Source organism: Hibiscus syriacus, unplaced genomic scaffold, assembly GCF_006381635.1.
Source record: "Hibiscus syriacus cultivar Baekdansim isolate YM2019G1 unplaced genomic scaffold, ASM638163v2 tig00110450_pilon, whole genome shotgun sequence".
Lineage (NCBI taxonomy): Eukaryota > Viridiplantae > Streptophyta > Magnoliopsida > Malvales > Malvaceae > Hibiscus > Hibiscus syriacus.
Genome location: NW_024062743.1, coordinates 10,797,417 through 10,869,505, shown reverse-complemented (window position 1 = coordinate 10,869,505; position 72,089 = coordinate 10,797,417). Strand labels below are relative to the sequence as shown.

Sequence of the window (72,089 nt, the reverse complement as noted above, 5' to 3'; positions counted from 1 at the left end):
AAAATATATATATATAATATATAGTTTTTAAAACATTTTTGAAAAATATATATATAATTTTTTAAAAACATTTTAGAATATATATATATGATATATATTTGTTTTTTATTTTTATTTTTATTTTTATTCTATTTTATTTTATTATTTATTTTTTCGTTTTTATTTATTTATTTTCTTTTATTTGCAGGTCCATGTCCAAAGGGTCCAGTGGGTCGAACAGGAACCTAATCGGGTTTGGGCCTGACCCAGCCCTAACCCAATTAGGGTTCCATCTTTTAGTAAATACATCGTATAGAGGGAGTCAAGGGGCGCGCGTGACAACACGCATCAGTCAAACGGTTGAAGACCAGGCGAAACGGCTAGCCGATATCCCGGGATTACACCATCCCGGGATTCCCGGCCACGTGAACATCGTTAGGCTCGAAATATACAGGAACGACCCCGTTTTCATCGGAAAAAGCCCCGTTGGGGGGCTATATAAATACCACCGAACGGAGCCACAAGGGGAGACACATCAACAAGATCAATACAGAAAATGGAGAATCGTCGAACCCATTCAACAAGATCTAACACAAAGCAAACAGAAAACAGTACACAAAAAAACCACCACCACATAATATCAAGCAAAAATCCCAAAACAGTCGACCGAAACCAACTACACCAAAAACGTAAAAAAAAGAAAACCGTAAAAGGCAAGGTTTTTTTGCCTCTTCAAGGGTCGACAAGAGCTCCGGGAGCATGGAGAAACCCCATTGAAGGGAGAAAGACACCGGGAAGTGAAAAAGTCACCGGAAAAGGGTGAGGATCGAACAGTTTTTTTAGATCTACGGTTATTGGTGTTTATTTTAGAGACTTAGGGCTCGATTTCGGGTTCACGGCGACAAGGGGAGCATTTTGAGGCTGGGAAGTGGAAAAGTCGTTGAAGGTGGCGACCAGAGCGGCGGCGGGTAGGCCATCGGAGGGGTGGACAGATTTCGGCCGAGGAAGGAGAAGTTGAGAGAGTTCTCAACTCTCTCTCTCTCTCTTCGAAAATTTTGAAATGAGGAGAAAATGAAAATGTTTTGGTTTTTTTAGCTTTTATACATGGCCCATTACCGACCCGCGACCCGACCCGTGGAATAAAAGATCAGCGCGTTTTCAATTGGCCAAAGGGTAAATTACAAATCAGGTCCCCTATTTATTTTAGAAACTTGTTTTACGGCCCAAATTTAATTGTAATTCAGATTCTCTTTTAAATTGATCACCGATTTATTTGTTATTTTAATTTTGTCCCTCGTTAATTTAATTCACGGTTTAATCCATTTTTTTCTTTTATTTTACTTTCTTTATTTTATGTTTTTCTTTTATTTTTATCTCTTTTCTTTCTTTTTTAAATTGTTTTAAATATTTTTTATTTATTTACTTTTTTTATTTAGCTTTTTTTAGGTTTTTATTTGTCTCGTTTCTTTTTTATCTAGTTTTTTTTCTTTTCATTAATTTCTTTTTCCTCTTCTCAACTTAACCTTTTATTTATTTATTAATATTTTTAATTATTTTTTGTTTCTTTATTTTTATTTTTTCCCTTTGATTTATTATTTTATTATTATTTTATTCCTTTTTTTGTTTTTATTTACTTAATATTTATTTTTTATCTAACATTTTTACCCCTTTTTTAGACGAATTCTAACCAATCGAAGGTAACCAATTTGAATCAGGTTTTTTAAATTTTAATTTAAATTGTTAATTTTCGCAATTAAAGACAACCGACAAATTAATTGGTATCGAAAGAGCGGTTAAAGGGTGCTAATCCTTCCTTGACTGTAACCGACTCTCGAACCCGACATATTTATGGTAAACGCAGATTAGGTAAGATGGTGTCCGATCAGCAATATTTTTTAAAGTGATCGATGACGGCTCAAAACTATTTTCCTAAGTCGAAGCCCAATTCCGGGCTCACCCGAAAGGCGACCGCGATAGATATAAATGTCGAGGGACGGAATTTTCATTATGTCATTAATTATTATATATGTGGGATTTGAAGTTGATTACAGAAAGCCATTAATGTTTTACTTTCATATTAATTACTATAATAGTTAATAATTTATGCCGCCCTTTAAACTCCTTCAAGTGCGGTTTGGTGTTTCCCTATTCGGCCTTTCTAATTTTGGTTTCTATGGTGGTTCTAAATTAGGTTAACTAATCTCCGGGGAGTCGAAGACCATCCTTTAATAAATAAAGCAAATTATAGTTTGGAAATGAATTGTCATTTTTAGCCTCCGGGTGGAATTGTATATATGGAAAGTCTGCGACATATAAGGCTTCGTCAAAATATAATTTTCGGTATAAATCAAGTGAGTTCAGTGATTAAAGAAGTTATTGTTATTTTTTAAGATTTCGGGTTTAAATATCTCACACACACACATATATATATATATATATATATATATATATATATATATATATATATATATATATATATATATATATATATATATATATATATATATAAGATTATTGTCAAATGATTAAGAGCCTTTCAATAAATAGTACATTATCTTTATCCGAGATTTAAAAAAAAGCAGCCTATATGCATGGCACTAACATTAACGAAAATTATTTCACTGTTAATGGAGTTAAAAGAAATTTAATAAGTAAAGTTGTATCGCTGATATGTTTGATTTAGGATTTAGGATTTAGGATTCAATGTTAAGTATTTTAGATTTAAGGATTATTGTTTTAGATTTTAGGCTTAAAGGCTATTTTTGTTTCTATAGTAGATTCAATTTACTTTTTTCGCTTTCTATAGTTTTTTTCATCAATTTAGCTCTTAAAGTTGTTTACGGTGTTTATCATAACTCTCGAAGTATGTTTTGACTAACAAAATCATTAGTCTTTTGCGTATATCAACAACAACAATTTTCAGATAAGCTAATATTACTGATATAACTTGATGATGACATGATATTTATTAAAAATAAATAATAAAAATATTTACTAAAACAACGGTTAGAAAAAATCCTAAAAAATTTGACTTAATCCCTTAATCTTAATGAAATAAATAATAAAATTTTGAGAATTTGTTATAACTATTGCGTTTAATAAATATTTTAACTTAATCTCTTAATCCATATATGTAGAAGATTCATAGTTATGTTAGTCAAAACGGTCAATGTACTTCGAGCATTAGGATGAACACCATAAACAACTCCGAAGGTTAAATTGATGCAAAAAAAAATTATAGAGGTGAAAATGATAAATTATGTCTACTATAAGAACAAAAGTAGCCTTTAAGCCTATATTTAAGATGTAAAGTTAAGTTTAAAATAAGTATTCTTATTTAAACGTATTTTGTAAAATTAAAATTCTATATTAATAGTGTATGAAAATATGAAATACCAACTTATATATATAATAATATAATAATAATTTAAAAATAAACAAAAATTGAAAAAAAAATCCTAATCTGATCCGAATTCCTTTATTATCGTTTAGTTGACTTTTTGATAGTATTGTTTTGGTCAACGTTATTATCCTCGAATGTTAACGTTAGGATATTCTATGCTTACAATGTTTGCAATCAAAAGGGACAACAATTATAAAATGAGATGTTTTGTAGTAGCTTGAAGCACTCTTCTCCCAAGTCAAATTTAAAAAATTACATATTTTAGAATCAAAGATTTGGATTCAACTTTCAATGTATTACCCGACTTTAGTTTAATGCAACTAATATATAAAATTTTATTTTAATGTAATTATTATATATATATATATATGTGATTTTAATTTTAATTAGATTAAATATATTTAAAACTAAACCAATTTATTCTTATATTAAATAAATACGATTTTTTTATAAAAAGTAGTAAATTTAAAATAGTGTTATGCTTGTAACAATATAAGTATTAGCTCTCTCCCTTCCCCTTTCTTCCCTACTTTTTTTCGCTTTACAATTTGTGTCAATTTCTATAGATCAAATCAACTTTTTTCTTCTTTGATTTTGTTTAATCGATGGCGCATTGATTTTGATACTGGTTGTCAACCGCCAGTTGTATTTTCTCTTTTTTTTTAGTTTTTTAAATAAGAATAATTATATCTTTGTGACATGTTTATCTCTGTCTTCATGACATATTTATCCCTGCCTTTGTGACACGTATTTATTTTCCTTTTGGTAGTTTTAATTCGTTTGGTCATTGTTTTCTTTTATCTTTTTTCTCAGGGTTGGATTTGTCATCGCCACGATTGATCAAGATGGCACTTTTTTGTTATAAATGCTGATCTTCCCTGCTTTGGACCCTCGGAATGATTTGAATACACGTTTTGCACTTGTGGATAGTTTTCTCACATCTCTTGACTCTGATTTGTAATTTTTCGGTGGTCTTTCAGTAGTTTCATCCCCTTTTATGGTTCATTTGCCCATACAGTCAAATTTGTTCGTAGCTTTATTTTGTTCGAGCATTGGTTAGGTTTTTTAACATTTTCCATTTATAGTCCTTGTATGATCTAGGTGACTAGTTTTTGTGTCAATTGTTATAGGAAAGTGTTCTAATTATAATTTAGTTTACTTTTATAGTTATGCTCTTAAATATCCATTGTAATTCTATATACTTTCTATTTTTAATAAAACTAGCGGTTTTCTATTAAAAATATAAGTATTATTTGAAAATTATATTAGAGTTAAATTTCTATATGTACGATTATAAATGTTATGTGTCAAAAGTAGGGATGTTCAAAGATACCCGACCCACTAAACTGATCAAAAAATCCAAGTATTTTTTTTAAAATCCAAGTTCTGGGCCGGGTAAACGGGCTGACGTTTCCTGGGTCAGACCTAGGTCACAAAATTAATTTTTTTGGGTACCCAGTTACATTTATTTTTTATATATAATAATATTACATATTTAATTATTAATAATTTTATATATTAAATTAAACTAATAAAATTTAAAAAACTCCCACTTGAAAAAACCACTTTTAAATTCTATATTTGGATGTTGGAGTATGTAATTTGAACATTTAAATTTTTGTATGATTTTTTAATTAATAATTTGAAAATGATAAAAATCGGATACCCACAACATTCGGGTCGGGACACGGGCTGGCCAATCAAGTACCCGAGGACCCGGGTACCCGGATTTGAACACTCCTAGTCAAAAGCCACGTGGAATTATTGTATTAGGCAATATATTAAAAGGTTAAATTATGTATTTAGTCACCGAACTATCACTTTAGTTCTGTTTTGGTCACCCAATCATTATGTTTTTTGAAATCATACTTAACGTTACATCTTGATTTCATCTTGGTCACCCACTTTTAAAAAATTAACAGTGAAGTTAACATATCTTCATAAGGCAATGCCACATCATCCTTGAAAATAAAAAAAATTGTCACATCACTAGTTTTGCTTATTTTTTAATGATATATGATCAAAACGGAACTAAAATGTAACATTAGATATGATTTTGAGAAAAAAATAGTTAAATGACCAAAACATAATCAAAATGATAGTTGTGAGACTAAATACATACAACAACAACAACAAAACCCTATTCCCATATGTAATGGGGTAAGGGACTAAATACATACATTACCCTAAATAAAATTATTTAATTTCACATTTTTTTATATATTAACATACATTATTTTGTAGTGTCCTATGTCAAAAAAATAAAATAGCTATTGTTTTTTTCACGCTATATAATTATGGCATCATTTCAAACTACGATTGTAGAGATGTTTTACGCCACTTACGGGTTGTTTGTTTACTTCAGAATGATTAAGCGCTGAATGATTCAGAGACTCTGTATGAATTAGCTTTAAATGTGACATGATGTTTGATAATGGCTCTGAATCATTCAAAATGTACTTTTGTGTTGAATCATTCAACACTGTTTTGTTGAATCAGTCAGTACTGAATCATTCAGAAGTGCGAAACAAACGCGCTAAATGTTGAACGGTTCAGCATTCAGCGCTGAATGGTTCCATTAAGAGGCAAACAAACAGCCCCTTAGTATCTCTAGGTGTTAGTGACATGTATCACATTAAAAGATTTATTCTAATTCAAGTACCATTCGTTTTTTTTTTTTTTTGAATTAATCACATGTATCTGATCTATTGATTATTAATCCAGATCGGATATTGTAGAGACAAGGGCGACCCTCCTAACTCAATTTACTTCATTCGCAATAGCCAAAGTTTGACCATTGACTTTGTTTAAGAGATCTAATGTCTCATTCCACTAGACCAACCGGTTATGAGTAGTACCATTCGTATCATTATCCCTTCTATCTTAATGCATTTTCCTTAATCAAATTGATGTGCATAATTTCGACACCTGCTCGTTGAAAAACTTCGTACATATAATAAAAAAATTAGAGGAAAATAGAGAAGACATGAATTCCAAAATCCAGATTAAGAGGGCATCCACTTTTAATTTTAAGAGGAAAAACTCAATTTAGGGTTGTCTAACAAAATGAGAATCAAAAGAGGCATGGTTTAAGGCGCTTGATGTATTTGTACATGTATGTATACCTACTACTAAAGATTACTTAGTTAATTCATCTGATCTATGTTTTGTATTTAATTATATTTAATGTATAGATGTGTTTTTAACACAAATCAACTTGGTTAATGCTGAGAAGTCAGCCGTGTCTAACTGCAAGTATTAAATAAGGGCATATCGAAGTATATTCTCTTTCAGCTGTGGATCTACGTCATGGTGAGGAATGATAAACAAATGATAACCTTGAAATTCAATTTTTTCGCATAATTATTTATTTTATCGATTGTATCTATCTTAAAATTTTATTTGTATTCACTTTTCATAAAAATTGTGTTATTAATATATATATACACACACATACACCTACCCTTGAAAATATTTTTAGACCCACAATTATTCTCATTCGCCTTTAATGCTCCGAAATCAAAATCAAAATAAAAAATTTCTCGATTACCATACCTTGCTTCAAGGAATTTTAAATCAAAACTCAAACGAAATTATTAAATAGGTGTGTTTTCTAGCTAAAAATGGCAAAAGGGTCTAGCTTGGAATTCTAAAGCACAATGTAAAGTTGAAGAACATTTATTTCTCCTCGGGTTAGTTAGTGGTGATAAAAGAAATGCTTAGCTATTTCTGGCAAGGCCTTGTTTGATTGCTTTGCTTAATTTCAATCGAAATGGGTCATTGAATTTTGGAAGGAATGGGCCTTCCTAAATGACAAATTAAGACTTATCATCAACAATAATGTTAAAAGGCTGTCATTGGAGTTTTCAACTTTCTAAATTTAGTAAATCTTTGATGGGTTAATTAGGTGATGGAGATCAAGTTTTACTATTTTTGTTGAATAAGAAATGTTTAATATTTTTATTGGACGAAAAAGGATATTAGGAGAGCAAATTTCAAGGAATTTGACATCTAAACCATCAACAAAGATCAAACCCATTTTCTTTAAATATATTGAATATTATCCTTATTTAATATTGAGTTTGGATTTGGTATATTGACCATCATTTTGTTTATGTAAATCAATCTAAAAGTATTGTAACCCCTTCATACCAATATGGGTAACTCAATTTGATCCGAGATGTCACATTAAAGCCACCAGAGCGGCCCACAATAAAATCCAGGAGAAATAAAATTTTTCTTAAACCATTTCAAAGCGTAAATAATTTATAAATAAAAACACAACTTCAAAAAATCATTCAGAAATTAAAATAGAATTCAATAATGTCCCATGTCAAAATAAGATACAGACTCAAAATAAAAACAAATGTGACCTACATGCCCTCTAGTTATACTGGTGTCGTACTTTGCAAGTCACACTAGAGGAAGTCCATTACTGATGTCGATAATTACACAAGATCGATTTTTTAACCTAAAATGGTAAATAATAGAGTGAGCTTTGGGAAGCTCAGTAAATTCTACCAAAAGATGCTAAAGTCCATGTAGATATATGGTGCAGCATGAAGAATTTCCTCAGTTATCCAGTCATAAACAGGTCATAAATGATGAGTTGATGTTTTACTAATTAATTCTTCATGTAACAGTCAGGAAGCTTACAGTTTAGGGGAAACATTAAGAGGAACAAATTCAGAAGATCGAAATAGAATTATCTAGTGTGTTCCCACAAAACCAAAATAAATGAAATCATAATTTTAAAAAAATAATAATAGTTTATTTTAGAAAATAATTTTTTTTTAAAAAAACGGTAATACCCTCCAACCGAACATTGATATGCAGTTCCCAGAAACTACATCCATAATGACTTACCCTAGGCCCATTGGGCATAGGAGCCAAACTAAGGGAATGCATTTAGGCCTTAGAGCCTACCCAAGGAATATCTTGGGGCCTCAAAGCCTACCCAAAGAAGTACCTTGGGGCTTGAAAGCCTACCAAAGGGAATATCTCGAGGCCTAAGAGTCTACCCAAGGGATACCTTAGGTCCATAAGGAATTACCAACTTGATCAGAGCTGAAACTCCGTACTCCAGACTTCTACCCATACAATATCTAGTAGAAATCATTTTGAGCATTAAACCATAATATCTTAATCGTGATCCAGTAGAATCTTGTAAAAATGACAATGTAGTTATTTAAATCACACAAATGCCCTCCACTCGTACACCAAAATACAGTCCCATGATTTACCAACGGGAGTGCCTTGCGGCCTTAGAGCCTACCCAAGGGAGTACCTCGGGACCTAAGAGAATACCCAGAAAGTATCCTAATAAAATAGTTTTTGAAAATGCCAGTAATATCAAAATTAGGAGCCAGACATAACTCGTATCAGAAATCAGAGATCATGTTTTTATTTCAAATAATAGAGCCAGACTTTTGGTGAAACAGAGAAAACATCTTTATGCACGGGGAACACAGTAGAGGATCCATATATTTTTCGGAGGCACTCTATAGTTATTCAAAATGAAAACCATGAAACTTATGTAAATTGATCAGATTTCAGGAGTGTGATCCCTATTAAAAGGGACCGATTACTAATGGGTCTACTCAGACATTTAAAATTGATACTTCAGGACCATTTAGGATTCAAGTGCATCAGGAAGGTGTTCAAGAACCTTTACATCAGAATAATTAAATATTCATATATATATCTGGAAGTAGTTAGGATTCACATAGATTTATCACGAGGGATTCCATTATTCAGTATATTAAGGCATTTTGAAATTTTGATTCTTGAAGAATTATTGGTAACTTAATCCAATAATGGTGAACGATGATTCACGATATCCAGGATTTATATTGAATTATCCAAAATTCGAGTCAGATCAAACTAATCAAATCGCAACAGTGCAATACATACTAATAATTCAGACCAAGACCCTTCACAATTTATCTTCGTCATACTGAGTGCACTATCTGAATCGATCACCTTCAGAATCATCATAGATCAGTTCTCTAGGGGAAGAATAGGTATTCCGATGGTGTTATTTATTTTTGTAATGTATCAGTATCAAGAATGATAGGCATGCTTGGGTCGTGCTCTATAAACTTTAGGAACGATACAACATTTAAGTTTATTGGTATTTCTAGAATTCATCCAAAGACATTCACTTATTCCAAATCATTAGGATATTTAGGTCACTTCAACACTCTAGGTTACTTCAGTCATCTTAGAGTTCAAGGTATTCTAGTCTTTTTAGGGCTCAAGGGTATTTCGATCATTTGAATATTGGAGGTTATTTTGGTTATATCGTAGCTCGAGGACATTTTGATAATTCTGTTCAATCCAAACATATGTACTTTTTCTGGTAATTTAGTCAAGTATGTCATTTCAAGGTTATTTTTCACTTTTAGGGGCAATCTTGGTCTTTTTATAGTACAAGGGCATTTTCATAATTTTACTCCATATGGCTATTTTTGTAATTTCTCAACCAAATTTTCTCTTCATTTAACCTTTAAAGAAATTAATCAGAATTTTCAGATCTTGAGGTCAATTTATTTACTAATTAATCACTAAACTTAGAATTATTTTTGATCGATCTTCCAATTTCTTATATGACCTATCTAAGTCTTATACATTGTTATGTCTTTATTTTGTATTCAATTCAAGTCCAATAATAATTGAATACACCTGATTGACCAATCATTGACATTCATGCATTTACCAATTATCAATCAATTTCGAAAAATATACAAAAGGTAGTAGAGTATTACCTCAGTTTTTGAGCCACATCGGTCGATCATTTTAACTTCATTCGATCGCCCTTGAACTTGAATCCAACATATCATAATATATCATATACATAGCAAATAAATCATAACCAAAATTTAATAGGGAAAATGAATCGAATCAAATTAAAAGATAAAAGATTGAAAAACAACTTACTGGGTTTGAATTTGATGAAACGAATTTTGGATTCGGACTCGGAACGTTTGAAAAACATAAAATATGACTTTTAGAAATGTTAACTTTTTTGTCAAAGTCATCTGTTAACACGGTCAAAGGTCAAAGTTAACTTTGGGTAGGTCAACGGTCAAGTCAAAAGTCAACAGTCCAAGGATGTCAACGGTCCGATTCTTATGTTTAATTGGACCAACCGGTTCAGGTTGACTCGATCTGAGTTGACTCATTGTCCGAGAAAATTTGATCGGTCAGGAAGCACCACGCGTGGTAGCGCGCACGACGGAGACAGAGACAGTTTTAGGCGGTCGATTGCTCCTTTATTGTCCACTTGCCTAATACTACCCAAATCAATACCAATAATCAGTTAAAATCAAGTAAAAATGAGAAAAAAATGATTGGAGTTCTTTACCAATGGTGATCGGAGAAAAGAACGACATAGGGAAGCACCTCCGGTTGGGTTTTGGTCGAATAGGCCTTGGGAACTCGATGGAAAGGGCGGTGAGGCAAACAGACTACTCAATCGGTCGAAAATCACTAAAATCTGAGGCGACGAGTGAAGGGTTCCAATGAAATTTCAAACGTCGATTCACGACTAACGACGTCGGTTTACGGTAGGATAGTAGAGGGGTTTTGGTCGTGGAGTGCCAGAGAGCACACTGGTGCAGGAAGTGCACGACACCACCGGGCGACGACCAAGATTGGAGTTAGGGATCGAAGATGGGTTTTTTGAACTCTATTTCATCGATTTACGACTAACAACGACTGGTTTGGCCAAATAGAGGTCAGGGTTAGGGTCGCACGAGGATGACGGGGCTGTTGACAAATGCAGTGACGATTACCGCCAATCGAATGCTAGCGAACGACGTTGAGGCAATGGGGTACGATTGGAAAGTTCTAGTTGATGAATTTCTTTCGTGCTTTCCTTTCTTCCGAAGGTGGTGACCTTTTTGAATGTTTTTAAATTCGATTCTTTATAATAAATTATATTTAAACATAACCCGTCAACTGCAATAACCAAGCCTATTTGGTAGAGGCTTGGGCATCTATACAAATGGACGTGGGATCAAGCTTTGAGAACCACAAAATTATTTTATTCCACCTCTTTTACCTTGGTTCTAAGGTCTTGAATTGGCTGATAATTTGAAAACTAATATTTTATTTCAATAACTCACAATTTAGTCCTCAAAAGAATTACTTCAATCTAATAATCAAACCTCAATATTTTTGGGATGTGGCAATTATGTCTCTATTGGTAGATAAAATGTGGGATTGTTCACAATGGTTAATTTTTTAATTAATCTGGGGTAACTACAAGGCGGTATTTTCAAAGATAATTCTCAACCTCTTGACATTGAAACGTTCACACCCCTGACATTCTTGGTGCTCGAACCAGAGTCCTCAAGGAATAACAAATAATTCTTTTACCACGGAGGTCATTTAGTTCGTGCAGTTTATAGTGGTTTAGATGGTAAGAAATGAGGAGATTTCCATGATTCATGATTCAACTATTTTGTTAAGCAGAGGGCTATTGGTCGAGGATTATGTCTACAATATTTTTAGCATTGATAGAAAATCTGTGAATCAAAGAAAGGTATAGAAGGAGGGAGAGACCCTTTTTGTCATAAGGAAACTATGTTATATACTTCAATTATTTAATAATTATGTGGTCGTTCATACGTTGAGCTTAAATTATCACAAGCTTATTTTGTTTATATATTGATCTAATATGTGAGCTCATCAGACTATCTGTGTTATTAGTTATTGGACCGTAGAGAAGTGATTCAGTGCACGTCACAAAATGTAATCCAGATTTTCTCGTCCTTTGGAGTGCGAAATTCAAAATATAATTTAGAAATGCAAAACAAGAAATCTATTTCATCAGCATTTCAATTACATAGTACGTTGAGACATAAACAAAAAGCTACTCATGAGAGTCAACTCGAAAAACTTCTAGTAATTGAAATTTGGAATTAACAAGGTAGGAGCCCTATGAGCATTGCAATTGTTAATAGGGTAAGTAAAATTCGACTCGAAAAATTGATTTTTTTCGATTCGACTCGACTCGAATTGACTTTGAGTTGTAATTTCACAAACTATACTAAACTCGAAAAAAAAATTCAAGTTCAAATCGAGTTGTAAAATACAACTCAAATAGTAACTTGAATAATTTGAAATTTTTAGTAATTAGTGGATTGATTTTCAAGTTTGAGTCAAGTCCCTCAACTCTATATGATATATGTATATAACATATGAAAAAATATGAAGAAATATATATGAATTGTATATGGTTATAAAAAACTATTTAAATTAGAATAAAACAATATCATAATATTATGCGGGGAGTAAATTAATTCTTTACGTACTCATTAAAATGGCAATTGAGTTGTAAAATGGCATTGTCGAAAAAGTTAGAGCCGTGAGTAAACTATTTCTTCGAGTAAAGCGTTGATGGTGTTCCTGCAAGAAACGAAAACGGCAATTGAGAAACCATGGGTGATGAAGAACTTAAGTGGTAAGGTGTTGAGAGTTGGAGATTGTGCTCTCAGAAGGCGCATCTGAAGGGTTGATTACGCTATGTGATCCAAGATTTTTCATCATGGAAGAAAGGTTACTCAGAGAATGTTTTTGGCGTTGCTGGGTAGATTGCCACATCTTGATTTGCAAGTGAGCTTGATAAATGTGTATGCCCCGATGATCAAGTTGAGAGAAGTGATATTTTTCATTTTACCCTCTGAGTTCGTCGGCAATTTGGGTTTACCAATCATTATCGGGGGAGATTTTAATTCTCTAAGGATGAATCAGAGTAATTGGGGGTGCTGTGAATTTGTCCGCATCAAGGATTCTGATTGACTTCATACAGGCGGGTAACCTAGTTGATCTATCATAGGTAGGGAGCGGGTTTACTAGGCTCGAAGGGGGTGAGGCCATTTCTGCAAGCAGGCTTGATAAATTCCTGCTATCTCCAAAGATTCTACTCCGATACCCAAACTTAATCCAGGTATGTAATATCCCAAATTTTGACTAAGGACTAAAATGTAATTTTTAAAAGTTTGAGAGTTACAGTATAAATTTTGTAAAAGTTTAAGGACCAAAAATATAATTTTAGAAAGTTATAGGTTTTAGCCCATAAATGAACATTTTGACCTACAACAAAGATTTTTGTGGAAATCCGATTTTAGATTTGTGTTAAAAGTTATAAAGCGATAAAATTCAGTATTTAAATTGGATAATCGGATTGAATCAGAATTTAATGAAAAATTGAAGGATGTTAGACAATGATTGGAAATATAATTTCCATATTTTTAGATCAAATAAATTTGGCTCAGAACAGTATAATTTTTCAGATTTGTTCGAACTGTGGAATTTTAGTGACTAAAGTGCAATTTTTGAAAATTGCAAGGCCAAAGTGAAAAGTCAAAGTCAATTTTATACACCTTTAACTAAAGAATATTTTAATGAAAGATAATGCAATGACATTTGGTAATTATCAAGTTTTATTAATGGTATTTTTGGGATTTCTTATTAATTGAATTTTAAATTCAATTATATTATTAAAGTGTCATGTGTCAATGTTAATAAATACTATATTAATCAATAAAATTAGCAAAAAATCAGCTCCTTCTTCAAGCTTGGCCGAAACCACCATTTCTCCAAGGTAAACATTTATTTATGATTTTTAAGCTTACATGATTGATTTTTAGACTAAGTTATGAATTAGAGAATTAATCTACATGAAATTATCTATCATTTGATACCAATATTTCATAGTGAAGATGCTTATATGTTGAGATTGAAGGTTAGAGTTTATGTAGGGTTTTTAGATTTTGAAGAATTAATGAAAGATTATTATGTTTTTTATGTTGGAGATTAATTTTCAAGCATGTATGATGTTTAAAATAGTGTGTAGAATGATTTAAAGCATTTGGCCTAATTAGGTTTTTGGTGATTGATTGGATTTTGGTTCAATTTGATGTTATGTTGATTAGAATAGCATGAATTTGAAGTACGGAAGTTGAATTCATGCTTGAAATTGAATGAAAAGCTAGTCTTGTGATCATAGTGACATTCGGGCATTGGGTAAAAATTAGTAAAAAATATTGAAAAAATTCCTATGGTCTAGAATTGATATTAGAAGTGTTATATGCGGCTTGGAGATCAATTTGGATCAATTTGGAGCCTTGAGTTAGTAAAAGGGTTAATATACAAGTTTTGAAAATTGTGGGATATTATTGCAAGAATCTAATATTTGAAGGGTTAATGCTGATTTTTTATAGTTGAAAATGCTGGAAATTTAAGTTGGAAAGTTGTTTGGAACCAAATTTCAAATTTGGTAAAATTTGAGGGTGGAATTCGAAAAGTCTCAATATTGTGGGGACTTAATTTTAAGTTTATTAAATGTGGAAGAATCATTTGAGTAAATTATTGTAATGTTGAAAATTTATTTAATATGCTGCTTTTTGGGTTTAATTCTTAAGTTGAGATTTAATTCTAAGTTTATCAAGTTGTGTGGTTGAATTTGAAAAGTCTAAGAAAGTTTAGGATGAAATTGCAAGCTTTTGAATGTTTAAGTGTTGATTTGAATATTTTATTGATGTGCTGGAAAATTTATGTGATTAATGTGAAATGATCATAATGGTGAAGGGTCATTATGTATTAAATAGGAAAATTGATACGAATTCTAAAAAGAATTAATAATTAGTGGTTGAAATATGAAATTAGTAAAAGTTGAAGAGCAATTAGTGAAACGAAATATTCATGGAATTTAAGAAATATTTTGAAAAGTTTGAAATACGATGGAAGTATGATTTAATTTTATATCAATTTAAGTCTCATATTTATTTTTTTCGAATTTTTTATTTAAGTTTAGATTATGCTAGTTCGATACTAATGAATAGTTTGAATATTCTATATTATTATATGACGTCGTCAGTCCATGGTAAATTTAGTGATTCTAGTAGTTTGAAAGGGAAGGAAAAAGTGTCAGATCGAGAAGATTATTGTGGAGAATATTTGATAACGAGACGAGGCAAAGGTGAATGCATTTCATTTATATACATGTTTCGACCAAACATTGGCTTGCGATGAACCAGTGTCAGAGTTACGTTAACAAGTGACTCCTAGTATTATGTAAAGTGTGATTCAAGTTTATATGTTTATTTAGTAAGCTAATAGAACTAGTGAATAAGTCAAGGACGCTAGTTGGTAAAATATGTCTAGAAATTATGTTTTGAACTGTAATTTTAGAAAATCATTAGAAATTATACAAAAATGATTAGATGATAAATCTTATATCATTGGATTCATCTATCAGTATAGTTTTGTTTAGATCAAACGGAAACTGATTTAGAGGAGTGTACAAAAATATATGAATTTTAATCAGTGATAGGTCAGAAAATAAGACAACAGATTCTGTCCAAAACAACTTCTGTCAGTCAACTTTGAAAATTAGCTATAAATTGTACAAGTAGAACTGACGAAGTGTCTTATATGGTTAGATTCTTATTTGAGTCTAGTTTTCAGTGGTGCAAATGAAATAATTTTTCAATATATAGATTAATACAAAATAATATTTCTTTGAAGGTAGTGCAAATTGCCAGAATATAAAATTCCAATAAATTGTGTAGTGAAAGCAATTTTTAAAGCTTAGTGTGACTTATATTTGTTTTAAAAGTAAAATTTTCAAATGAGTTGGATTATTTATTTAATTACTCTGATCGATGATGACTTGCGATAAGTTAACCTCATTTTATTTTCCAGTATGATTCATAAATTTTCAGTATGAAATATTTCTATAATATTTTTTCATCAAGTTTTATTAATGATGGGTATGAACTGCCCAAGTATGATATTTATGATGATAAATTCTAAATGTTTACAATTATCAGATGATTTTTCAGTTATTATATATTTACAGTTATCATATGATTTTCAGTTATTATATATTTACAGTTATTAGATGATTTTCAGTTATCATATGTTACAGTTATCAAACGTATATTAATAAATGATTCTATGATGATAAATATAAGTCCATTTTATGTTGCATTGAGAGTTATAGGTACATTTGACATGTCATTAAGTGAGTGTTTATCAGTTATCATTTCAGCTTTGGTACATTCGTGTACCAATATTCAGCGCCGTTGGTGCTCAGATTGCTGAAGTGCATCATATCGCAGTTTCAGTTATGATTGTGCCTAGTGCGCACCTTATACTCACGTACCTTGTATTCTCTTACATATACATTGAGATATAACAGTAAGTGTGAAAGTTATGACAATATATAAAAGAAAAGAACATAGAATTGAAAAGAAAATTATGAAATATGTTCGAATGAAAAAAACAAAAGTTATTTATGATATTTAATGATGACTTACATGATTTTTGATAAAATCATGAGATGATGATTTTCAGGTTTTCAGAAAGAAAACGGCCTGACTAGCCCGGTTTAAAGTTTTAATTATTATTTTTATTTAAATTTTCAGTTTATTGTTTATATTTTATGGATTTTATGTTTTAGCAATATTTTTGTGTCACTAAGTTTTACTTAGCGCGTGGTGATTTTCATGCGTAAGTTCGAATAAAGTAGTGGACGTGAGGTGAGGAGTTGCCAACATCTTATGGAAAATCAGGAGTTTGCCAGCATCTTATGGAAAATCAGGAGTTTGCCAGCATCTTATGGAAAATTAAACCTATCGACAGTATCAGTAAAACATCCTAACTTTGACTTATTAGTGGCATGTACATTATATATGTTGGGTTGCTTTATTAGATTTATTTTAGAGAAAATAACCTCAAGGACCGAAAATGCCTTATAATATACGATTTTAACAAACTTTTTTTGGATTTGTCAAAATGACCAACAAAATCGCAACGCGATCTCGAATTCACAACGCGAACTCCAATTTCGCAACTCAGTTTCCAAAATCGCAGTGTGAATAGTAAAAATCGCAACGTGAATAGTAAAATCACAACGTGAATTTGGAAAATCGTGACGCGAATTGGAAAATCGCAACGCGAATTTAGAAAATCGCAAACGCGTTGCGAATTTCAAATGGTAACTCTCTGCTTCTAGATTGGGATTTTAAGTGGAAAATAAAACTTATCTACATGTGTATAGGAATCAGCTTTTTCTTAATATAATTCAAAATTTAATTTTTTAAATGTATTTAATTAGTCTGAGTTAAGGATTCTTTCAAATTTCAAACTTTAATTAATTGAATTTAGAATAATTTGTAATGAAGATTGACAAATGAAATAGATTTGTTGTTCATTTACATATAAATTTTTTCACGTGTACGAATATTTTTTATAAAAATTATTTATGTACTTTTCCAACAAATTATTATAGATGGATGATAAGAGATAATTTACATATAGATTCGTTGCGATTTTACTATTCACGTTGCGATTTTACTATTCACGTTGCGATTTTTACTATTCACGTTACGAATTTGACTATCGCGTTGCGAATTTGACTTTTGTGTTGCGAATTTGATTATCGCGTTGCGAATTTAACTTCTGTGTTGCGATTTACATATTCGTGTTGCGAAATTGGAAACTGAGTTGCGAAATTGGAGTTCGCGTTGCGAAATTGTTGGTCATTTTGGCAAATCTAAAAAAAGTTGGTTAAAATCGTATATTATAAGGCATTTTCAGTCACTGAGGTTATTTTCTCTTTATTTTAAAAGGGTTTGTAATAGTAATTAGAGATTGTTTTCTTTAGTTTTGTCTAATTTTAGTACTAATCATATTTATGAGTGTAATATAAATGTTATATTTAAAATGATTTAAAATCAAGCGGTATTAGACAATTATATTTGTATATAAAACAACACCAAAATGTCTAATTATTGACTGAAATTAGATTAGTTTCAATGATAAAACATTATTTTATAAATTATATGATTAAGGAAAAAATTTAAAGTTAAAAAGGAAGTTATTAAATGAAACAAAATTTTTAAGCATTTAAGTTCAGTAAATGTCAATTGAGTTGATTTATCATATTTAGCTCACATTATGAAATATATACGGTCTAAGAGTGTTACAAAGTAACGTTGCCAAGAAGTTTATCCAATCACAAACCAGTGACACTTAAGGAGGTATTAGTGTCTGTTGGTCCACGCCTGTTTAAATAGTTTGCGCATTGGCAGACGAAATAGGGTATGGAGACATGATTAATTAAGTGGGTAGTCCTGCCAAAATAAAGGTATTGAGGTTCTATTGAGAGAGTTAAAAGGGGCGTCGAAGGTATGGGCAAAGAAAGCAAAGGAAAGGGATTCATAATCTACTTTGGCCATTGAGAAAAAAATCCAAGCTACTGAAGCAAGTGTGATAGCAATGGGTCCTAATAGCAGGGCTGGTCCAGAAATCGAGACTAAAATAGTTGGTCGAGGGGATAGGAATTCGAAGTTCTTCCATTTGTCAGCTTCTATCAGAGGACAAACAAATTTTATTTCGGTAATCCGAGTCATTAGTTTCGTGATTAAAGATCAAAATATAATCTCACGGACTTTCGAGTAATATTTTCGTAAGAGTTTCAACGAAGTGAAAACGCTACCAGTAAAAAGGTTTGATATACATCTTAATAAATTGTGTTTGTATTCTTATAGTGCTGTTGAGCCCCCCTTCACGGAGGAGGAAGTTTGGGGGGCGATTAAATCGGCTGATGGTTCTAGAGCTCCCAGTCTCAATGGTTTTAACCTGAATTTTTTCAAGAAGTTTAGGCCAGTATTAAGAAGTGAGATTATGGATTTTTTTGAAGCTCTATTTGATGGTAATCTGGTAGATAGGTTTATTAATCACTCTTTTATAACGCTAATATCAAATAAGAATTCTCCAACGTGGTCCAAATAAGCTTTTTAACGATCCAACTCAGTCTTCCGTCACTGACATTAACGTATGTTAACATCGAGTGACCATCTTTTTATAAATCGATAACGTTAGTGATCAATTTGTAATTTGTACAAGTTTAGTGGAGAAAATGAAAACTTACTCGGAATTTAGTGATCATTTGTATAATTTACCTTAAAATTTAATTGTTTGTTATTACAGTTAAAAATTGATTTTAAAAATAAAACATGTCACTTTTAGACATTATGATGTAAATCGAAAATATAATATTTGATTGTATTTACACTTATTAATACTCAACTAAAATATGAGAAATATTTTAAGATAACTCATTAATAATATTTTTATATATAAAAAACTTTATTAAAAAAACATTTTATCTATACTTTTTAATACATGGACTTAAAATTATTATAAAATAATAATTTATTTATTTATTTTGATAAAAAATAATATATATATTTAAAGTAAAAAAATCTTTTAAATTGTATCAATTTATGTCTAACAATCAATTCGAACATTAATAAAAAAACAATTGCTAATTATGCATTTATGTGTATTAATTTAAAAATTAATTAAAGCTAAACTGGTTAGTCTGCACCATTTGTTATAGAGGTGAAGTGGGGCTTGGATGATAGGTGAAGTGGGGCTTGGATGATGTATTTTGGGTTTCATTGAGTTTGTTGGGATTGATTACTGCTGGTATTGATCCCTCTGTTACTGTAACCTGTTCGTTCCTGCTTGATTTCTTTTTCAAGGTCTTATGCTGGTGCATTTTAGCATATATATTGCTGCATTCCTAAATATATTTGTGTAAAAAATTAAACAACTGATATATATATATATATATATGAAAGGATAAATTACATCGTTTTTTACTGAATTATAATTTTTCTTCTTATTTTACTTAATTTTTAATTTTTTTATTTTGCTTATTAAATTTTACAAATTAAATCATTCTACTCACTCTGTCGTTAATTATTTAACAACGTTATTACATAACACAAACATTAAAATAATATCATTTTAAAAAACTCAAATATATACTAAAACGACGTAATTTATAATTATATATTGAAAGTAAAAAAAATAGGAGAATGAGTAAATTTCTTTTTTTGCGCAAAGTAGAGCTCACGAATTAAAAGTCTGGAACCCCATTATTTTTTTTTCATTTTCGTGCACAAATTCCCTCCATATTTCACTCTTCAGTTTATGCTTTAAAGATCCGTCTTCTTCGATTTGTGTTGGGGATGGTCAAAACAACAATGATTGGTATTGGATTGAAGAAGCTCCTCCGGCTGTGGAAGAGCAAACGGCGAAGGACTCCCATTTCCTAGATCCACCTTAGTCCTCTCTGGTTCAAAGGATTTCTTCGGATCTTTCCGGCTCTATAGTTCCTCTTTCTTCTTTTGCAACTCTGAACGTTTCATCGTTTCACATCTGGGTTTCTGCAGCAAGGTTCGGCTGGTAGGTTTTTCATTTTCTGAGTTTTGCTTTCTGCATTTTTAGCTGTTATTTTAATGGTACCTAGCTGTTTTCCTTTTTCGTTTTTTTCGGCTTGTATAGCCTTTGCTGTTATTTTTTTAATAAAAATAATTAAAAAATAAATTGGGTCAGATTCGGATTAGGTAAAAAAAATTTGATTACGGATCAGGTTGAATTTCGGATAAAGAAGTTAAACTTTGTGGGTCGGGTCGGATGGGTCAAAAATATGACTCGACCCATGTCCATTTATATAGCCATCATACCATTTTTATTACAGCCATTGTCCACAATTGTTGACGGTGACTGTTCGATTTTAAATTTCATGTGTCGGTTCATCTCAACACTTGAGTCTGAATATGATGGTTGTTTCATCGAAAAATATCTTAAAATTCGTTAATCTCGATTGAAACGTTTCGACTTTCTCACTTTTAATCTCAAATTCGTAGATTTTGAAGCGACTTCGAAGCAACTACCGATAAAATGTAAGTCGAATTTAAAATCACGATGTCGAAATGAAGAGACCTATGAAATTTAAGACCGAACGTTGCCATCTATGAAAGTCAACAATGACATTCGATCACCTTATGATTTTTTTATTATTTTCTCAATTAAAAAATACCAGTCATCAGCTGTTAGAGAAAAAACGAAAAATGAGTAAATGATTTAATCTATAAGTTCAGTAAACAAAATAGAAAAATTAAATGTTAGGTAAAAAAATAGAAAAGATAGTATAATTCAATAAGAAACATTGTAATTTATTCTTTATGCAATAGGATTATTTTTCAAGGATGTACTAATTTATTCCTTAATTTCTCCTCCCCTCCTCAGATTAGTTGTAGAAAATTAGTCTGCATCCATAATTACTAAGGATGTCCAAATTAATTCATAATCAGATCATCTTACTATGTGTAATAAAATCAGTAGTCATCAACAATTAGTTGATATAATAAGATGAGATATTAGATTTTTTAAGTAAAGTTAAGGGTTCAAATCCTAATATTTGTGTATGAAGAAAATTAAGTTGAAAATATTGTCTTGTAATAGACATATACAAAATCCGATCTGATTTAATTGGTTAATAAATCAGACACAGTGATTAATTTAAAAAAAATCCATAATCTATAAGAATTCCTCGTGTGTTTCCACTCAATATATACATGCTTGCCTATTCTCTTTGCATGAAAATAAAACTACATTTATTAACAATTTTTAGACTAATCGATTAAAAACTCCCATTTTCTTTTTTTTCCCTAATTCTTAGGTCGTGATTTCAATATCATTAAGGGAAAAAAAAGTTATTTTTCTTCCCCTCTTTGGGTAGGGATTATTAAAAAAGGAAAAAAATAATGAAAGAGAATCTTTTATATAAAACCTTTTTTTAATTAATTATTATTATTTGGTCTATTAATCGACTAATTTAAATCGAATACTGCAGAAGGTAATGTGACTCTCCCAACCCAATTTATTCTATTCACAAAACACCAAGATTCGAAACCTTAATTTTATTTAAGAGACTTAGGAGCTGTTTGTTTACTTCAGAATGATTAAGTGCTGAATGATTCAAATACTGAATGATTCAGAAGCTCTGTATGAATTAACTCTGTATGAATTAGCTCTAAATGTGACATGTTGTTTGATAATAGCTCTGAATCATTCAGAATGTACTTCTGTGGTGAATCATTCAGCACTGAATCATTCAAAGATGCGAAACAAACGCGCTGAATGCTGAACGGTTCATCATTCAACGCTGAATTATTATATTAAGAGACAAACAAACAACCCCTTAGTGGATATCATACTAAACAAACTAATTATTGAATTAGTTGTTGAGGTAAAATTAAATATTTCTCCGATTTTAAAGTTTGATCCGGTTCATTCTCTTACTATAAAAGTATGATTAAATTTATTAAATTTATAGTTATATTAATTTTTTAACAATCACATTAGTTATTTTATTAAATATTAATGACTGATAACTTAATTGATAACACTTAAATATTAAGATGATCTAATTAATAAAATTAAAATAATGACGATGAATGTAATAAAGAAGCAACTGTAAAGTGGTCATAATTATAGTTTACACTTAATTAATACAAATGTTTTGAGTACATCTAGGAAAGGTATATCCACTAAAATATAGCCACGTAAATAGTTGAGCTAGACTCGAGCTCACAGTAAGGCTCCCCCCCTCTGCATCAACATTATTGATTTGTGTTATCATTTTGGCTTAAAAAAGGAACTATTTCTGTAATTCTAAGCGATGACCAACCCCATAGAGTCGTCAACTTCAACGAGCGACCCGAATCCAATCGTTAGCACCATCATTATCCTCCACCCTCGACGCGAGCCTTTCGAGCATGGCCTTTTACCAATCCAGAAGCTCATATTCACCGACCCGGTCCAAGCACTATCTTCTCTCAAGCAAAAACTCTCGTCTTCCTCAAATCGCCGAGTCGACTCGGCGGCGCTCGCTGATGCGCTCCAGATCTCATACAACCACGCGCGTCTCATCCTTGAGACCCTCGCCTCGGTTCTCCACTCCGAATCCGATCCACTCGTCAATGCCCGGCCCGAGGATGTAGATTCCATCGGTGCCGATTTGCGTGATCTGTTGCTGTTTTTGTACATTCAATCTTATAAGAGGCTTGTTCCTCGCTCGCATAAAGACTCTGTTGCGGTTGCCGATGTTTGGCCTTCAACGTCAGCTTTCGACGGTTTCTTGTCGGCCCTTTCTCCTTTGCAGGTAAGCAGTTTGACCAATTCGCTATGTCTTTTTGGTGAAGTGTTGTTGATATGTGCAATTTTGAATTGGGTTTGTGGTTGTTGAAAATTGGGCGTTTATTGATTTAATTTCAATGTCATTTAATACTAACAAGTTAGATTCGTGCTGCTTCTGGGAAAATGAATACTTCTGATGCCAGAAGCTGATAAAATTCACGAAATGTTGGCTTTTGATTGGCATTTGGGAATGAACGAAATGTGGTTCCCTTATGTTTTGGCAATTGAAAGGTGTTTTAAGAGTTATTTTTGTCTTTTTTCAAAATTGGAAGAATCAGTGCTTTTAAGATGCAAAACTTGATAATATTTTGAAGAATTACGTCGATACAAAAATGCATGATTACGCATTTATATAGAATAACTATGTTGGAGTATGTTTTACATTTTACCATTTTTCATTTTTAAATAAATGTAATTTTTTCCAGTTTGGCAAAATACTATTTAGTAGTTTTTTTCTTCTTGCTTTTGTATACTGTAGGCCCGTAAAGGAACCAGATTAAAGGAGGGAAGTTCATTTATGTTTGTTTATTTATTAAACGAACGAATATGAACAAGATTTTACGTTAGTTTAATTAACAAACACGAACAAAGGGCTCGTTCGTTCATTTACGTTCATGAACGTTCTGTAATCCGTTCTTTTATGTTTGTTCATTTATATTCAACCCAATCTTTAGACCCGTTTAAAATATTATGACGTAATAAATTTTATCCTTAAACCTATTAATATTTTGAAATCTAATTAATTTTAAACTAAAATAAAAAATACCCAAATCAATTAAAGAAAATATAAACCCTAAAATTATTTTGAATAAAAAAGCTCTTCTCAAATATAAACCTAATTAATTTTATGTTTATTCGTTTTTGTTTGCTTACGTTCGTTCATTTGTGTTCCATTATCATTTTAACGAATAAACTTGAACGAACCCGAATAAACTACATTCCTTATTGAACGAACACGATAAGAAATTACGTTCCTTTGTGCGGTTAAAGTTAAACGAACGAACATGAACATGAACATACCCATGTTTGTGTTCATTCGGTTCTTTTACAGGCCTAGTATCCTGAGACAAAAAGGAAGAGTGAATATAGTGCATAGACAATCTGCTAAGGGAATGTGCATATCCCTAAAAAACAACATTTTTAAGAGCTCAAAATGGCACATACAATTATTTTTTAGAAATAGAATGAATGATTACATTTACACCTTTATGTAGAACAATTTTGTCAGCTTGACGTTTCATTTTGTTTATCTATTCATTTTTAATGAATAAATGCTTTCAAGTATTACCTTTTCTTTAATACCATTTTAGGAGGAGAAAATCAAACAAGTCATAAGATTAAAGTAACAATATGCTTAAGATTTGTAGTCTTCTTGGTTGTATTTTTTTCCTTTTGTTTTTACTTCCCTGTCTGATGCATTGTTTCTTTTTTAGCCTGAGTAGGGATAGCCATGTTTAATTAATAGAATTGTTTTAAATTTCTGGGTCTGATTGTTCATGTTTCTATTTGTTCCCTGTCTAATGCTTCAAACTTGCTGTCAAATATCATTAATGCAGTTGGCACTTTGTTATTGGGGAGTTAGTAAAATTACATGCTTTACTTCATAGTAGGACATGGATATTGTAATAATTGTGGTAACATTTACTGGGGAACTTAATTGAAGTATTTTACTTTATGTAAGTCAAACCCTTAGGCTTAACCTTGGCGGTTCTTATCATCACAGCTTGTCCGCAGCAACACACGTCGGTTTATGCCTTCACAGGCTGATGAAGAGGCCCATCAATTGTCCCATCTTCAAAAGCATTTGGAAAATATTCTCTTTCTTTTGTCAGAGCCTGTGGAGGGGGAAGATGAAGACTCTCTGGTTTGTAATACGCTATCTGTAGTTGGGTGTTCTTTTTCTGATTTGGGGTTTTGTTTTGTTATTCTCAATTCGAACAAGACTGAAACATTTGAAATATAAATTAAGGATTGCAGATTTTTGTTTACTAGTGATTCTTGTTGCATTTTGATTCTTCACGTTCTTTGTTGTTCTTCAATGAAATGCAATTTTATAATTCCAGCGTGTAAACTGTAGTTTCAAAGGATAAAAGGTGAAAGCACTGAAGAAAATATTTTATTGGTTGCACTTAATAGATCCAAATATCGGTGCAGAATACTAATGAGGTCAAATGTAAATTTTGATGCTTATAAATTGTCTTCATGTGGTTTGTTTTCTAGTATTTGGAAGCAACCTGGTCTGTCTTACTAGATAACTTGGTGAGATTTTTATTATGAAATAATGGGATCCCTGTAATGCAACTTGCCCCTTTATGCTTTGGTGTTTTTTTCTAATGGATTCGTTTGCAACCAAAAATTGCTTATGATGGACGGAAATTATAATCAATTTTGACCCATGTTGGACAAAATAACTCCTTGCCAGCTTTGCAGTAATCACTGATTTTAAGCTAAAACTTCTTTTTAAATTGTTAAGAATATAATTTCATGATTATGTGAGTCTTTGTTCTTATTTCCTCTACCTTTCCCTACATACATAATTTTCCTTATAGTTTCTCTCTCATTTTCTTATTATGTTCTAATATTTTCTGTGCTCTTTATTATGGTCTTCCTCTTTCTTATTAGCTAGGCTTTTATAAATCACTTTCTATTTATTCATGATTGGTCTTTCTAGATTGTTGCATATCTTACATTTCCACTTGTTTGTGCTTGTTATTAGCTCCTATGGCTTTTTGTTTTCTTTCAGGTTTTAACTATGGAGGGATTTGAGCACCTGGGATTTCTAATTCAATTTGGTGATAAGGGATCTGAAGGAATTCCATTAAGCCAAGCTGCTCCCTTTTTTGCTAATTCATACCCAGACATGCCTGCTGTTCCCGTTCCAGCATCACAAGTTCACGATTGGCTTCTAGAAAATATAGCTTCTTCTTTACAGCATCTTACTGAAAAAATATCCGCAAAAGAAAATGGTCCTCAAGGTGGCTCTGATCAGGATGTTGCTATGCCTGATGCTAGTTCTAGTTCTAGTTCAGCTAAAGCCTTACAAAGTACGAGGAATTGTTGCTTCATTGAGGGAGTCTCTAAATCATCATATGTAAAGCCGGCATCTGATCTTAAACATTCTTCTGTGAAGGTTAGTTTATTATTTGCACTGTGATTCAGTAACACTAACACCTGGAATTTTTCATGGGGTTGGATCCATGTATTGTTTTCGTGAGTCATTTAAAAGAAATAAGTTACCTAAACCTCTGTAGATGTATCATGGTCGGGAATCTTATATTGATCTCCCAACTTTAGAGTCATTTAAGTGCCATATGGATTCCGTGGGGTGCATATTTTATAGGAACTCAAATTAGGTTATGGCATTGCAATTTAGGTAGGACTATTTACTGATCTGTTGCTTATGGTCAAATAGTGAGAAGAATAAGAGGGATGCATAAAGATGCTGAAGTTGGTAAATATTATTGACATTGTTTCTGTTTTGTCTAATCATTTATAACTGAAATGATGTATATATGGACGGAACAATGGTGGTTATGGTACAAGGCTTGAGTGGCAACTATCTCTCATGATATGGCTTAGTTACTTGAAACTAGAAAGAGGAGAGTAGAGCATGTTTTCACATTAGGTTCAATTAGTACTATTTTAGTTTAAAGGAGTTCAGGGTTTTTTCATATTTGCAAAATTTTCAAACTTTTACTATAAATTCTTCTTAGAATGGTTGGGGTTTCTGCATGTATCCAAAACTTTTATCGGATATTTAATGCAATTGTTCTTGAATGCTACCAGATGAAGTCTGTTGAGCATTGGCCGTCTTTGGTAAAAAGCTTTGTGATTTCTTATGACCCACTAAGTTGGATTAGAACCTTCACTTGCTTGACAGTAAAAGCTTTTTATCAATTTAGGTATTGGCCTTTTTCTTGGCAATAATGTTTATTATGACCCTCTTCAAAGTCGACATCCTCAATGTCCTTGCAATCATCATCTTGTTATTGATTGAAATATATAAGCAACACAGTTCCGATTTGTCTTTAATTTATTTGAATTAAAAAAATAATTGGTTCATGTCAACAACTTTGAATAGTTTGCTTTTATTAAATTAAAAATAATTTTGATTATTAGTAGTAGTGAAATGTGGCTTGGGACCTTCAATTTTGAAGGAGTGTGCTAATTGGGTCATGCCAACAACTTTGATCTAATTATTTTCCTATTTATAATTGTAGTTAATTCTCGTGTAGGCTATAAGCGTTCGACAAGGTTTTCCTTAATCGATCGTGGGTCTCAGATCGAGTTATGACTGTTGTTCAGCGTGCTGAGCTCCTAAAGCGAATTGTGAAGGATGACTTAAATGAAAAACTTTCATATAGAGACTGTGAAAAAATTGCAAAGGATCTTAGTCTGACCTTACAGCGGGTAAGAGATGAGATGAGTGAGAAAGCTAGTGAGAGAGTGAACGTGGAGCTTGGTTTTGGGTCTTCAGGCAGAGGTTGAGCATTGCCTGGAGAAGGAGCATGGGTAGCTTTCATAGATAATCTTAGTAGGAGAGTGCATAGAAACGTTTTATGGGAGCGTTTTAGTTATTTCGGCAAGGTGATTAAGGTGTTCATTCCGTTCGTTAATAGGAGACCAAAGTACAAGGATTATACGTTCGCTTTTGTGCATTTTGCTAGTAAGGAGGATCTGTTTAATGCGAAGGATAGGATGAATAACGTTGTGGTAGATGGAAGGAGAATATCGGTGTCGATTGCGAAATATCAGAAGAGAAGTTTTCCGCGGGGCCGAGAGCGTTTTATTAGAGCGGGGTCTGGAGTCGATAGCGTAGTGGAGCCGAGTGGGAAGAGATCAATTGTCCAAGTTGACGCGAGGAGGAGGGAGTTGCTGAATAAGTTTCATGATGGAAGATCTTATAAGGATTCGGTAGTGGGAAGGAATAATATTGAGGGGCAGCAAATGAGTAGTCGTGGAGATAAGGGGGTGGTTAAGAATCTTTTGGAAGTTCATATTCCAATGGAAGAAAGGTCTTGGTTAAGATCATCCCTAACTGGTATATGCAAGCAGATTTTCGAAGTTGAGTTTGTGCAAAGAGTATTAAGGACTGAGGGTTTTAATGTCAAGGTGGTAAGGTGGGGCTTTGTAAAAAATGCATGTTTGATTGTATTTAAGTCCGTGGAGGAGAAAGTTGCAGCGGTGGAGGACAAATGGGAGGCATTGTCTTTCTGGTTTGAAAGGCTGGAGCCTGTCATGGAGGAGAAATGTGTTCCTTTACCTTACTGTGCAGTATCCATGATGGGTGTTCCTTTAAATTGCTAGTCAGTTGCTTTCTTTTCTAGTCTGGCAGCGAGATGGGGCAAATTAGTGAGGATTAAGGATCAAACAGCTCTTAGAGTGGATTGCAGGGTGGCTCATATGTTGTTAAGAGTGGAGAGCCCGTTCGATATTCCATCCCAAGTCACAATCAATACATATGGAAGATCATTTGTTATTAAGATTAAGGTGGAAGGTTGTGAAGATTTTTTTCCTGAGCTTGAAGATGGGGCTGAAGAAGACGACACTGTGGAAGGGACATTTGATTATGAGAACGAGACTTCATCGGAGGGGAGCAAAGGGGATTTTCGAGGAGGTCTGCAAGGGCAGTTGAATATGCAGACGTTGTCAGACTCTGTGAATGAAATAGAAGCATGGGGTCAGGGAGTTTCTCATGGGGTTGACACACTGATCGATGGAAATTTGAATATTAACGTGGAAAACAAAAATTTTCTGTGGGCAGATCCATGTGTTGAGGGGACAGTCCTAGGTGAGGTTAGAAGTCAACAGAAAGTGGCAGGGTTTTCTTCTGATATGAGAAAAAGGGTGTTCAGCTTGGAAGGGGTCACCTCTGGGCAAGATAAAGTTGTCAAAGATATTGGGCTGAATTTAAATTTAGGAATGGAGAAGATGTTTGGGCCTGAACAGGAAAATCCAAGATCAAATAGGATTGGTAATAAGTCTGCAGACAAGGTTAATGCTACACAAGCAGAATCTGATTGGCAATCTAGGTCTGTTTCATCGGCCCAGTGGTGTGAAGTGTCTGCTGAGCCTGATGAGAATTTAAACGGGGTTGAGACTAAAAGTCATGACCAAATAAAATCACCTTATGAAGCGGTCAAGGAAAAAAGTAGTAACATGGTAGAGGAGGCGAATAAAGGTATTCAGGATATTGAGGTTGTTGATATGGGTAACCAAGTAATTAAGCATAAGCAGGAAAACACCCAAATGAAAGAGAAGTGTTATAGGAGATGGAAATTGGGTTATCATGTATCAAAAGGCTTGTCATTAAGAAGTATATCTGAAGGATCGAGGGGTAGTAGACGTTTTACCAGAGTTTACAGAAGGTTAAAAACAAGACAAGTATGGTTATGTTCAGAGAGGAGCCATAAGCATAATCAGAACAGGTTCGTCTTTCATAATTGTAAGCAATTTTCATCAAGTCAAGGGGAGAGAGGTCAGGATAAGGAAATCACAGGTTCTGATCAGGATCAGAGTAAGATTTTGGCTCCACTTATTAGTAGCAACCTCCCAGATAGAGTGGTGGCATACCCTTTTACTGCTTCAGGGAAATACATAAAGTATAGATTGAAGAGAAGAGGTTTAATCATAGAAGCTTTGGAAAACGCAGAAGTTACAACTGTTTACTCCCGCTCTTTCACTAAAGTACTAGAGGAAGCATTAGCTACATGGGAGGTCTGTCAGGTTTTAGGCATTTCTTTCAAGGAAGGGAGGGAAGTTTTTATTGATAAGATTAAAAAGTTGGAGAATGGTTCAGGGGTGGTAAGCGAAGCCGGTTAGTCGACCAGCTTCTGCTTATAGTAGGTTTTTGGTGTACAATGAATATGTCGGATTGCAATATTATTTCGTGGAATGTCAAGGGACTAGAGAGAAAGGAAAAAATTAGAGCGGTGTCGAGACTAGTGAAGAAGAATAAACCGATTATTTTGCTTTTACAGGAGACAAAATTGAATAAACATCAAAAGGGGCTTAGAAGGAAATTAAGAGGATTCCAGCTTAAGGGAGAAAGTTTTCAGCCAGCGGAGGGGACAGCTGGTGGTCTGATGTGTTTGTGGAATGAGAATGCATTCGAGGTTAGCAGGGTTTATAATCAGAGTAGATTTCAGGCGTTATCAGGGAAGTTCAAAGTATCTAACGTGGGGTGTGTTATTATTAACTTGTATGGTCCTTCTGTAGAGGAAGAAAATGAGGAGTTTTTTAGTCAGCTGTTGAGCTATGTTCATTCGGTTAATCTGCCAGTTTGCATCGGGGGAGATTTTAATGCTTATCTCGACCAAAAGGAGAAGATTGGTGCCTCACAAAATTGACATTCAATGGGTTTGCTAAGGAATTTTTTGCAACAATCTAATTTATTAGACCTTCCTTTGGTAGGAGGCACTTTCACGTGGGGTAACAATAGAGAGATTTCTACTTGGGTTAGATTGGATCGTTTCTTATTGAGTAGCAGTTTCTTAGTTTGCTTTCCTAAGGTCGTCCAGAAACTGCTTCCAAAATCATTATCTGATCATAATCCGGTGGTTATAGTTGTAGATGGGAAAAATTGGGGACCTAAACCTTTTCTCCTTTTTAATTATATGCTGGAGGAAGAAGGTTTTAAAGACATGGTCCATAATGCTTTGACAGATCGGGTCATAAGTAGAGGGGGAAGAGGGCTTTTTAATCTGCTACAAGGTGCAAAAAAACGAATCAAGGAGTGGCCAATCAGAAGTAAAGAGGGGATTTCAGAAGCTATCACAGTGTTGGAGAGTAAAATTAATGGATTGGAAGTTAAGGCGCAAGGCAGCGGGCTTTCTACTTAGGACTGTGAACAGCTCCTAACCTCAAGAAAGAAGCTTTGGAAAATGCACAGGATTGAAGAAAGTATTTGGATCCAAAAGTCGAGGGTGAAATGGATCAAAGATGGTGATAGAAATACTAGGTTCTTCCACCTTTGTGCTGTTAACAGAAACAGAATTAACACCATTTCGGCTTTGAGAGTGGATGGTTAGGAGCTGAAAGATCCGGATCAGATTAAAGCTTATGTCTCTCAATTCTTTAAGAAGATTTATAACTCCAAAGATATTTTGGAGGTAGAGGAACTGAATTTGAAGTTTGCAGAGTTGAGAGTTGATCAAAGGAACTTCCTGGAGATTAAATTCTCAGAAGAGGAAGTTAGGGATGCTATTTTCTCCTCGGACAGTTCCAAAGCTCCAGGGCCCGATGGCTTTACGATGGGTTTTTTTAAGAAATTCTGGCCGTCTCGTAAGGTGCAAATAATGAAGTTTATGGATGATTTCTACTGTGGGAGGAAGTGGGATCATGGGGTAAATCACGCTTTTATTTCTTTGATTCCGAAGAAAATCAACCCGGAAGGTATTGAAGATTACTGACCAATAAGTCTTGTGGGCAGTCTTTATAAAATCGTCTCCAAAGTTCTATCGAAGAGATTAGTGTCAGTGATTAAAGATATTGTGAACCCTTCACAGTTTGCTTTTATTCCGGGTAGACAACTTTTAGATTGTGCTTTTCTTGCAAACGAAGGCATATACTATTAGAGGAAGCTAGGGCTGAAAGGGGTGGTGTTCAAAGCTGATTTTCAGAGAGCTTATGACTCGGTTGAATGACCAATTATCTTCAGATTAATGAGGATTATGGGATTTGGAGAGAAATGGGTCTCTTGGATAGAATGTTGCCTTTCCACGGCGTCTATCTCGGTGTTAGTGAATGGCTCCCCAACTGAAGAGTTTTCGATGGGTAAAGGGTTGAGACAAGGGTGTAGTTTGTCCCCTCTATTGTTCAACTTAGTGGGGGAACTTCTTAATCTTATGTTAAGCAAAGCGGCTGACTTGGGACTATTTCAAGGTTTCGCTATTGGAAGATTGGATTCCTTTAATCTAACCCATCTACAGTTTGCTGATGACTTGATTTTGTTTTGCTGTGATTCCCCTACTTATATTCTGAATATTAAGAGAGTGTTAAGGATATTTAGCATAATGACAGGGCTTCATTTAAATTTGTCCAAGAGCAATTTGTATGACATCAATGTGGAGAACGAATTATTAAATGAATGGGCAATGAAGGCTGGTTGTGGTGTGGGTGTTTTTCCCACAGTGTATCTAGGCTTACCCTTAGGTGCAAAGAGAAATTCAGAGGTTCTATGGGAGCCGATCATCCAAGGTTTTTCCAAAAAATTGTCAGGTTGGAAAGCAGCAACACTGTCAATGGCGGGCAGATTAGTGTTGATAAAATCAGTTCTGTCCTCAATGCCGATTTTCTTCCTCTCTATTTTCAGAATTCCGTGTAAGGTGTATAGGAAGTTAAATTCATTAATGGCTAACTTTCTGTGGGGGGAAGGTTATTTTACAAGTCGAATTCACTGGGTGAATTGGGAGAGGGTATGTAAACCCCTCGAGGAGGGAGGTTTGGGAATCTTGGATCTCAAATTTGCTAACAAAGTGTTGCTAGGTAAATGGGTCTGGAAGTTCGCGAATGAAAAAGAATCCCTCTGGAAAAATTTGATGTGTAACAAATTTAATGTGAATAATCTGTCCCTAGCTATTAGTAAGGTATGCTCTCCTTCGGACTCATGGATTTGGAAGGGTATTACAAAGAATTATTTTGAAGATGACACAATTGGACAAGGATTGAGATCCCACACTAAGATTCAAGTGGGAAATGGCAAGTTTATTGAATTTTGGCATGATGTGTGGATAAACAAGGATTCTTTAAAGAACCAATTTCCAAGGATTTATGTTCTCTCGAATAACAAGTGGGGAAAAGTTTCAGAGTTTGGCTGTCTGGTGAATAACAGATGGGTCTGGAATTTTCAAACGAGAAGGTATTTATGTGATTGGGAAATGGATTATTGGATTCAACTTATGTCTCTGCTGGAGAATGTGGTTCTGTCTGATACGGTGGATGCTTTTCTGTTTTGGTCGGGGAAGGGAGATGGTTTATTCTAGGTTAAAGCATGTAGGTTGACTCTTTCATCCTACTCAGGGGGTCAGTTTAATTGGAAAAGGTTCGTTTGGTCAGGAATGGCTCCTCCAAGAGTTGAAACTTTTCTGTGGCAGGTTTCACATCAAAGACTAGCGGTTAGAACGGAGTTGATTAAAAGAGGAGTTTCTTTGGAAGAGGTTTTATGCACCCTGTGTTCAAAGCAAGATGAAACAGTTCAGCATCTTTTCATCTCCTGCTCGGTTGCAGGGAACCTATGGAGCAGTTTTTTAAGGTTATGGGATATCTCGTCTGTCTTGCCGAAAGATCCTCTTTCCTTGCTGTGTTCTTGGTCTGACCTGAGGCCAAATTCTCAAATATGGAGTTTTATACCGGGAGTTGTTCTATGGTCAGTTTGGAAGGCTGGAAACTTGGTGGTTTTTGAGAATTGGAAGTTGGATGTTTCTGCTCTATCCTTCATTTGCATATTTAGATTGGCTAAATGGTTTCTGGCTAAGCATTTGAATGTCATTATTCAGGTTGACTCCCTTGTGGGGGACCCTACTATTGCAGATAAGCTTCAGATTAAGGCACCCAATAAATTAAAGTTTCAGGGTTGGCGTCCTCCACCAGTTCATTTTTTCAAGGTTAACGTTGATGGGGCAGTCAGTGGGGATGGGTTGTTGGGGGAATTGGGGGCTTTTTAAGAGACTCGAACAACAAAGTCCTAGGGTCTTTTTCGAGTGTTGTTGGTATAGGTCCCCCTCCATTGGCTGAGCTGAAAGCCATGGAGAAAGCATTGATTTCTTTCTCTCGTCAGAGTGGGCAATGAAGGGAAGATTAATAGTAGAGAGTGATTGTAAAGCAGCAGTGGATTGGATTCTGCAGCCAACTTCATCTCCTTTTTTTAGTTCGATGGTGGAAAAAATTGTCTCTATTGTTTTGGACAGGCAGATCATTGTAAGACACATCTCGAGGAGGTGCAATTATGAGGCGGATTCTCTGGCTAAACAGGAGATTGGATGAATTATTTTGTTTGTGTTAGAGGTTTCTTTGTAGGTTATTGGTGGTTTTTCGATGTTTAGGGGTTGAGTTAGTTTTGATGTTTAAGGGTAGTTTGGTTGTTTTTGTGTTTACGATCTTATGTGGTTATGTTTAAGTGTGTTTTCTGGTTGTATCCTATGTACTTTACTTATGATTAATATATTCCTAAGGTACTCTTTTTCTCCTTCCGCTGATTAAGGAGCTTTCTTAAAAGATCCATTAATCAAAAAAGGGGTTTTTAATGAGGCCTGAAATTCTTATAAAAAAAAAACAACTTTGATCTAATTCTTTATTATTGTTTGGTTTTATAACTCTGTGATGTAAAACACCTCTAACTTTACATTATTTTATAATTTCAGGTAATTAATTGCTATGATTCAGTTATTTACATTCTAGCGCCTTTGAGATATGCTACCATTTATGGTTGCTCTGATGCTACTATAGTTCTTGGAGCTGTTGGCAAGGTATCATTGCCTTTCCTCTTTCTTCTATTTATGTTGCACTAATTTTGGATCTATTGGAAGTATTCTTATATACTCGAATGTGGAATTCGGGTGCAAATTTGTTTTCCTCTTTTTAGTTCAGCATTGTCTTTTTGAATTGCTGAAAACTTCTCAATGGTATTTTGAACTGGTACGCTGGAACTAGATTTTTCTTTGATCTCTCTTTGTTAGTGTACGTATTGGATGCGATTCTACTGACTAGAAAATGTCCATCCCTGCTAAAGAAGTTACTCAGTTGTTTCCATATGTTTTGACTTTTGGGACAGGACTAACTTGTGTGTCTTCCATTTAATCTGCCTTGCTTCTATCAGTCTGTCCGTGATCTATGAATTCTTTATGATTAGAATGTCATTGAGTGAAAGTAAAGGGTTTTGTCTGTCTGAAATTCTATCATCTGATGTTTGTTATTGTGTTTTTATTTTGTATACAATACTCAACAAATGTTTCAGAGAAAATCCTTTCTTCGTCTCTGCTCCATTTCCTGGCTATGCCAAAATCACAAAAAGAATTTGTATGAACTGAAATATGTCCACACGCCCACAATCAGTTACTATTGCTAAGATTTTTATATCAATTGCAGATGTTTTTATGCTTACATGATATGCTCATAAATCTCGATACTATTTGAAGTTATGGTTTTGCCTCTAATATTCTTTACTTGCTTGCAATAATTCTTCTCTTATGGGAGCAGTTTATATGCTCTCCCCATCAATTCCTTTTACATATTTTATAACAGTTTATTGTAAATCATTAATCATGATGATTACACCCTGTTAACTATCAATTCATTTTGAGTTCAAGTAATAACGTGCTCTCAATTGATGGATGAACGTAATATGATTTTTCTTCATTGCAGGCAGTAAGAGTTGAACATTGTGAACGAGTTCATGTGATTATAGCTACAAAACGAGTCTGCATTGTAAATTGTCGTGAGTGTTTATTCTTTTTGGGAGTGAACCAGCGTCCCCTTATTGTTGGCGATAACCACAAGCTACAGGTGAGTGAGTCAGAAGCATCCTCTTTTGCAGGTGCAATGAGAATTTAATTTGATCACATTTGAGTTTCTGAGATGAGAAGCCATAAAGAATCCATTTCTAAGTAAATGCTCTACTAGTTTTAATTTTGAAAAATTGTTAATGCACGGGGAAGAAAATTGAATTCATCAAAATTAACTTGTATTTTCTTATTTTCCTCCAGAGTGGTGTGTCTTTTTGTTAGCCACTTCTCATGTTCTTTGTCCTTTCAACTTCATCAGGTCAGCCAAACTCACTGCCCCACCCTGGGGTTGATACTGTTTTGGCCGTGGTCATGACAGGTCCCTTGTATTGAAGTGCTATCCACCCCTTTTCTTCCTTCTCCTACTTATTCTCCACTGTCCATCACATCTCTGCTTTACGCAACCAAATCCAAATCCACTTGTACGGTTATAATAAATTTCTTTGCATATAAAATGCTTAACCATTAGCAGATTTTGACAACTTGGCACTATAGTTTAATTTTTGTTAAAAGTTTGTTTAGGCTGATCCTGAAATTTTCGTGTTCTTTTCCATCATGTTGGTTCACATTTACAGTCTATTCCGACCATCTGTCAGCTTGCAATGGATGGGTCTGGGGGATTTTGTTCTGGCGATATTAATGCAATTGCTGCTATAAATATTTGATTTAGCATATTGCATAAAAATATCAGGAAATGGGCCCTTACAGACCATTCATTATTCTTTTTTTAACACAGCTTTCACCTTTTAGAATCACATTACAATTGTTTTGACAAGGTTTTTGGGTGTTATCACCATTATGAAGTTCAACGTTCAGGAAGAATGACTTTTTTTAAATTCTTTAATTTAAATTTCACCAGGTGGCACCATATAACACGTTCTACTCTCAGTTGGAGGAGCACATGACTGAAGTTGGCATTAAAGCCACCATCAATAAATGGGATGAACCTTTGGCACTTGGAGCTGTTGATCCGCATGATTCGTTATCTCATCCTGCAGGTGTTTCTGATGCTCAAGCCGAGTCAGCTGCACTCTTGGATTCTGATCAGTTCACAAATTTTCTGGTATGCTTGTGTATTTAATAGCTTAGCTTGTATGCTAATATGTTATTATCTGTCCATAGTTTGATCTTCTTGTGCTTGACATTAGCAGTTTTTAATCCGCAGATCCCGAACTGGTTTGAAGGCGAATCCACAGGGTTGACAAAGGATAATCCTTTCCCCTTACCTGATGCATACTTGACATCTCAACAAAGAAATGTAAAGGCACTCGGCCTAAAGCGGTTTTGATATTGGACTGGTGGCTACTTAACTTTTATTGATCTATCTAATATCGACTCAACTGAATTTTTGATTTCTTTGTGATGTTATTGACAGCAAAAGAATTTGCATGAGATAAAGCAAATATTGAGAGAAGCTCCACTAGAAGAAAATCGTAAAAGAGAGCTATCATCGGCCCTTCACGTATACTTCAAGGACTGGTTATACGGTAATCTACCATTTACATCTTTTGTGGTTTACCAACTGTAACCATCATAGCCGTTGGTTCTTGAAGGTGTTTACTGGGTTTCCGTTTTTGTAATAACATGGCAGCTTCCGGAAACATTCGTCAGCTGTACTGCTTACAGGGTGATTAAGTTGTCGAGGATTAGACGAGTTGTAGAGAGACGGTTTATGATTTTCATGCATTTTCAAGCCCTTCTGCCGGTTCCCAGGGTCATATCCGTGGGAGAAAACAGGCAGCTGAGTATGATCAGCCTTGTTATTTGGAACGACAGCAAAAATATTTATGGATGATCGGCTGCTAGTGGTCTTGTGCAATCAATTACATATTAGACTTTGGCTAATCTCAATGTGCACATCTTTTAACCTACGCTTGCAGTCTTGGTGAATTTTGTCACTCCCTTCATCTAACCACGTGGATTTTATTCGATTTGATATAAAACTACAACTGCTTGAATTCCTTCAAATTGATTTGTTTATATATTGCAAAATAAGCTTTATTTTTATGTTTTCTTATATGGATCGCTTGTAGAGAAGATTTTTTTTTAATTCCACGAAGGATATCTGAAAACTTAAAAAATATATTTTTTTGATTGCCCTCTAGTTTAAAGGCTTCGTCTTAATTAATTTAGACTGACCCTAGTCGCACACTTAAATTTGGTGGGTGTCTCTCAGTGGAATTTTTTGCATACACAATGACTTGAACCTAAGACTTTGCTTAAGCGATATTAAGTTGTTTACCACTTAAATCAACCCTAATAGAAAATTTTTTGCTTACCACTTGGCTGTAATATATGAACTTTGTATGTTGGGATTAGGAGTGTAAATTCAGATATTAGATCCGATATGAAAATTTGGATATCCGAAAATTTCGGATATATAAAATAATAATTCATATCTGATTGGAAAAATTGAATATTTGAATTTTCATATATCTGATTTTTCAGATCAAATATCTAAATATAAAATTTAATTTGACATAAAAATAATTTTTTTATTTTATATTTTGTGATTTAATATAACTTGTTCGACGCCTCTACTATATTATATACATATATTTAATTACTCAAAAACAATAAATAATTAAATATCATAATTTTTATTGAATTAGATTTTTAATGAGTTAGTGGATTATTCATTTATTGGGCTAAAAGCCAAAATTAGAATTTATCTTACCTATACCCGTTCCGATTATCTGAATCTTTTTGGATATCCAATCTGAATTATCTAAAACAAAAAAATGAAATGGACATTCGAATTTTCGGATTGGATCACAAGATCAACGGATCGGATTGATTGGATGGGATCAAAGTGTATTAAGTAATGCTTTATGAAACTCATGTACGGGTGTGGTATTATGAAGTTCTTATATACAGATTATGGTATATTGTATTGTTCAATGAGGTTTATGTGTATACGTCTTATATAAGGACATGTTTCAACAATAATAAGAAATATTACAAGAAAACTAGTTCCTGCAGAACAAGGATTACTACGAAAGATTAGTGAGAAGTAAGTCTTTAAGAAGTAGCATAATCTTTGAAGTTTATTTTTCATTACAAAGCTAATAATTTTTGATTTCTTGCACATTATATAGGAACCTATTTTCATTATATCAAGGTAATAATTTTGATTTCTTGCACATTATATAGAAGTCTAGTATATAATCGGTGACAAATTATTAAAATGGTCACTTTCATTTATTTTTTTATTCAATTTTTTGTCAGATTAAATAAACACTTTCATTAATTACGACTGGTCGTATGGAAAATTAAGATGAAAGCTTTTGTTTGAGGCATTTAAGTTTGTCATTTTGATGCTTGGGCCATAGTTTCAGTTGGTCTAAAAGGGGAGTGGATATCAAATTTGTAGAGTTGGAGTCATCTCTCTTATGAAATGAACATTGAATTCGCATTTAGGAGACAGAAAATAATGAATTAAAAGGGGTTCAACAGTTGAAGGCGATGGTAACGATCAAAGGTTGATGACGGGATCTAATGCAACGATTATATTAATGTCTTATCTAAAACTTTTTGGAAATTTAAAATGATATAAAGAAATGCACTACCAAAAGATTGAAAAAAAATGATTCCTCTTGCTTCTATCTCAACTTTAGTATTAAGAAGAGAATCATCTCATAGAGTATCGACTATCCAAAAGTGTTGATTTATATATTGAAAATTAATAAGGATGTATGTTTTGACTATGTCAATGATACCTTATGTCACCAGCTTCATGCCATGACCATGTACATGTTCCTTTGATCATATATGAGATTCATCAACATCATCATTCCATTTTTATGAATTGGGGTAGGTTCAAAACAAAAATGTTCTCCTTTACTTTGCCTTTCTTTGGGGGGTGCTTCATATTATTGTTTTGAAAAGATCAAGAGGATCCTCCGATTTGCTTTGACCTCGTAAAAATTAGGGATAAAGGAATTAGAACATGGAACATTATACGGCATACGGTCACTGGAAAGATTGAATAATGTGTCATTCTTTAGGAAAATGGGCTTTCTCCATCGCAACTTCAATTTCCTCGTCAACAAATGTAATATGAGGATTTACATGTGGCTCGCTGGAACAGTTCTAGATAAACAAAATGATTAGCACAAATTACGAGACGGCGTGCGATATTGTCGGACCAAACCTAGTTTGGTGACCAGGAAATCATGAATATTGTACCCTTCCAGGTGAAGCAATAATTGGACCACCGAAATGACCTGCTTGGGATGTTCACGGTTCTTACACAGGTTGGCCAATCTATATTGTGTGTGTGTGTGTGTGTTTGTTGGCTTGAAAAAGCTGGCTTAATTACATTGGTGGAAGTGCAACAACACAATAACTTTAACAAGCGTTGAAGTTACTGATCCCAAATTAACCTAATATATTAAAGAAAGTGGATATGCATTACACTTATCTCTCCATCATAATAGTATATTTCTTTTGGCCATAACTATAGAATCGACCTTTCATCTTCCAGCCGTCTCAAAGAAAGAGATATAAAAATCTGGGAAATTTTCACTGAATTTGTTAAGATTATTCCCACTAATTATACGTGATCTCGGAAGTGGAAAGAAAATCGCATACAAAGAAAGATTATGAAGTAATAATAAAGAGAAAAAACCTTCACATGCTTCTAGCCATCATTTCCTGGAATCTCCTGTAAGACTCTTGCTTCTCCAACCTAAACTTTTCATGACAATCGGCTATAAACATTTCTGCTAGCTTATCAATCTCATTGAGATCCGTCTCGGCCGTACAATTCCCATTACCCTTCTTTTCTTCTAGCCATTGAAGGTAACCTGAGAGCTCAGACTCCACTGTATCCTCCTCACATTGCTCACCAGCTGGAATCACTGAACCGTAGTACGAATGAGTTGCCGTGCAGCCTTCGAGTACCGGAGCCGGAACCGGTGTAACATGGGAAGAACACCAGTTGTAGTGTAGCCTAAATGAACCAAAGAAGAGCTTCTTGTGCTTGTGCTTTGTGGTCCTTGAGCTGGAAATCAAGTATCGTATAGGCTTGTTTTGTTCATAAATTTGAAGGAAAGTAGACTTTGCTTTCGAAAACGCTCGGAATAGACGACAAACCTGAGCATACAGAAGGTTGTGGATTAGAGTTTTGATTTTCATGGAGCTTAAGGAAGAAGAAGGACCAACCACCATTATTATTTTCTATTTTTTTTTTGGTGTAGGGGAATCATGAATCATGTTCTCATATGGAGTTTATAAAGGGTCTTGATTACTAATTTGCCACTCGACTTTTACATTATTTAAAGTATTGCCATCCACTTGGCAGATTTTGGAAGACTCTTGCCTTCAGTATTTTTACATGGATTTTTGAATTCGATAACACCTGGTTTGGTTTCACTTGCACCAACCAACGTGACTGGTAAGTGCTCATGAATCATTTGTTCTTGGATGTACCCTTATATTTAGCCTGTATTGTCTTTGTAATTGAGGTTATAAAATTATAATGTCAGTAATTTCATTGAGTTTGCTTCAGAACTAAATATGGTTTGGAATCTTAGGGCGTGGCAGGGAATCGTTTTGGATTTTGGAAGCAAGCAAATCCCAAGGCTTTTCTCCCCCACAAGACCCGCTTACATTGTTTGAAAATCTGCAACTTCTTTTCACTATTTAAAAAGTGAAAACTGGGGCCATTTTGGTAAAGCAACTCGGGGATGAGATTTTAACATCTAAAAATCTTTTAAAACAGTAAACAAGCAACTCAGATCGGCTAGTAGGTAGGGATGGACAAAAAATTCAATGTTAAAGAGTGCAAAATTTATAAAAGACTTAATACCAAAATAAGTGGCTAAACTATACCACTTTTTTCAAATAGGTGCCTAAGCTATTTTTTGACTCATCCAGCTGCCTAACGTTACAAACATTATCCATTTAGGTGTCTGGGTCGTCAACTGTGTTAATTTCTCCGTTAAGTGACATGTGTCACATTCTAATAAATTTAAAATTTTTATTTAAAATTAAAATTATATATATATATTTCTAAAAAAAGAAAACACAAATTTTGAAATAAACCCAAAACTTTGAAAACCTTCATTTCAACCCCTAAACCTACTTCTGCCGCTGCCTTTTGCCGTTGAAGAAGCTCCACCAGACGTCCTCTCCCCCCGTTAACCAAAACCCCTATGAAATCGTGACCGGTCGATGGTCGATCGATGATAATTGACGTTTTATACTATGTGAACCATAGGTTGAAAATCGCAATCCCAGCGACTCCGACAGCCAATCGACAACAACTTTGATGGCGTATGACTAGGAGGATGGCAAGGGCTATGTCGGCGGCGGTTGTTGTGGCCGGAAAAAGCGGCATCGGCGGGTTAAGGTTAGGATTTGAGGATTTTAGGGATTTGGGTGATATTTTATAATTTAAGAGAAATTAAGTTTTTTTTATAAATATAATAATATTTTTAATATTTAAAAAAAATTAAAATACAAGATTATGACATGTGTCACTTAACTATAGAAATTAACGTCTTTGATGGCCCAGACACCTAAATGGGTAACATTTATAATATCATGCACCTGGATGAGTAAAAAAATAGTTTAGGCACAAAAAATAATATAATTTGAACACTTATTTTGGTATTACGTCTTTATAAAATTTTAGAGTATAAAAATAAATTATATAAATTATATGAAAATTTAAAAGTTTTAGATGAGGATAAACCGCACCGTCAATTCCCTTGATTCATCCCTATATTAGTAAGGCTTACTATCCGCCAATATTACCGCTCCAGCGAATAATATAACCTTCTAGTGTTTGTTGTGATGCAAATGTCGCTTCTTTGAAAATATCTGTGTGTTCACTTACTTGCAAGTACTTATTTGGCTATAGTGCCCTAAAAGAGAAAAAAAAGAAGGCAATAGAATTCCAAACTAAGTATTGAGAACAAATAAATAAGTTTTTTTTTAGTAATGTAGTCATGCATAATTTCCCCAAAACTTTGGGATTAGACTTTTCACTTGTAAACCAAAATCAATATTAGTTAAGCATGGAAAGTCTGCTCTTATTCTTGTACGTATGGGGAACCAATATTGTATAATATATATGGGGGAGTTGTTGTAGACTTTTGGCAAAATATAGATAGACTATATATGTTTGAATATGACAGGGTTTTTTACTTTTTTTTAATTGAGTAGCAACATATGGAAAACAGTAAGGACGAACGCTTAATTTTATATCATGGGAAGATCTTATAAAATTTTAGAAGAGAGAAAACAAATTATCAATAAAACATACACAAGAAAATTCAAAATATAAAAAATTGAAAATTTCATAATACGATTATCCCGCCCACCCCTTGATCCATCCTTCGAAACCAATCCCAAAGTATCACTTTCCACCGAAGTTTTGAAAAGGAAAATGAAACCAGTAGTGATATGGAGTTTCTTAGAATTATTGTGGAAAAAACAGCTGATTGACCCATAATTGTTATACAAATGAAGGTTCAATGTTATGACTTGAAAAGGACTTCAATTCTATCTTCAGAAGGATAAAGATTTTTCTTCTTACTTTTACACTTACAAGTCTAATATTTCTATTTTTGGGTTATACTTCTCCTTATGGTCATAATATCGATTGTAAATGATATTTGACTACAATCTTGCGTTAAAATGATAATATAAGATTTACTAAAATTTAGTTTTTCCATGATTATTATTAATAATAATAAGGGGAACAACTTCAAATACTATTGAATTTTGCTTTGATTTGTTTATATCACTAAAAATGGTTGTCCCTTGTTCCCATATGTAATGGGGTAAGGGGGAGGTAAGATAGTAGGCTGCCCCCAACACTAGGTTGAGAGCAGCTTCCGTAGGAGACCTCCAAATTATGAAATGCCCTCCATATGACTCGATTCCGCGACCTCAAGGTTAAGAACCTTGTGCTCTACCAAGATGATGAAACGACTAATGGTTTTTGATGTGGCCTACCCTACCAAAACTATATCATTTTAGACGCTGAACGTTAAGGGTATATCACCAACAAGGGTTGATTCAAGTGGTATTGCTTAAGCAATGTCTTGAGTTCAAGTCCTTGTGTATGCAAAAAAATTCCTGTTGGGAGATATAACCACCAAAATCTGGTGTGTGACGCGAGTCGGTCCAAATTAGTCAAGGCAAAGTCTTAGGACCAGTAGGGCAACCAAAAAAACTTTGAGGGGTATTGATTTTACCGCTAACTTTCAAACAATTTTCTTTTATTAGTACTAAACTTTCCGGACGTCGCCTACAACCAAGCATCGCCTTCCATTGGTCATATTTCGCAGCTAGATTGGTATCAAACTTTCGTGAAAAAACTAATCTTATGAGGAGTGGAATGCTAACCTTTAAGTTCAAATTTTGCTGCAAAAGACAATCAGTGATTGGCTGCTATGGGCTACCAAAAAATATTGTGCCAAAAAATTAAATTGTTTAAAAATTCAATGGCAAAATTGATACACCCTATCTAAAATGGTATCATTTTAGGCACCAAAATTACGTCTTTTGGTGTGACATGTCATGTCAGTAATTATTAAGCATGTCATCGTTTTCTTAATGACTATTAGCAGAGTGATGTAATTGAATATAAAACTAAAGTTCAATTCTATAATTAATAAAATTAAAAGTTTAGTGTATTAACCAGTCAACGGATAAAGTTAAGGAAGTTTTCTCTAATAATAAATATTAAAATAAATTATAAACTTTAAAAATAAATAAAAATCAATGTACTATAAAATAAAATATTTAAGGACTAAAGTAAATAAAAATGAAATTAGAGAATCTGCCATTCTTCTCATTCAAGTCATTTGATCAGAAATGTCATATGGATTGATATTATTAGTCAAAGATTTTTGCTTAAAAAAATTAACGGTTTGGGGGTGAAATGGATAATGAAAATAGAGTTGCGAGGAGATAAAGAGAGTATAAAAAATATGTTAAAGTTATTACTGGATTGTATGAATGAATAAATTATTTATTTATCATTAAGTGGTTGGATGAATTGATATTGATCATTTCCGGTTAACTAAGGTTTCGACCCTAAAATCTTGAGAGCTTCGTTGTATCGTTAATTTCTTTGTTGTTGCGTGGGAGTTGTATCGAAGAAGGTACATGGGGACAAATAAACAAATCCTTGGTTTTTGTTTTCTGACGGACACAAATCATGTTTACCGTAATGTCTTCGGATGGTGTTCAAATCCCTGTAATGTCGGTATCCAATGTTTGGGATCCCCCTCTCCGCAACTTCTTTTATTATAAATTAGGTTAGAGCTGTAATAAAATTGTCTCTGTTAAAGATTCTCAATTATTCTTTTAATCGTTATAGATAATAATCGCTCCTTTAACCGAAGTTAGTATCTTTGTAAATGTTATTCTCGAATTCATGACTTTTAAAGATAACAATCATCCCTTTTACTATTAGGGTTGCTTAATCCGTACCTTCATCGTAACCTCAATTATTTGTTTCGGGAAATCTTATCTGTAAATAACAAACTCAGATTCCATTGGAACCTTCCAACTAAGCTGCCGCATTAAACAAAATTTTAGGCAATAAGCTGATACAACCACAAGATTTGATATATTTTTTTCAAGAGAATCTATGAAACACAGTGAAATAAAGCTAAGGGCTTTTGCTTGGTGAGAGGGGGAAAATAACAGAAGCCAACTTTAATCTGTTAGATAAAGATGAATTCATCTTTTCTTTATCATATATATTCGCTTGGAATAACTTGTCACAATCATACATAGTCTTTGTAATTTAACGTTTCAACTTTCATCTTTCCCTGCCAGTGCCACATCTTGTCTTCTGTTCTTTTTTTCCCCCAATAAATAATGCTTTTATTCATGGAAAAAACAGCAAAACTCGGGTAAATGTACTATAGCACGCACTTTAATACCAGAACCTGTACAATACTATTGCCAAAAAAATTGCTGCCAAAATTTAGGCAGAAGCAAGTGAACATGAAAGCAAAGAAGAGAAAATTGCAGAAATAGTTTCAAATAAAAGCCAGTGAAGGAGAACAGTATAAGAAATGTTTTCTCAAAGTTACCCACACGAAATCTCCAGCTTTGGCAGATTTTATAACCATCCATCCTTTGTGTTCATTTTGGTTGGTACATTTTGAGGCTTCTTGGAACAAGCCAGTCTTGCCATCCCAAACATGCACTCAAGCAAAAACGGACACACAATTTTATAATAAAAAATAAAACTAACTTTAAAAAAATAAAAATAAATTATTAATAAAAATATAAAAAAAAATATTTAAAATATATAAAAAAAAATAAACAATTTTAAAAAACGATTATCCCACCTTCTCTTCCGGCAATCCCTGCATTCAACTTTGAGCTTCTGCAATCTGCAGTGATTCTCATCTGTTACTTTATCTGTCTTCTTCTGACGCCAACGCTTTCACCAGTGCCATGGATTTCTGGTAACAGTCTTCAGCTTTCATTTCAAATGGCAGGTTTATATGACATTAAAATTCAAATTAAATGAATAAACTGTAGAGTTTTGGCACTAGTTTTTCCTGCATTATGACCCAATGATGGGCCCGGAATATCATGGCGATATCTTTTACTTCTCTTTATTCCTTTCCTTACGCAAAGTTCTATTCTGACCTCTAGAATTAAAACATGAAACTTCTCAAGTTATTATGTTTGATTAAGCTGGATAGCATGCATCAATTTAATGAAAGCTTCATATTCTTAATGCTTCTTGATTCTTAAGCACAATTAGTTCAGAACATATTAAGCTATACTCTCGGCATAGTAAACATCCCAAACTAATAAAAAAAAGTTCTATGATTGTGATGATTATGTATTATTCTCAATCAAAAGGTTGAACTCCCATAAAAGTTTGCCGGCCACCATAAACTTATACTTTTCTCATAACCCAATCACCATAAATCCATATACTAGTACAAACCCCTCTTTCATCGGCCCAATGCTCGAGACAAACTTCGATCCTATCATATTTAGTATTTTTCAATAAAAGTTTTCAGGAATCGATTTAATTTTTTCATTATTTTTTCTCTTCTATATAAAGCTAAGTTGGAACACTTCCAAAATATATCAATCATACCAAAAACATCAATATTAAAATTTTCCTCCCATAATTAGCTCAAAAGAAAATTCCTCTGATAATAGAAAAAGATATGATTGTGTTTGATTGGTCATTGTTGTTGTGCTACTTATATGACCATTTATTATTATATCCCGAGAGATAAACATCCAAAGCTACTTGAGCACGGGTGATAGATAATTAAAATTATTAACTTTAATAAATTAAAATTATTGTGTTATATTCTAATAAAAGTTGCACCAGAGAGAGATGAAATATTAATTCATAATTGTTCATTTATTTATTTTATTATAATATAAAAATATTTTTAAAAATCTTTAATATTAAAGATTATGAATACCTTTTAAATAAAAATATATTCTTTCAAGTTTACCAATTATGAGAAGAAAAGTAAGTACTTATCATTTCAACAAGTTTAATTTTTTGTTTCACTTTGTAATGAAATGATTTTATGTTTGATCTATATATACACATGCAGCATACATGTAAAAGAAAATTAGTCTAAAACAAAAGCAAGAAAATAATCTTCTTTTATAAATAAATTTAAGAAATTGGCCTATATTCTTTCAATTTATTTTTAATTTTCAAATGCACTATAGAAGATATTTTTCACATGCTAATATATAAATTTAAAGTTCGTGCTTTTTTGCATAAAGATTAAACCACCTATTCCATAAAAAGCGTATTTTTCATAAAGTCGAAAACGAATATTGATATTAAAAAAAATCAAAATGAAATTTTGAAAACCTTTATGCAACAAATTAGACAATATATGGTTGAATGGCTCAAATTTATACGATATTGATGTGGCCTATGAACTTTATGCAATAATAATCAAATAAAATCTCAGTCATACTACGCCAAAGTTATACCAAATTTGCCGCCAGGTTCACATCACTACAAGAAATTTCATTTTCAGCAACACTGAAAATTGTTACTAAAAATATCAAATTTAGTCACTGAATATTATAGTGACAAATTTTTTGAATGATTACTATTATATTAGTGATGACTTTAATGAATTTTGTCATAATTATTTATGTTTTTTGTGACTACGTTTCTTAACATAGAAAGATTAATAATAGTGATGAAAATTTAGACACTAGTATTATCCTTATTAGTGACATATATTTTATCACTACATAATTAAATTGATTAATTAAAAAAATCATTATGAAATCAATTATAGTAGATATTACATTATTAGTTGTATCCATCTTCTTTAGGAACTTGCATTATAATAATTGTCATCAATTAGTTATCCGTTAATGATAGAGTATGTGATGTCTCTACATGTTTATTTTTTGTACAACCATTAGTATTTGATTTATTAATCGACTAATCCATATGGGGTACTATATAGGCGAGAGAGACCCTCCCAACCTAATCTTCTTAATAGATTTAGTGCCTCATCCCGTTAGATATGTAACGCCATAAATCATGGGTTATTAGGGTTTTAGATAAGTCCATTAGCCTTGTAGGAAGCCTTGACCCAAATTGAGTTGGTTTAGGCTTGGGATGAGCCCAACTTTGTGAGAAAAAAGACAATTTTATGTTGAGACCAAAGCTTGAGGGACCTAGGAGGTAATTATCCTATCTTTTATTTCAAAGGTTGAATATCCTTAATTGTTATGAGGCCATACGACTAGAGAGAAGGAAAAAGGTTGAACCTTTTCATATCTCTTTTTCTTCATACTCATTTGTCTTTTACCTCTCTTATCTTCATCTTTTTTTCAAGTTTGATCTACTAAAGGTGGTAACTTTGGCACCTTGCAAGCCTTGTCTGAAATCCTGAAGGTAAGAATCATAATCTACTTCACCATAGCTTCAAATCAAGCCTTCTTTCTCCCTATTTGATCAAGGAAGCCATAAGAGAGGTTTTGATGGGGATTTAGAAAACATGTATGTTCAAACTCATTTTTGGTATATTTAAGCTTTAGAAAGTGTTCTTAACTTCATTATAAGTTACTAAATCAAGTTCCTAAATGAGTTAGTAACTCATTTTCCTTGTCTTTGATTAATGAAGGAGGTTGAAGAAAGCTTTAAGACCAAAGACAAAGAGAAGCTAACTCTTGGTTGAGGCTTGAGTAATTCCAGTTGCTTAGGATGCAAGGTAACACATTTCTAACTTCTCCATACAGTATGTGGGTCACTAGATGTTCTTAGTTAACTTGCATGAAACATGAATCATATGAGGACATTCATGGAAGATTTAAGTTTATGATGTCATTCAACATGAAAATTGGCCTATGATGACCCATTGTATCATACATAAGACTCAAATAACAATATGGTTCCTTAATGGGACTTTTGGGGAAAGTTTGGTTTCTTTTTCATACTTAAAGTATAGCATTTTTGGGTTTTAACATCGATAATAGATGAGTAGTATTGATATTGTTCTTTAGATAGCCTAACACAAGGGTTTTTGGTTGGGGGTATGAATACTTGCTCAATGGGTATCGATACACAAGGGTGGGGTATCAGTATCATGTTCAGATTTCAAATTCCAATAGCCTATTTTGGTATTGGTACTTAAGGGAGTATCGATATTGTGTTAAGGGTATCGATACCAAATTAATTTTGAAAACATCGAGTATCAGTACTCAAGATGATATCAATACTCTAGTACAGAAGTATCGATACTATAGTTAAGGGTATTGATACTGTAAAGTTTTATTAGATTCCAATATCCAATTTTAAAATCAGTACTAAGGGTAGTATTGATAATCAAAGGTCATTATCAATTATAAAAGGCTTAGTATCAGTACCCTTATCTTGAATTGGGTGAGAAACTCAATTTGATCAAGGGATTTGGGAAGAGGGTCAAATAACACCATGACTTTACTAATAAAACTATAAGTGAGGACAATTAATGAAGGCAGCTACAACTAGAAACAATATGGATTAAGATGACATAAAACTAGTCATTGTGTGACGCTTGGGATACAGTCATGATACCCGAGTTACTTTAGCAGTATGACGATCATCTTGTATGTTTAGAATGTTCGGACATTTCTCAGTCAATGCCAAGGAACTTTAGCCAGCTGGTCGGACGTAGATGCCTCATGTACTCACAAGGAGCATGTAACACCCTTAACCCGTATTCGTCCCCATATACGAGTCAAAGATATCACATCAATCGTATAAAACATTTGCTATTCAAAATCCAATGAAATTTTATTTATTTTAAGATTTTAAGTTTAATATTTATCATAAACCATTTAATCACACAAAACCATATTTGATTTCCAATTTGGAATCGATATCAGGAAACAACTAGACAGTTTGATACTGTTTAATATCATAATTAAAACTGCATATAAATTACCTAATTTAAAATCCAACCAATTAATATTTAAAACATAATTTAATAATATATTATTTTTTTCATCCTAATAATTATATCTAATTCTATCCAAAATAAAACAGTAATAATTTATTATTACAAACCATTTTATAAATACTATATCAGAGCAACTAAGCCCTTATATTATGCATGCCACTAAACTAATCAAAATAACATCAAAGGATGATCTTATTGATACGGGCTCGGTATGATTCACAAAAAAGAGATACTCGCTACGCTCCTTACTCCGATTGCTTACTAGTACCTACGTGTAAAACAATCACACATTAAGTTTTCACTTAGAGAGGCGAACATAGAAATATTAAAGGCAATGAAACATATAAATGTAAATAAGTAATGATATTTAATGCATTATGATTACTTTACCTAAATTTTAAATCATGTTACTATATATTAACATGATATAAACTGCATATAAAATTTCTTACCAATATACTTGCCATTTATTCCATAAGCTCACAAGCTTATTCACATGTATATGATTTATTAACCAATAAACCATAGCACAAATATAAACCTATGAGGACCCTCGGTACACAAGTCAAATATGCACTGAAGTACCAATACACATAAGGTCATGCCCACCATATACACTAAGTGTCCTTTATATACACTATAATGCTAATAAACATAAGGTCGTGCCCTCCATATGCACTAAGTGTCATTTATATATACTATAATGCTAAATCGGATATGCAGCCTGTTGTTGGACTCTATGGCATACCAACTATACCATTATCCCTCAATGACACACTTGGGCTATATTTATTTCATCCATGACAATGTATATCAATATAATTCAACATTGTGCAGTTCATACCCGAAATAACATTCATGATAAACATTATATATAAACTAGTGATCCATGCATTTATATTTAACTGTTGACATATTTATAATATATCAAATATATGATAAATGACATAAATATCATGTCAATATAAATAAGGAATACCCATCGCAAGTCTTCCTAATTATGTATAAAACATCCATGTATCATGTTTTGTATGTATTGCACTCACCTTGACACTTTTTATACAAGTCAAAATATAAGCCTCACTAATCTTTAAGCTCGATCATTTGCTTTCAATTCACTTTGATCACGAGATTTATCACGATCTATACCAAATCATATATATACTACACATATTTTCAAAGCATATGTTAGTATTGTACTAACATAAGAAAAATCTAATAAATAAATCCATAAAATTCTTTTGATACTTGTTCGATACAAATATCATTTCACAACTCAATATCAACCTTAAAATTCCAAAATAACACTTTAATATCCATATTCATCACGAATCCACATAACTTTCACAACTTTACATTTCAACCACCATTTATGAATTCTTTTAGAATCCATCTTAAGTTTTCTAATTCATTCAAAATGGTCCTTTGCCATTTCACTTTAAATTAAATTCCAAACACCAAATTTCAAGCATCTTAACAAATTAGTACCTTCACATTTGCATAGTTGCCATTTAACTCTCATACTTTCTAATATTCATTATTTAATCCCCAAACTTTAGCAAACTTACAATTTGATCCAAATCAACATTCTAATCATAAACTCAGCATTCCAATAATAAATTCCAGCATAGTACATCAAGTATTAAACAATTGTACTTCCATCCCTAAAATTATCAAAATATATGAAATAGTTCCTATACTTTTACAAATTTCCAAATTGGTCCAAATAAATTTCCAAGCATGTAGAATCATCTCTAGATCATTTCTAACCCATATGCAATTTTTGTATAATTTCCCTAATTTATTCATCAGGGTCGAATACTATAGGATAGGGATTCAATAATTTCCAACTTGATTCAAACATGAATTCAACCTTCTAACATCAATTCCATGTATTTCCAATCAATTCCATATTAATTTGAATCTAATTTCAACAATTCTTCATGAAAGTCTAACGTGGCCAAGTCTAACATAACCATTTCTAATGTTTTTTATTCATTATACATGCTTGGAAACAACTCCATAACATCAAAATCCAATTTTAAACCATCAAAATTCAACTTGTTCTTCATCCACCATATTCATGAAATCATCACTCCAAGCATGAAAACATGAAGTATTTACACCAACTTGTAGAGAATTTGATGTAGATAATTTTCTATTTCACACCTTGATCCAAAATCAAAGAAAATTGCTTAATAATGAAAAAACAAAATTTTCTTACCCCTTAGCTATGGTTCACGGTAAAGAGAAGAAATGGAAAAGGCGAAGTCTTGATTTTTCTAACAAAATATATCATAACACTTGTTAAAAACTAATAAAAATGAATTTAAAATTCTTTTTAGTCCAAAAGTCCTTTCTACCCTTTAAAAATCATGATAAGTACCACCTTGCCATGCTTCTATCGCCATTCTTACATCATCATAACATATATCAACAATTATCTTATTAATTTCCATCTTGTCCCTTAGAATTTTCAAAAGTTCCAACTTGGTCACTTTAATTCAACATTCCCGACTTAACATGAAAAATCAACTTAAATCAAATGTCCATATTAAATTCTAATTTAATAAAATATGAAAATAATATTATTAACCTCATACTATCATCCTTCAAATTTTCCTAAATATTTAACTCGATGCGGTTATCCAAATATTTTACAGAACTTTATAACTTTATAGCTTTTTACACAAATTTGAATCAAAACCTAAATTCTAAAGAAACTCAATTCATAGGGATGAACTATTCATTTATGGGATAAATTTTTTTGGGAAAATTACCACTTTGGTCCTTGGATTTTTCTCAAATTTCTACTTTAGCCACAAAACTTTCAAAATTTATATTTTGGTCGACAGAGTGTACGTTTTCGATGCAGAAGTTTTGGATCTCACAATTGGTAGGCTAGAGGGTTGTGTGTCTCGAGATACATCGAACCTTCCAATCACACCATGGTTCCTACCTCAACATGTGTGTATAGCTTACTTGTATGCTTATGTCTTTTCTTGCTAGCATGACCATGTAGTGGATGCTTCTAGTATAATTTAGTTATTAATGTGGCACTGAGCTTGTGAGCTCAGTGTTCATAATTTGTTTTCCATACGTAGGTTTTTAAGAGAAGCGTCAAAGAGCTTATCGCACAGTTGACAGTCCAAATTTCTAGAGCAGCATCATAGTACGTATTGAGTCATTTATTAGAGGATATGTACTATTCATAAACCTTCATGTATTTGAGTCGTAACTCTATTTGGAAATATTTGAATTGTATCATTTTGGAACGTATTTTGGGAGCCCCTCATTTGTAAACTTGAGCATTTATGTATCAATTTTATTTCATGATTTCAATTTATGGTAACTAAATGTAGGGTTGTTCAAATTTTGGTTAAAATTGATTTAACCGATCGAACCGATTTTTTTAGTTAATCAATCAGCTAATTTTAGGATCAGTCGATTAACGATTAATGATTTTTTCAAACTTCGGTCATTGGTTAATTTGGTTTGAAATCGGTCAGTTAACCAAATTAACTAAAATTATTAAAAAATTAATATATTATATATATTATTTATACATTATAGTGTTTAAACTTCAATTTTAACCAAATTAATCGAATTAACTGAAAAATATAAAATATTTAATATAAAATATATTATTTACAAAAAAAAAAATTGATTAACCAAACTTTGTTCGTTTCGGTTAATTATTTTTTAACAAAATTCAGTTCGTTTAACGGTTAAAGGAAAAAAATTCAGTTAATGATATTTTAGAAGTTATGTTAACCGACTGATTGAACACTCCTAACTAAATGATTATTTCCATGTGTTTTAAAAGAAAAAAATTTAGTCACTTCGGTGGTACTGTGTAATACTATGGTAGGGCAGCCTTCGAGTCGTATTGGATTAGGGTATTACAAGACGAACTGGTTGTTGGTTCCACATGTTAATTTTTGATAAATTAATACAACACATGGCTTTTAAGATGATCGAACATGAGAACTTCAAGGGAAAAGTGCAACGCCTAACCACTATGCTAATAAAGAAATACTTATTTTTGAAAAAAAATATTTAAGTTAAACTATTATTAGAATTTATTTATTTATTTTATGAGAATATATTAATTATCTTTAATTAAATTTTATATGATTTCTCATATAAAATACGTTCATGAAAGAAAAATATAAACAATAATTAGGTTGGATTTAAAATATAAATATATAAATATTAAGTTTTAAACCTAAAATAATGCTAAGTGTCTTTAAATTATATTTAATTAAATAAAATTAAATAAAAAAAATGTTTGGCAATGTATTAACCTCTCGTGATGGAAGTTCTAAATTAAAAAAAAAAATTAATAATTAATTAGTGCCTTCAAAATTCACATATATCTCAATAAAAATATCTTAAATTATATATAAAAACTAATAATTTTTTTAATAAAAAAATTAATCATAGTTAAAGATTAAATGACACTTCCAAAGTTTATGGTGAAATAGGACACAATTATTCACTTCAACAATCACAAAAATAATTGTCATCACAAATCACCAATTAAGTCTAATGACAAAAATGTTTTTGTCACAATTAATTTGAGGTGAGTACAAGGTAGTATCTGTTCAAAGATAAACTCTCAACCATTTGACATTGAACACTGACACACCTAGCATTTCTGGTGAACCCGAGACCTCAAAGAATAACAACAATTCTTTTATCATCGAATTCGTTTGATTCATTTATAATATACTTTAAAATTGTCACAATTATTACATAATGAAGACTAAATAGAATAAAAAAAATTATAATTACACATTTCAAAAGTGATAAAAATAATTTTTGCCACAAATAACCTACTTTATGTTACGAAAGTTTTCAATATCACAATTAAATTCTTACTAAAGATCTTATTTCTTTCCTTTAGACAGTCCTATCAACCGTAATTGACCAAGGCTTTGAGTATTCCTTTTTCATTTTCTTAAATTATGAAGCACCATCTCTGAATCATCAGCAAGAAAAGAACATTTAAATAAATATGTACTATTATGGGAATTGTTCTTCCATAAAGCATGGAAATAATGCTATATAAGTATAAAATGCCATTCCAAAAAGATATTAAAAATCCTACGAGTTATGTTTCAAGATAACGTCCTAAATATAGGATTTATATAAACAATGGAACTAAAGCACACTTATAACTAAACAAATATATTTGATCGATTGGTTTAAGTTGTTTATTTTTATTCTTTTATATTTCTTATGTTATGAGTTTTAGATCGACTAGGGGCACTCTCATTCCTTTTTTTATTGTCCCCTCCTCATCTCCTCTATATAGGATTAAAATTAAATTTAGAATTTATAAGAAAAGCATACTTATAACTTTTTCTTTTATTTATAATAATTATGATTGGTTTAGTTTTTCTTTTATTTATAATAATTATGATTGGTTTAGTTTTTTTAACTAAGATATAAATGGGATGATTAAGAGATTTGGATAATCATTAAATTTTGTATTTATTTATATAATATTTTAAGAATATGACTTCGGAGTTTACCTACATATAAAACATGTGTTTAATTTAAGTAAATTATAATAAGAGCTATTGATGTAGTTTATTCGGTTTAAGATATTGAATAGAGAATTCTATAGATCAAATTAGGGAAATTTAATATTTTGTTATCAACGGAGCTTGAACCCATCTTCTTAAGCATAAGAGACATTTTTAGAAGAAAGTGGGTATCATTGAGCCAACTATTGTGCCCGCTTTGCTAGTCAAAATATTTTGGGTAAACTATACCAGTGACCACCCAACTATAGCTTCTTTTCATTTTGACTACTATTTTTAAATTCTTATCAATCAGACCACCCAATTATTTAAAGCATTCAATTTGACCAATAGAATTGATATAATTTACATTTAGTCCTTATTACTTATACATTCTATCAAATTAGTCATAATTTTAAATTAATTAAATAAATTTAATCTCTAATTATATTATGAAGACACATGTCACGACATTATTGCAGAGTTTTTTCTTAATTTAATTTATATTTAATTTAAAAGATTTTTCTCTAATCAAATAGTGATACGTGGCACAATCTGATAAAAAAATGAATTGATTTAAAACTGTGCTGCTAGAGGAATTCAATCCAAGTTCTCCAAGGAATTAAGCATCACTCTCAAACACTGTGCCAGCCACTATGTTCGATAACTGTTCTACAACATTAGTTATTTAACTTATATTGTGGGGAATGCCAAAAACACGGAAAACAAAAGTAACAGTAAAAAATTCGAACCTTAGCCTATTACGTAATATTTAAAAAAAACTTACTCTTATAATTCAAAATAAATATTATTAACTAATTTAAAATATTAAATTTAATTTAAAACATAAACATATTAAATTTATTTTTATTTTAGATCTTATTTTAACTACAATTTTAAATATATATAATATGTATTTAATTATTAACTAATTATTAAAATGTATTTAATTATTAATTAATAAGTTTACTTTTTATTAAAAAAATAAAGTATACAAATCATTTATATTTTAATTAATTTTTATTGGATTATACAGTTAAAATGTGTAACTATAAGTGGCTTTTAATCTTGTACAAACGGTGCCATGTATAATGATCCAAAATTTAATTTTTTATTTTAATTTTAAAAGTTACGACATATTCTATATTTATAACAAAACAAAATTTATAACAAAACTTTTTTAATTTATTAAAATTAAGACCAAATTGTTAGACTATATAAGTACCAATGACCAAGTGTGTAATTATACCAAATATTTTAACTGCCACATCAACTTTTCTGTTAAACATTAACGAAAAATGGTTGTCCCTTGTTCCCATATGTAATGGTGTAAGGGGGAGGTAAGATAGTAGGCTGCCCCCAACACCAGGTTGAGAGCAACTTCCGTAGAAGACCTCCGAATTATGAAATTCCCTCCGTGGGACTCGATCCTACGACCTCAAGGTTAAGAACCTTGTGCTCTACCAACTGAGCTGGATAGTAACTTAATTGAATCCATTTAAATAGTTGAGTGACCTGATTGATAAAATTTCAAAAATATTGGTCAAAATGAAAAGGGACAATAGTTTGGTTATCACTGGTATAGTTTGCCCTTTATTTTAAATAATTTATCTTTAAATTTTTAACTAATTTATAATTATACGTTGATTCATTTAGAATTTAAATTTTTATAAATTAAATAAACGGTGTTCGTCGTGTGCTCATCATTGCTCATCAATCGTTATAAATTTTTTCTTATTATTAAAAAGGGTAGATTAGATTGTAATCAATTGTTATACTTGAAAGATTGTATAAACAACCTTTTTATGATATTCTCCACTTGTTTTACTGTTATTGTTAGATTCACCGACCTGTTATATCTCAATGTTATAAACTTTGAGTAGAATTTTTTCTTAATTTTACTATTAAACATAAATAAATATATAAAATTATATATTCACATAATAACCGAAAAATATGGTTATAGAATCTTGCGGCAAATTTTTTGAGCCATATGTTTTTAAGGAAAATTGCAAAAAAGAAAAAAAAAAGCTTTGAAAAGAAAAGGGGGAGGGCGGCAGGCAACGGGGAGAGGGTCGCTAAATTAGTATAATGTCCCTCCAAAGCTTTAAGGGGCAATTTTCCTTTTCTTTTTTTTAGTTGCTAATGTTCATCTAAGTTAAAATAAAAACGAAAAGAAACGAAACGAAACGAAAACATTTTGGTTTTATCCATTTGAGATAGGATGTTGATTTTTTATTGTTTACGCAGTGTTTCTTAGTTCCACTGGTTCCTAATATATTAATAGTCTAATTTAGATTAAGTACTGCAAATGTCTATTATGGAGCGATATTTAAGGTTATTCATGGACGATTAACAATACCGTTTAGCCTAAACGATCGGTTAACCATTATAACAGTTATACAGTTTGACACTTAACGTTGTTGCCACCTTCTCTGATACCGTAAGATTGAGGCATGAATCAATGATCTAGATTGTGAGAAAGTTAGGGTTTTAGAACCATAAAGGTGTCATCTTCACACAGTCGAATAAGGATCATCGGATCTGGTCCTCCAATCTAACGGTCCAGATCACACCAAGAGCCATCTAAAGGTCACGAATGTTTGATCCATGATGCATGAAGACCATGTGCCAATGATACAACCCCACACATGCCAATATGTTTCATACAGAAGCCTTTTCTAGTTCACTTTAGATGAATTTGGTAAGAAATCTTTTGGAAATACTTCCAAAAGATAAACAAATCAAAACCAATCTTTCCAAAATAACACAAATATCCAAAAACACATACAATATAATCAAACCAAAAGATAAGAAGAAACAGATCTCCAAATCAAGATAATTTTTTAGATTCACACATCTTCATTTGAAGTAAAGAAACCTCTCTGAAGCTCTATACAAATCAAAAGGGAGAATATAAGTGTTTTGAACACCCAAAAAACCATAAAAATCAAGAGAGAATGAGAAAGATTACTTAGTTTCGTTCTTGAGAAGAGAAATGCCACCAGAGAGTGAGATATATCACCAAAAAACCCAATCGTTGTTGAAAACAAAGGTAAAAAATGAGGGTTGTAACATCCTCAATACCGGGTTAATGACCAAATTGTGAGATTTTAAAATTCAGTAACCAAATCAGATAAATTGAAAAGTTTAGGGACTTAATTGAAATATTTTATGTATGATGGTTTATCAAAGAATGAGGAATTAAAAGGGAAAATGAGTCATTTGAGCATGGGAATAATTAAAATTTTGTTGAGGCTAATTTATACCCACGTGGAACATGGTTGGGAAATAAAAGTTTCCAAACATTTCTTCTTCACTCTTCTTCTCCAACCGTAAAGCCCCATAGCTAAGGTAAAATGGCTTTCATTTGGTTAATTCTTGAGAATTAGTTGTGGTTTTGATTGATGAAACCTTAGGAAAGATTAGGGAGACAAAAAGAGATATAGAAACTCAAAGAAGGGTGAGATATGGATGATTTAAGGTATGAAGTTATCAAGTGAAAATTTGAATAAGAAGACTTAATTGAATTTGGAAGCTGGAATTGACTTGTCATAGATGTGAATAAGAAATAATAAGTGTTAAAACTAAGTTTGGGTGATGTTAAAAAATCGGTAAGATTCTTAGTTTCAAGAATTGGAATGAGATATGGAAGATAATAAAGTGTTGAAATGATAGAAGATAGTTAAGATGCTTATAGTTGGGTTTAGTGGCAATAAGGGAGTTAAAAATAGAATAATTTAGTAAAGAGATGATGATTTTCGGGTGAAAGAAAGTTGTTATGGGTAAGGGGTATCAGTACCATATGAATAAGTACCGATACCCTAAGACCATTTTAGATGAACATCTTTATGAGGTATCGATATTGAAAGGGGTAGTATCGGTATCGATACAAGAAGACAAGTATCAATACCTGGAAACATCAAATTTAATTTGGGTACTGATACCCAAGTAAGGTATCGATACCATTCTAAAGGAAGTATCGGTACTGTACATTGGGGTACAAATGATGAGTAAGATTGAGCAAGGGAACGACAAAGAACTATAGGTGAGTGCATATTGGTAGAATAATTATATTATGATATGGAAATTAGACTTGTGATAAGTCTAGTTCCAACATAAGTAATACATGATTACATTACATGATATAATACATTACATGATCTCCTATGTTATGCATTATATGACAATGATCTATGTGAAAATATATATGAGAAGTTTATATAAGAGATGTGATAAAAGGTAAGAAATGGTATATCGATGAGATATAAACTACGTGAAATGTAAAATCCTTTGTTATGTAGATGAGAGCTATAGGTATAATTGGCATGCCAAGATTCGAGGGTCTACGCGGTCCTTCGGGACATATATGTATCCTATAGAACATTTATGAGGTCCTTTAGGACACATGATTGGTCTTTTGGAATATGTATATAGTTCTTAAGGAGATTTCTATGTGGTCCTTATAGAAATTTTACATGGCACTTTGGTGGATTTCTACGCGGCACTTAGGTGCAAATTCTACGTGGTACTTCGGTGCATTTATACGAGCTGTGGTGACAGCATTGTGCACAACCTCAATGTACTCACAAACCTTAGGTTCTCAGTATTGTATCATGGGCTAATGAAATAATTAGTATGAATTCATATTTGTTACCTTGATAAGTTTATATATGGATTTCATGATTAAGTAGGTTACATTGCATGAATGCATTGTATTTCATAGCATTATAATATTATTACATATTATGCCTCACTAAGTCGATAACTTAGCGTGTGAGTGTTTCACACGTAGGATTCAAGAAGGTAAATGAGCAAGGTTAGATAGATGGGACAACATTACTCCTACAACTATCAGATCAGAAGCAACTTAAACAATATGTTATTTTATGATGAGAAATAATGTTGGCATGTAATCAAAAGTTTAAGTTGTATATGCTCTGATTATTTTTGTGAGTGTTGTATTAACTGATGTAAATGATGGGACTTTATATTATAAGTTTTAAATTTTCTATTATTTTATACAAGTATATGGTTTTAAAAAGGTAATGTGGCATTTCAGACTCGTATCCGGGTCAGGTACGAGTTGGGGTGTTACATTTAATGGTATCAAACCTATGGTTTAGCCTATTCTAGGCATAAACCAGAGTCTAGAGTGTCTTTAAATGAATACATGCCAACATACAGTGAGAACTGTTGATCTGATATAGTAATGAGTATATTGTCCTGCTAAAGAATGATATGTTTACTCTTATTAGATGTCCGGAAAAAATAGCTCTCGAAGTGAAGTGGTAGATGATATGCCATCCGAAAGTAGTAATTCACCTGCCCTGGCCAGGCAAGGTGACGGACAAGCATCTCAGGGAGTGCCTGTGCAGGATCAGGATGCTTTCTTTAAGACGTTCGATGTTATTTTGACGCGTCTCCAACCTCCTACTCCATCTACTCAAATGATGAATGTAGCAAAAGAGTTGAAAGGATTGGGAGCTCCCGAATTAAAGGGAGAAGATGAGGAAGGTCCGATGGTGGCGGATCTTTGGCTAAATGATTTGAAGATCATGTTGGATAGTCTTCACTGCTCTGAAGTGGAGAAGTTGGATGAAGTTTTTTCTTTGTTAAGAGGAAAAGCGAGGATATGGTGGACGAACGTCACCATGAGGTTGCCGAGTGATTAAGTGACTTGGTCTCTATTTTTGGAAGAGTTTAGGCACAAGTATATTGGAGATCAATTTATTAGGCATATAAAGCAGGAGTTTATGAACTTGAAGCAGATGAATCGCTCCGTATATGAATATGAGTGTGAGTTCAATAAGCTGAGTCAGTTTGCAGCTGAGCTTGTCCCTACAGAAAAAAATGCTTGTGAATGGTTTGTGGAGGGATTGCACCCTAGATTAAAGGAGATATTGATAGTATTGAATCTGTCCTCATTTCAAGAGATGATTAATCGTGCTAAATCTTTTGAGAGAGCTCAGAATAAAAGGTACAGGGAACAAAGAGTTCAGACATCCAAGCGAACTGGTGCTTCTTCAAGCTCAGCACCCTAAAAAAGAGGAAGAGATTTGGGATTCTGGCCTTAGGCTATATCTGAATCAGTTGCATCTTCTTCTAGAGGAGCAAGTCAATCGAGAGTTAGACAGACGCAGTCAGTGGGATCTGGTGCTGGGAGATCCATTCAGGGCCAATCAAGACAATGTCAGCATTGTGGGAAGAATCATTTTGGGATGTGTCAGATGGCCTCCGGAACTTGTTTTCGATGTGGAGATGCCAAACATTTTATCCGGGATTGTCCATTAATGGTTGGTGAGCCTGCACCATCTGAGAGAATTGTTCCTGCCTCACAAAGAGGACGAGGAATAGGTAGAGGGAGAAACCAGTCTGAATCCTCTGCACAACCTGAGGTACGCTCAACTGCAAGAGTGTATAATTTAAAGACAAGTGAAGACCGTGATGATCCCAATATTATAGCATGTACTTTCCAGTTATTTGATAAATTGGTATTGGTATTGGTATTGATTGATACGGGTTCCACTTATTCCTATATTAGTAGTAAGTTAGTAAAAGAATTGAGAATTTCATTAGAAGCTACAAGTAATAAGGTGATAGTAACTAATCCTTTAGGGCACAGTGCTCGAGTAAATAAAGTTAGTAAGGGGTGTCCCATAAGGATTCAGGGAATTGAATTCCCTTATAATATAATGGAACTACCCTTTAATGAGTTTGAAGTAATTCTGGGGATGTATTGGTTGTTTCATTATTATGGAAATGTTGATTATAGATTGAAAAATATAATCCTGAGAAGGAATAGAAGTGAATGTGATCAGTGAAAGATTTAATCCTTTAGCAAATGTAATATCAGCGATGTCGACAAAGAAATTGTTGCTACAGGGATGTCAAGCTTTTCTTGCGAATGTGGTGGATAACCGAACTAAAGAGAAAGGTTAGTCAGAGAGTTTCCTGATGTTTTCCCTACGGAGTTACCAGGATTACCTCCAGATAGGGAGGTAGAATTTTAGATTGAAATGATGTCGGGAACAACTCCTATTGCAATGGCACCTTATCGTATGGCTCCGAAAGAATTGCAAGAGTTGCTAGAGAAAGGATTTATTCGACCAAGTGTATCACATTGGGGAGCTCCAGTGTTATTTGTTAAGAAGAATGATGGTTTAATGGGTCTCTGCACTGATTATCGACAACTCAATAAGGTGACTATCAAGAACAAGTATCCCCTCCCTCGAATTGATGACATGTTCGATCAATTAAAAAGAGCTTCGGTATTCTCGAAGATTGATTTACGTTATCGTTATCATCAATTGAAGATTCAGGAGAAAGATATTTCGAAAAATAACTTTTAGAACGAGATATGGTCACTATAAGTTTATCGTGATTCTATTTGGGGTAACAAATGCACATGCTGCTTTCATGGATCTCATGAATAGGATATTTCAACCCTATTTAGACCAGTTTGTAGTTGTCTTTATTGATGACATATTGCTATACTCGAAATCCAATGTAGAGCATAGTGCCTATTTGAAGATAGTTTTGCAAATTCTAAGAGATAAAAAGCTTTATGCCAAACTGTCTAAATGCGAGTTTTGGAAAAATAAAGTGACTTTCTTGGGACATGTGATATCTGCAAATGGAATTCGGGTAGATCCTCAAAAGATAAAGACTATTATGGAATGGGAGGTTCCAAAGATTGTATCTGAATTTCGGAGTTTCCTTGGGCTCATAGGTTATTATCGAAGATTTATTAAAACAAATCGATGATACTACTGCCTTTAACAAAAATAATGAGAAAGAATGTACCATTAGTTTGGACTCCTGAATGTCAAGAAATTTTTGAACCTTTAAAGAAAATTTGACAGAAGCTTCTGTATTGGTTCAACCTGAATCTGGTAAGAATTTTGTGGTTTTCAGTGACGCGTCTCATAATGGATTGGGATGTGTATTAATGCAAGAAGGGAAAGTGGTAGCTTATGTATCAAGACAATTGAAATCCCATGAAAAGAATTATCCAACTCGTGATTTGGAAATGGTTGCAGTAGTATTCGCTCTCAAAATTTGGTGTCACTACCTATACAGAGAACGTTGTTACTTGTATACGGATCATAAGAGCTTGAAGTATCTGATGACTCAAAAAGAGCTTAATTTGAGATAGAGAATATGTGTGGAGTTCTTAAAGGATTATGACGTAATAATTGATTTTCATCTTGGAAAAGCTAACGTGGTAGTATATGCTTTAAGTAGAAAAATGTTTGCAGCCTTACGGGCTTTAGATGTCAAGTTATCTTTGAATGGAGATGGTGGTCTATGCGTAGAATTAAAGCTTAAACCAGTATGGTTGGATCGAATTGGAGAATTACAAAGTAAAGATGAATTGTGTTTGAAAAGAGTAGAGCAAGTAAATAATGGAGAAAATAAGGATTTTAAGGTTAAGTCGGATATAAATTTGTATTATAAAGGAAGAATTGTGATACCAGATGATGAGGAATTGAAGAAAGATCTATTGACAGAGGCTCATTGCAGTCCATTGACGATGCACTCAGGTGGAAACAAGATGTATGTGGATTTGAATGATCGGTATTGGTGGCCAGGGATGAAAAGAAGTATCACCAAATTTGTGTCTAAGTGTTTAGTATGTCAACAAGTCAAAATCGAGCATCAAGTTCTGTCAGGATTATTGCAACCACTTTCCATTCTTTAGTGGAAGTGGGAAAATGTAACGATGGATTTTGTTTCGGGGTTACCCTTGACTCCGAACAAAAGAGATTCAATCTGGGTAATTGTTGATCGATTGACTAAGTCAGCACATTTCCTCCCAGTTAGAACTATTTTTCTATGGAAAATTATGTTGAGTTGTACATCAAAGAAATTATTAGATTGCATGGAGTGCCTATTTTCATAGTTTCTGATCGAGACCCTCGATTCACTTCGAGATTCTGGAAATCCCTGCATGAAGTATTGGGGAGCTCGTCTAAACTTTAGTACGACTTTTCACCCTTATACTGACGGATAATCAGAGCGGACTATTCAAATATTAGAGGATATGTTGAGATAATGTATAATTGAGTTCAAAGGGTCGTGGGAAAAGTATTTACCACTGGCAGAGTTCGCTTATAACAATAGTTACCAGTCCAGTATAAAGATAGCACCTTACGAGACGTTATATGGGAGAAAATGGTGTACGGCATTAAACTGGTATGAGCTCAAAGATCGAAGCATTCTTGGTCCGGATTTGATTCAAGACGTAGAAGAAAAAGTTCGGGAAATTAATCATAATCTCAAAGTGACATTTGATCGACGAAAGTCCTATTCTGATATTAAAATAAAAGAAATTAAATTCGAAGTTGGAGATAAAGTTTTCTTGAAGGTATCTCCTTGGAAGAAAATATTAAGATTTGGTCGGAAAGGAAAATTGAATCCTAGGTTCATTGGACCATATGAGGTTATTAAGTGGATAGGACCAGTGGCATATCAGTTCGATTTGCCACCAGAAATGGAGAAAATTCTTAATGTCTTCCATGTGTCCATGTTACGAAGATATAGGTCTGACCCCTCTCACATCATTGCATCAGAACAAGTAGAAATCTACTCTGATCTGACTTATGAAGAATAACCAGTACAAATATTGGCTTATGAAGTCAAACAGTTGAGGAATAAAAAAATCCCATTGGTCAAAGTCCTATGGAGAAATCACAAATTAGAGGAAGCAACGTTTGAACGTGAAGAGGATATGAGACATCAATACCCTTATCTTTTCGTGTAATAAAAATTTGAGGACAAATTTTCTTAAGGGGGAGATTTGTAACATCCTCAATACCGGGTTGTTAACTTCCTAAAAAGGCTACTTTTAAGGCCTTTTTCACTTAAGTTATTGTTTGTTTAAAAGCTCATTTTAGGCATTTTAGGATCATGTAGTTGCATATAGTTGCATTTGTGGTGGTAGTGCTATTTTATTTCTTAATAATGTTGCTTGAAGGAAAGGTGCAGTTTGTCTGTGGTGTTCAGGGAATAACAAGCAAAAAGGATTCGTTGGGAAGTAATGGCGCTGCATCACACGTTGCTGAAGCAGATTAAAATGCATTGGCATTTATGGCGCAGAAAACGATAAAAAGATACAGCTGTACGAGGACAACTGGCTCTACACGTGAAATGATTTTTGTAACCGCCTGCCAGAGCTGCTATGGACCACTGCCAGAGCATATAGTTGCATTTGTGGTGGTAGTGCTATTTTATTTCTTAATGATGTTGCTTGAAGGAAATGTGCAGTTTGTATGTGGTGTTAAGGGAATAACAAGCAAAAAGGATTCGTTGGGAAGTAATGGCGCTGTATCACACGTTGCTGATGCAGATTGAAATGCCTTGGCATTTCTGGCACAGAAAACGATAAAAAGATACAGCTGTGCGAGGACAACTGGCTCTACACATGAAATGATTACTGTAACCGCCTGCCAGAGCTGCTATGGACCACTGTTGCCTGGAGGATAAGGTTCACGCACTACATGTGATTCTAGGGGTATGAGGGGTATTTTACACCCAATAGCCTCATCATTACCCCTAGATATTTTTATTATATATTACACCTCAAGGGAGATACTACAACATGTGAAGAGGCACACGCATAGAGCAGAAAAAAATCAGATTTTTATTTCATTTTCTTCTTCCTTGGGTTTTCCTTCATTGATTAAGCTCCAAGGAGTGGCGAGCTAGGTGCCGAGAGGAGCTAGTGACCTAAGGTGATTCATGGTGGCCGAGGAGACCTCTGGTGGCACGTCGAATGCTACTTCTCACTTCCCTTTTTACTACTATTTTTATATTTATTTGTGGGTTGTTGGAACAAATATTTGCATGACTTTGTGTTTGGATATTTCAAATCCCACCATGAACTAACTTATTTGGTGGTGGTTGGTTTAATAGATGTTTAGAATTTATTTTAATAGTATATTTAAGTTTATTTTGGTTCTTTATTTGCTGTGCTTATGAATGCTTCGCCATCTAGGATTGTAAGAGGCATGGAAATGTCCATTTCTTAGGTGAAGTTTAGGTATTCGGGAGAAACCTAAGCTAAAAATACTTGTAAGTATTCGAGAGAACCGCAAGAAAATATCCTCATAAGCAATGGATTATAGTATTTTCAAGGGGCTTTGAACCGGCCTAGGGATATTATAACCTAATCCCTTAGATCTCGGGAAAGACTAGGATAGGATTTCAATGACTAAAAAGGGTGTATTTATCTATAGGGTAGGCTAGCCAACATCGTTGAGTGAGAGGAGATGCCTTGGCATCCTATTCTGTTAGGTTCCTTTGAGAACAATTTAGGAAAGCCCTGTCGAGCAAGTAAAGATTAGATAGCTTAAATATGTCTGAGAGATAAGTTTAGCATCCTTATATCAATCCCTACCATTCATTCCATTAGAAGCTTGTCACGTGAGGATTATATTCTTTTCATTTTATTTGTTGTTTATTTACTATTTATTTACCATCTTCCATTGCCTCGATATTACACCATTTTCAACACTAAACATCTTATATTGCCACTGCATTTCCATCTACTACACCATCAGACCATTCATCTGCATCCATCAGCATACACATTTTCATTTGTCGTGACATTTGTATATATAAAGACTAAGTATACATAGATAGATTAATACTTAGCTTTGTTTAGACTTTAGTAATTTCGCCCAATCCCTGTGGAGACGATACTCACTCATCATTATATTACTTGAGCGATTGTGTATACTTGCACATTATTTGCATATATTTTATAGTACTCACACACGCAGACAAGTTTTTGGCACCGTTGCCAGGGATTGGCAGCCTGAAGTTATTTAGTTTTGCCAGAGCATTTTATTTTGTTTTGTATTTTATTTTTTGTATAGTTTACTTTATATTTTTGTTTTATTTACAGGTTTATTTAGTGTATGCCTAGAAGAAATTCTGAAGAGTTTTTGGAACCGATAGAACCTGAGATTGAAAGACTCTTTAGACAAAGGAGACGTGCTCAACGCGCTAGAGGAAACATGTATCAGATTGGAAACCAAGGCATTGGTCAGAATGACGGAAATTAGAATACCGCGATATTAGACAATGTTGATCTTGCTGTTAGGCCGTACATTATTCGTGATCACTTAAATCAGATGCTGGATGATCTGAATCCTGGAATTGTGGCACCCGAAATTCAAGCTGCACATTTCGAGTTGAAACCAGTAATGTTCAACATGTTGAATTCTATTGGGCAGTTTGGGGGTATGCCAAATGAAGATTTCAGACAGTACATTCGAAATTTTCTGGAAGTTTGTGATTCTTTTCGCCAAGAGGGAGTGCATGAGGATTTTCTGAAGTTAAAGTTGTTCTCGCCAGTTCGATGGAATCATGGGCCGATCTTTGCAAGAGTTTTTTTATTGAGGTACAACCCACCGAACATGAATACGCAACTAAGAAATGAAATATCATCTTTTCACCAGGGCGACGACGAATCCATGTACGAGTGTTGGGATCATTATAAGAGTTTGCTTCGAAAGTGTTCAAATCATGATTTTCATGACTGGACTCAAGTAGTCATGTTCTATAATGGAGTCAATGCACCCACGAGGATGTTACTTGATGCCTCGGCAAATGGGACATTACTGGATAAATCACCTACTGAGGTATTTGCTATCTTGGACATAATTGCTAACAATGATTATCAGTTTCCTTCCTCAAGACTTGGGAGTGGGAGGAGAGCACCTGGAGCATTTGAGTTAGATACTAAAGATTCGGTGTCCGCTCAACTCCCGACTATCACCAATATGCTGAAAAACTTACAACGCTCTACTGAGGTGAAGGAAGTGAAAGCAACTAGCTTGGCATGTCTATTATGCCAAAGCAATCATCATGAAAGTGAATGCCCGAGCAATCACGAGTCCATCAACTTTGTAGGCAATTACATTCGAGCAGCAACAATCCTTACTCTGACACTTATAATGCTGGATGGCGTCAGCACCCTAATTTCTCATGGGAAAATCAAAGAGCCCATAATGCTAGTCAACCTACTCGGCAATAGATTTATAATGAGCCTCAGAGTTACCAAAATATTATGTCATGGCATAATACTAGCAAAGGAGCTTCAACGTCAGCAAGCATGAGTTCCTTGGAAGCTACAATTCAAGAGTTCATATCTACTACGAAGACAATGCTGCAAGATCATTCTACTTCAATTAAGAATCAAGGAGCTTTACTTCATAGTCAATGCGCCTTACTTCAAAGCCATAGCTCGTCCTTGAGAGCTTTGGAAGGTCAAGTTGGTCAGATTGCTACGGTATTGCAAGAGCGTCAGCAAGGACGTTTGCCAAGTGATACTAAAGTCACAAAAGGGCATGGAAAAGAGCATTGCAATGTGTTAACTCTTAGGAGTGGAACACAAATCAATCAACAAGTTAAAGCTAGTGGGGCACAACATGATGAATCTACTCCCACTACTGAAAGTGGTGAAGCTGAATTACATGATGATAGCATTTCTGAGAAAGACAAAGAGGAGGATTCTACTAAGGCACCAGATTGAAGAAGTATAATGATGAAGTTCAGTTCAAGAAGTTCGTGGACATTCTTGATCAGCTCCATATCAATGTACCTCTCTTAGAAGCTATTGAATAGATATCGATGTATGCCAAATTTTTGAAGGAAATTTGTACCAAGAAGAGGAAAGTAGAGACAATTGCCACGGTAACAGAATTTTGTTCTTCATTGAGTAAGTTACCGCCAAAGCGAAATAATCCGGGCAGCTTCATAATTCCTTGTTCGATTGGAGCGAATTTCGTTGGAAAGGCATTGTGTGATCTTGGCTCAAGTGTCAACTTAATGCCGAAATCTATATTCTTGAAGCTTGGCATAGGAGATGCAATACCTACCTCGGTTATTCTACAACTTGCCGACAGATCCCATGTTAAACTTGAAGGGAGAGTCGAGGATGTTATAGTACGTGTGGACAAGTTTGTGTTTCCAGTCGACTTCTTAATTCTGGACTACAAAGTTGATGCCAAGGCACCAATTATTCTGGGAAGACCTTTCCTAGCCACTGGACGTATATTGATCGACTGTGAAAAATGTGAACTCACCATGAGAGTGGTTGATCAGTGTGTGTCTGTCAATGTGTTTCGAACGCTCAAATATGTTGATGACACTGAAGAATGCCAAGGCATTTATGAATTGAACTCAGTGATTAAAGAATAAACTGAACATCTTTTCCAGAACAATTTCATTCAGCTAGCAGAAAATAATTATTGGGTGGATGATGAAAGCTTAGTGGAGTCCGACAACTTTCCAATTTTGGAGGAGCAATCTAGCTTACTACAAGCTAGATCAGGTATGAATTTTGAACCTCTGAATTTTAATGAATTTATTCCTCTTAAGCCTTCATTATTACATGCACCTACTTTAGAACTTAAAACTTTGCCAGGGCATCTTAAATATGTTTACTTAGGTAGCGATGAGACTTTACCGGTGATTATTTCCCTAACCTTACTACTAATCAAGAGCAAAGTTTGTTAAGTGTTTTGATGCAGCATAAGAAAATAATTGGTTGGACTATGGACGACTTGAAAGACATTAGTCCTACGATCTGCATGCACAAGATTCTGCTCGAAGATTCCCACGACAATTCAATTGAACCAAAAAGAAGACTCAACCCTGTTATAAAGCAAGTGATGATAAAAAAAATTCTGAAATGGCTTGATGCTGGAGTGATTTACCCTATCTCCAATAGCTCATGGGTGAGCCCTGTCCAGTGTGTTTCGAAGAAATGAGGCACGACTGTGGTTACTAATGAGGATAATGACCTATTACCCACTCGCACTATTACCGGATGGAGGATATGCATAAACTATAGAAAACTCAACAAAGCTACGAAGAATGATCATTTTCCTCTACCTTTCATCGACCAAATGTTGGATTGATTGGTCGGCAAAGCATTCTATTGCTTTTTGGATGGGTACTCGGGGTACAATCAAATTGAAATCACACCAGAGGACCAAGAAAAGACTACATTTACTTGTCCCTATGGCACTTTTGCCTTTAGGAGGATGCCTTTTGGACTCTGTAATGCCCCGGTAACATTTCAGCGTTGTATGCAAGCTATATTTTTAGACATGGTTGAGGATTTTCTAGAGATATTCATGGACGACTTTTCTGTTTGTGGGGATCATTTTGAACGATGCCTCAGCAATCTAGCAAAAGTTCTCAAAAGATGCGAAGAGGTTGAGTTGGTCTTAAATTGGGAGAAATACCACTTCATGGTGACTGAATGCATTGTATTAGGCTACAAAATTTCACACAAGGGTATTGAGGTGGACAAGGCGAAGATTGAAGTGATTGAAAAGTTACCACCACCAACTTCGGTCAAGGGTATAAGAAGTTTTCTTGGACATGTTGGATTCTATAGAAGGTTTATCAAGGACTTCTCCAAGATTTCTAAGCCCTTATACACATTGCTTCAACAAAACCAACCCTTTGTGTTTGACGAGTTATGCCTCGACGCATTTACTGAACTGAAATGACAACTGATCTCGGCACCCATTGTAGATCCTCCCAATTGGACATCACCATTTGAGCTGATGTGTGATGCAAGCGATTATTTCGTAGGAGCTTTTTTGGGGCAACGCCGAGGTAAAATCTTTCATGTTATTTATTATTCTAGCCGCACTTTAAATGAAGCACAGTTGAACTACACCACCACTGAGAAAGGATTACTTGTCATGGTATTTGCTTTTGATAAATTTAGACCTTACCTAATAGGTACAAATGTTATTGTTCACACTAATCATTCGACCATAAAATACTTAGTGAACAAAAAGGATGCCAAGCCTAGACTTAATAGGTGGATCTTACTTTTGCAAGAATTCGACTTAGATGTGGTAGATAGAAAAGGAACTGAAAATCAAGTTGCTGATCACTTATCTAGGCTAGAGAACATTTCTGAATGCCATGACACTGTAAATATCCAAGAGGAATTTCCTGATGAGAAACTTTTATATGCTGCGAAATTCTGTGGTACACTGACCTTGTTAATTTTCTTGTTAGTGGAATTCTACCTTTTGATTTAGATAGTCAGGCTAAAAAGGAATTCAAGCATGATGCAAGGCACTATTTTTGGGATGAGCCATATTTACTCAAGCATTGTGCCGATCAG

At 33.3% G+C, this 72,089-nt stretch overlaps 2 protein-coding genes across 2 annotated transcripts; one reads left to right on the top strand and one right to left on the bottom strand.

Annotated features, from left to right (window-relative positions):
• Nucleotides 1-22,876: 22,876 nt before the first annotated feature.
• LOC120126021 (TBCC domain-containing protein 1-like) lies at nt 22,877-37,853 on the top strand. The gene is made up of 9 exons (XM_039144326.1): nt 22,877-23,420; nt 25,179-25,319; nt 26,199-26,585; nt 34,816-34,920; nt 35,816-35,956; nt 36,815-37,018; nt 37,121-37,213; nt 37,331-37,442; nt 37,547-37,853. Exons 1-9 carry the CDS (start codon nt 22,938-22,940, stop codon nt 37,588-37,590), a joined length of 1,710 nt encoding a protein of 569 aa, XP_039000257.1. The 5' UTR covers nt 22,877-22,937; the 3' UTR covers nt 37,591-37,853.
• A 1,801-nt stretch (nt 37,854-39,654) lies between these two features.
• LOC120126060 lies at nt 39,655-41,142 on the bottom strand. Its single transcript, XM_039144361.1, has one exon. It carries the CDS (start codon nt 41,125-41,127, stop codon nt 40,588-40,590), a length of 540 nt encoding a protein of 179 aa, XP_039000292.1. The 5' UTR covers nt 41,128-41,142; the 3' UTR covers nt 39,655-40,587.
• Between the last annotated feature and the right edge of the window lie 30,947 nt (nt 41,143-72,089).

What these genes read in the sequence shown, in the direction of transcription:
- LOC120126060 (XM_039144361.1), bottom strand. Translation starts at nt 41,127, where the DNA reads ATGGTGGTTGGTCCTTCTTCTTCCTTAAGCTCCATGAAAATCAAAACT.
- LOC120126021 (XM_039144326.1), top strand. Translation starts at nt 22,938, where the DNA reads ATGACCAACCCCATAGAGTCGTCAACTTCAACGAGCGACCCGAATCCA. An exon ending in ATCAGTTCACAAATTTTCTG is followed by an intron (nt 37,019 to 37,120) that starts GTATGCTTGTGT and finishes TTTAATCCGCAG; the next exon opens with ATCCCGAACTGGTTTGAAGG. An exon ending in CTTCAAGGACTGGTTATACG is followed by an intron (nt 37,443 to 37,546) that starts GTAATCTACCAT and finishes ATAACATGGCAG; the next exon opens with CTTCCGGAAACATTCGTCAG.